We start from the raw sequence: 72,089 nt of genomic DNA, 5'->3' as shown, positions 1-72,089 counted from the left end.
CTTCAAGCGAAGCATCCATGAACCTGGATGCTGCCCTTGCTCTCTTTGAATCCATAGTTTTATTTCCTCCTTCCTCCTCCAAAATCCATTTTTGCATTGGCCCTTTAAATAGTGGACTTCAGATCGCGTCACAAAGGTGCGCAGTATGCCCTCTGCATAGCTTGGAGATGCGAAACCCGGAAGCAAAAATAATTGCCTTCAATTGAATTGCAGATCACAGATTCCGATGCCCTCACTTCACTTATGGGTTTCCCACATGAAAATCTAACCCACCCCCCCTCCCCCCAGGTCTCTTCCTGGCTCCAGGTAAAAATCATGCCCCTAGAATCTGTGCTGCAAATATGTCTTCCAAAAGACATTGTGCGTTGTCTGCAGCTGTGTAGTAGAATGCAATACTGGCATCTGTTCGCCCCATGCCTGTCTGCCATGCTAAGGCTCACTGAATAATTGTTCCTGGAGTGCACAAGATGGCAAGTTGATGCTCTGTTCACCTTGCAACAAATCTCAGATCTGCCTTAGATATTCTTTCAAAGCAAAAGTGTTCTTATACTGACCAGTGACAGTGGGACAAATCTAATACACTTCAGACAACCTCACTCAGCTCCCTCCTCATAAAGAAGAGAAATAAGAAACCACAAGGCCCTGTTCCAGTCAGCAGACTATATATGTGCTTTCTGCGGCCATCTGTGTGTTAGCATAAGCGCAGCATTAGCACCTCTGTTAGCATCGCACATGACACCCTGCAATAGTAACACTGTGCATTGTCCAAACTTTTGATGGTTGGTAGTGCTGTTCGTTGTCTGAACTGTGGGGAATGTTAGCACTGTGCGATGTCTGAACTCTAGGGAATGTTAGCGCTTGAGCTGTCTGATCTTTGAGGAGTATTAGCATTGCGTGTTAAGAACATAAGAACGTAGGAAATAGGAGCAGAAGTAGGCCAAACAGCCTCTCAAGCCTGCTCCGCCATTCAATATCATGGCTGATCTTCAACCTCAACTCCACTTTCCCGCCCTATCCCCATATCCTTTGATTCCCGTAGTATCCAAGTATCTATCGATCTCAGTCTTGAATATACTCGACGACTGAGCATCCACAGCCCTCTGGGGTAGAAAATTCCAAAGATTCACAACCCTCTGAGTGAAGAAATTTTTCCTTACCTCGGTCCTAAATGCCCATCCCTTTATCTTGAGACTATGACCCCTAGTTCTAGACTCTCCAGCCAGGGGAAATATCTTCTCAGCATCTACCCTGTCAAGCCCTCTAAGAATTTTATATGTTTCAATGAGATCACCTCTCATTCTTCTAAACTCCAGAGAATATAGGCCCATTCTACTCAATCTCTCCTCATAGGATAACTGTCTCGTCTCAGGAATCAATCTAGTGAACCTTCGTTGCACCCCCCCACTTAAGGCAAGTATATCCTTCCTTAGGTAAGGAGACCAAAACTGCACACAGTACTCCAGGTATGGTCTCACCAGATCCCTATATAATTGCAGCAAGACCTCCTTACTCTTATACTCCAACCCCCTGGCAATAAAAGCTAACATACCATTTGCCTTCCTAATTGCTTGCTGTACCTGCATGTTAACTTTCTGTGATTCGTGTACAAGGACACCCAAATCCCTCTGGCTACCAACATTTCTTAGTCTCTCACCTTTTAAAAAAAAAATTCTGCTTTTCTATTTTTCCTACCAAAGTGGATAATTTCACATTTCCCCACATTATCCTCCATCTGCCACCTTCTCACCCACTCACTTAACCTATCTATATCCCTTTGCAGTCTCTTTGTGTCCTGCTCAGAGCTTACTTTCCCACCTAGCTTTGTATCGTCAGCAAACTTGGATACATTACATTCAGTCCCCTCATCTAAGTCATTGATATATATTGTAAACAGCTGAGGCCCGAGCACTGATCCTTGCATCACCCCACTAATTACAACCTGCCAACCCAAAAATGACCCATTTATTCCTGAGTGTTCCTGCGCTGTGCGTTGTCTGAACTGTAAGGCATTAGCGCTGTGTTCTGTCTAAACTGGGGGTGTTAGCGCTCTGTGTTGTCTGAACTTAGGGGATTGTGCGCACTGTGCGTTGTCTGAACTGTGGAGCATTAGTGTTGTGCATTTTCTGAACTTTTGGGGAATGTTGGCACTGTGCGTTGTCTGAACTCTAGGGAGTGTTAGCATTGTGAGCCGCCTGATCTTTTGGAATGTTAGCATCGTGTGTTGTCTGAACTGGGGCATGTTAGCGCTGTGCATTGTCTGAACTGTGGGGCATTAGCACTGTGTGTTGTCTGAACTTAGGGGAATGTTAGTGCTGTGCATTGTCTGAATTGTGGGGCATGTTAGCGCAGTGTTGTCTGAACTTTGGGAAGTGTTACCACTGTGTGTTGTCTGAACTGGGGCGTGTTAGCGCTGTGCATTGTCTGAACTGTGGGGAGTGTTAGGGTTGGGTGTTGTCTGAACTTAGAGGAATGATAGCACTGTGTGGTCTGAACTGTGGAGCATTAGCACTGTGTGTTGTCTGAATTGTGGGGAAGTTGGTGTTGCACGTTGTTTGAACTCGAGAGTGTTAGCACTGTGCATTGCCTGAACTCTGAAGGCACCTGCAGTGCCACTATACATTGGCAACTATCTCTGTGTTGTCAAGCAGGGCTTGAATGCAGCACTGCCTACCTTGAGCCTGACTGCCACTGACTGAATCAAATGACATATTCCAGGCAGAATGCTGGGTGAGTGCAGTCCAATTACTCCTCCTACTTCCCTATGTTGTCTCTATACCTGTAAACTACAGGACACAACCTTATCCAGAAATGCATCCTTTGTTATATAGGGGTATCAGTGACAATTTCCCCCTCCTTTCCTGAAGTTGATAAATGGGAATACACAGCATTTTTAAAGAGTAAAAAAAAAGTCCAGTTTTTATATGAAGGTACATAATGTATTTATCGTGGAATTGTAATTTTTTTTCTTTTTCACAAACTATTAAGTTTAGTTTAATCTTAGTTTACTAGATATTTTTGAAGAATTGAGCCTTCGAGTGCGAATTCAACTATACTCACACTTTAATCAGTACTAATATGTTTGTGGTGCAAATATATGATTGTGTGTATTTTTGTTTTTCACAAACTGCAATAAATTTAGTTAACTTTCATTTCTGGATATTTTCGAACATTTGAGCCTTTGAATAGCCTCATCTTTGAGTGCAGTTTTAGCTATGTTTACATCTTAATTAGTACTAATTCGAGGGAATTTTGGTTTAGATGCTGAACAGGTGTGATATTGGTGATGCACCTGCAATGCCTGCCCAACGTTGAACCACTGAAACAAATGGCACCATTAGGAACTGCCAGTAAGGCCACTCAACGCCTGGTGTAATGGGATGTGCATGCTCTACCTATTTCTCTTTGAAAGCTGCAATCAGGGACCTCCAACAGATGTAGAACACCGATTTGCATACTTATAACGGCCCTCTGCCTGGCTTGGGCGGAAGTTCTGAGCCCCTATTTAAAGGTTTGCCTGAAAATTGATTCAGGTGGGCAAATGGATACAGAAGTTCCCAGACTTTTGATTACCGGTCAATCTGTTTTTCAGGCGAGAAGCTGGCAGCCAGTAGTTGAAAGTCTGCAGCGATATGGTTGTTTCTGGTGCAAATACAATATTCTTTGTGATCTGAAAATCACATTCTGAACAGAATATCACTCTCCTAAAACAAAAACAGAAAATTATCATCAGAACTGGAGGATATTACAGATGAACAGCATTTAAAAAGGGACAGAATATAGGGAAGGGGGAGAGAATACAGACACGTGCATTAATGAGAGAGAAAAAATAGAATGAATTGTAAACTGCTTGAGTGGTGAACAGGAGATGGTTAAATGGCAGAAGTGATATTAGCACAAGACAATGGGTGGCATAATGGGAGAGAGCAAAGAAATTGAAAACATTTGTGAGACACAAAGAATGTGTGGATAGCATAGGAGGTGAGTGTAAGGCATGTAGAAAAGGAAGCACGAGAACCAGGTAAAGTGGAACAGGCCCTAGCAGCCCAGGAGCATGGGAGGATTAAATAGCAGGTCGACATCAAGGCTGCTGACTGCCCTGCCAGCACAATGTTCCGATGAAAGGTTTTCACCTCAAGCACCAACCAGGCCCACCCACCCCCCTCATAAATGCTGGCACACCCATCCCACATTGCCAGCACTTCCTGCTAAAGAGAAAGTGGGAGCTACAGATAAGGTCTGAAGTTTTTAAAGTCAATATTGAGGCCAGAGGGTTGCAAAATGCCTAATAGATAGGAAACTGATCCTCAAGCTTGCATTGAGCTTCGTGGAACAATGTAGGAGGCCAGAGACAGAGTGGAAGTGGTACAGGGAATTGAAGTGGCAAGTGACAGGGAGCTCGGCATTCCACTTGTGAATAGAATGAAGGTGTTCTTGTGGTGCTGCTCAAGCCAAATTTTTTTAGAGAACTGATAGCTGTGCAATCAGAAATGGGGGGAACTCTGTCTGAAATTTGGCACCTCATCAATTGGAATATATTCTGCCCAGGGGTAATAAATGGGGTTTCCTTTCAGCCTTTAACTGGACAGCAAACTAACCGGGTGAAACCATTAGGAACTGCAAAGGGAAGAGCAGCACAACCTAGCCAGTCTGATTTTTGCTTCCTTCCCAGTGCTGTAGTAACATTTGAAATTTCCAATCAGGAGACTTGCATTTCTTTATGGACATCATTAATGCTATTCTATGATTCATTGAAAAGGTTTCCCATAACCTAATATACTTTTCAAAGAACATACAAATATGAAGGACAGGAAAAGACCAGCTAGTCCATCGAGCCTGTCCTATATTGTGATGGTGTAACTTCTGCCCATCTGACCCCCATCCACCAGCCAGGCAATCTCCTGGGAGAGGCAAAGAAACAGAGAAAAAAGCCTTAGGCCAATATGGGGAAAAAACTTCGGGAAATTCTTCTCCGATTCCTGAAAGTGATCAAAGAAAGAACTTGCATTTATCTAGTGTCTTTCACAACCTCAGGATGTCCCAAAACTCTTTACAGCCAATGAAGTACTTTTTTTTCTTTAAGTGTAGTCACTGTTGTAATGTAGAAACAACAACTTGCATTTATAGATTCCAGAAATTCCAAACAAGTTCCAGACCACGGTGGCTGGGAGAGTCATCGTCCATTATCCATCTACCTTCTATGTGTAATTATGTTAGCCACATTCAGGAACTTGTCCAACTTCCTTTTTAACACTTGCAGCGAATCCACACACTACATGTGCTGGCAACTTGTTTCAGAGTTTAAAGACTCTCTGTGGGAAATACTTCCTGACATCTAACCTAGTTCTATGCTTACATAAGATATACTCATGTCCCCTGGTCCTCCCTAACCTATCAAGTTTGAATAGCCTATTCACATGACAAATCTAATACTTTCATTATTTTAAAGACCTCAATCAAATCTCCTTGAAGTCTATGCTTTTCTAGAATAAAAAGCCCCATCTCCCTAAGCCTATCATGGTAAATGAGGGCTGTTAAACCAGGTATCAATCAAGTGGCCCTCCTCTGAACCTTTGCCAGTGGCTCTGTATCATCCATTCTGTGAGAGGACCAAAACTGACACAGTATTCTAGATGAGGCCTTGTACAGAGGACAGTATAGTGTTTCTTGTTTGATATTTAATTGTCCTGGAAATTCATCCCAACACCATATTTCCTTTAAAATAGTCTTGTGACACTGGACATGAATCTTCAAAGATTCATATACAAAAACACTCAGGTCCTCCTCCCGCTCAGCAGCCTTGAGCATGCAATCCTGCATGGTATACACATCCTTGACATTGCCTCTACCCATGTTCATAACACTATAGTTATCTATTTATAATACCTTCTACCAGATGTTAAGTTCCTTAATATTGCTTCCCCCTGTCTTTCTCCAAACTCTGCAACATTCTTAGGTGTAGAAGTATCTCAGTTCTAACACTATTGGTGGTTGGATGCCAATTGTTCTTCTGATCTTATTATCCAGTCATTAGTAATACCATATGCGTGATTCTTGTAATGTTACATGGTAGAGTTTTCTGGAGTACAGAGGAAAACAATACCAAAGGATTTGTCAACAGTTGTCAGTAATTAATCAGAAGATAGTGTAAGTTAATTCATGGTACTTACACAGCGGTCTTGATAGCTTAGGGATTTTGATCCCCAATTACAAAGCACTTCCCTTATTATATGCTCTTGTGAGTTGTGTGGCAGTTATGCGCAATGATGAGAACGGACCTGCCTCTCACAATGAGCCTTTAATTAATGTAATTCTGACATTACTTTTAATTTATATTGTTTTATTTTACTGAGACCAAAATGTATATTATTAAAAAAGGCAAAGAATGAATAAAAGGTCTCAAACATCAACAGAATCTCAAACCAGCTTCACAAATACTGCTATGTTTGCAGGTTTGTCCAGCTATTTGTTTCTGATTGAAAAGGTCTAATTTCCCACAACTTGTCAAACAGCTTCAGGCAAACTCCAGGGCTATCTGTAACTTTCTCCAAAGCTAGTGCTCAAAAGAGCCCTAAACCGCTGTTCAATGGAGAGCTTTTGTATAGACCCAGTGGAGGGTGTTGTATTTTCTGGCCACATTCTATATAAAGATCCAATGGCTGACCTTTTATTCACTTAACTAATGATATCCTCATTTGAGAAGACTCATAAGCAGAATACTAGCTCAGTTAGCATTTGATCGTTCAAAATTCAGCATTCCTCTTTACAGCAGCTGGATCACTGTGCAATCCAGAAATATGTATGTGTACATCCTGCTCCCCACAACTCCTCCAAAATATAGGGTGCAAGTATGCTTTTTAATTAAAGATGCTGTTTAACAACCAGGGTTAGAAGGTGTTACTAAACAACAAAGAAAGCAGCATAATTTGTTTAACTTAAAAACCAGGGACTTCATTATTAAACAACTGCAGTGGTGCAAAAACAGTTGGTGATAGAAATCTCTAAGCAAGATTTAATTATTGTATTTCCTATGCAATTATTTTATAATCCTTAAAGATGAGTTTCAGCATCTGTACTTCTTATAAAATAAATTATAGAGCAATATGATTAACTTCAAAATGTTATTGTATATTTCTGTCTATGGTGACTTTGTTTTTAGATTGTTATAAAACAGGATCTTTGTGATTTTATGGGAAGAACCTAGGAGAAGTTTTGTGTCAGTTTGGCTATTTTGATCCCCAATCCCCAACAGGTTGTAGGTTTAAGCTCCATATCAAGAGTTTGGGGGGGATATTAACCCCCAAGAACAGGCGAGTTGGGGGTGAGTGGGTAGTTAAAATAAGTGATTTTTAGAGCTCGTCTGCAACCCGGCTCCAGCACGTCCATTTCTGGGTTTAACCGAGGCGCATTTGGATGTGTGCGAGTATCCTACTCACCACAGATGGGACCGTAATTAGTTCAGGTGGGCAGGTAGTTATAGCATCAATTAATGTCCTTATGAGACGTTAAGTAGGTGTTTCTCAATAGAATTTTATTTGCCTTTAACTTTAACATCTCCAGCATGGGTTTCCTGGGGCTTGTGAATCTTGCCAGTGAAACGGAGGCGAGATTGAGCTGCAGTTTATGTGGGTATTTAAAGTTGTGATTGCCCCATCTGAATAAAAGCTCAGTTATTACAGCTGGTGTCTCAGTTCCATCTGGCAAACGTTTGGCAGAGAGTTCTTGGGTTGATACAGCTTTTTCAAACTGACAAGATCTGGATTGGGTGGGGGGGGGATGCAATGGATGTATTCGAGAGGACATCAGAGGAGGAAGACAATGACTAGCCACAGCAGCGATATCGTGCTGTGTTGGGATCTGCAGGTGCACAAGAAAGATCGGGAGAACAGCAGAGAGAAGAGCTGTGGAGAACAGCAGAGAGAAGAGCTGAGTGGACAACAGCAGAGAGGAGCAACAGAGGGGCCGAGGTCGCAGCAGGCACTACCCACGTGAGAGGGTCTACAGGCAGAGGCTGGGCTTCCTGGAACTAGCTGAAGAGCAGTGTCTATGCAGGCTCAGATTGAGCTGGTAGGTGGTCGCAGACATCTGTAGCCTTCTTGAAGAAGAGCTGCTCCCTGCTGGAACTGGTGGCCATGCATTGCCCATAGCTGTAAAAGTCATTACTGCCCTCAATTCCTTTGCCTCTTGCTCCTTCCAGTGTGCCATCTGAGACAACTCCAAGGTGTCTGTCGTCTGCACATTAATGTATACGGCAGGTAATGGATGGGTTGTTTGCCAGGGTGTTCGCTTATGTGAACTTCCCCCGCAACGACAATAGCCAGAATGAGCAGGCAGTCGGTTTCACCTCTTTGGCTGGCTTGCCACAGGTGCAGGGTGCAATCGAATGCACATACGTGGCAATCCGAGGACCACCACATGAACCAGGGGTTTTCATCAACCGCAAGAAGTTTCACTCCATCAATGCGCAGCTGCTGCGCAACCACAAGAAGCGATTTATGCAGGTGTGCGCCAGATTCCACGGAAGCTATCATGATGCCTTTATATTGTGGCAGTCCAACATTCCAGATCTCTTCTAACCAGGATACAGGCTGAAGGGCTGGTTCATTGGAGATAAGGAATACCTCTTTCAAACTTGGCTAATGACACCTGTGAGGAATCCCACCAATAAGGCACAAGAGCATATACAACCAGAGCCACATGACTACCAGGTGTGTCATTGAGCAAGCCAGCGGCATGTTGAAGATGCACTTCAGGTGCCTGGATATGTCTGGAGGCGCCCTTCAGTACTCACCAGCAAGGGTGTCGAGAATTATAGTGGTGTGCTGCGTCCTACACAACATAGCGCAGCAGAGAGCATTAGAGGTGGAGGATGACGAAGGCGCTCATCAAACATCATCTAATGGCGACAACGTTGAAGAACAGGAGGAGGAGGACGATGAGCAATATGAAGATGGGGCACTCATTGCCAGACCAGCGTGTACATTGCTGCCAGGGATGCCCTCATATCTCACAGGTTCTCTCAGTCAGAGAAGGAAAAAAAACATTAAAATATACCAGCTACCTCCCACCACCACCAACCCCACCTTCCTCCCGCCATTTGCACAAAACAGATCTTCAATCACGCATACATCCATTGCACATCCGCCTAATGGGTACCGTCATGTATTGGCATTCAACATGAAGGAAATTAAAGGGTGAGTTGGCACTCGGGACGCAATAATTTTTTTTATTTGTTCATGGGATGTGGGTGTCGCTGACAAGGCCAGCATTTATTGCCCATCCTTAACTGCCCTTGAGAAGGTGGTGGTGAGTCACCTTCTTGAATCGCTGCAGTCCGTGTGGTGAAGGTTCTCCCACAGTGCTACTAGGTAGGGAGTTCCAGGATTTTGACCCAGCGACGATGAAGGAACGGCGATATATTTCCAAGTCAGGATGGTGTGTAACTTGGAGGGGAACGTGCAGATGGTGTTGTTCCCATGTGTCTGCTGCTCTTGTCCTTCTAGGTGGTAGAGGTTACGGGTTTGGGAGGTGCTGTCAAAGAAGCCTTGGCGAGTTGCTGCAGTGCATCCTGTAGATGGTACACACTGCAGCCACAGTGCACTAGTGGTGAAGGGACTGAATGTTTAGGGTGGTGGATGGGGTGCCAATCAAGCAGGCCGCTTTGTCCTGGACAGTATTGAGCTTCTTGAGTGTTGTTGGAGTTGCATTCATCCAGGCAAGTGGAGAGTATTTCATCACACTCTTGACTTGTGCTTTGTAGGCAGTGGAAAGGCTTTGGGGAGTCAGGAGGTGAGTCACTCGCTGCAGAATATCCAGTCTCTGACCTGCGCTTGTAGCCATAGTATTTATGTGGCTGGTCCAGTTAAGTTTCTGGTCAATGGTCACCCCCAGGATGTTGATGGTGGGGGATTCGGTGATGGTAATGCCGTTGAATGTCATGGGGAGGTGGTTAGACACTCTCTTGTTGGAGATGGTCATTGCCTGACACTTGTCTGGCGCGAATGTTACTTGCCACTTATCAGCCCAACCCTGGATGTTGTCCAGGTCTTGCTGCATGCGGGCACAAACTGCTTCATTATCTGAGGGGTTGTGACTGGAACTGAACACTGTGCAATTATCAGCGAACATCCCCATTTCTGACCTTATGTTGGAGGAAAGGTCACTGATGAAGCAGCTGAAGACGGTTGGGCCTAGGACATTTCCCTGACGAACTCCTGCAGCAATGTCCTGGGGTTGAGATAATTGGCCTCCAACAACCACTACTATCTTCCTTTGTACTAGGTATGACTCCAGCCACTGGAGAGTTTTCCCCCTGATTCCCATTGACTTCAATTTTACTAGGGCTCCTTGGTGCCCCACTCAGTCAAATGCTGCCTTGACGTCAAGGGCAGTCACTCTCACTTCATGTCTGGAATTCAGCTCTTTTGTCCATGTTTGGACCAAGGCTGTAATGAGGTCTGGAGCCGAGTGGTCCTGGCGGAACCCAAACTGAGCATCGGTGAGCAGGTTATTGGTGAGCTTGATAGCACTGTCAATGACACCTTCCATCACTTTGCTGATGATTGAGAGTAGACTGATGGGGGCGGTAATTGGCTGGATTGGATTTGTCCTGCTTTTGTGGACAGGACATACCTGGGCAATTTTCCACATTGTCGGGTAGATGCCAGTTCTGGAGCACAAGTCTTCAGCACTACAGCCAGGATGTTGTTGGGGCCCATAGCCTTTGTAGTATCCAGTGCACTCAGCCGTTTCTTGATATCGCGTGGAGTGAATCGAATTGTCTGAAAACTGGCTGCTGTGATGGTGGGGATATTGAGAGGAGGCAGAGATGGATCATCCACTCGGCACTTCTGGCTGAAGATGGTTGCAAATGCTTCAGCCTTGCCTTTTGCACTCACGTGCTGGGCTCTGCCATCATTGAGGATGGGGATGTTCACAGAGCCTCATCCTCCCGTTAGTTGTTTAATTGTCCACCACCATTCACGACTGGATGTGGCAGGACTGCAGAGCTTTGATCTGATCCGTTGGTTGTAGAATCACTTAGCTCTGTCTATTGCATGTTGCTTCCGCTGTTTAGCATGCATGAGCAAGACGTGGAAGTGGAAATGATGCTAATCAATAAATTTAATGTGTCAATATAAAAAAGGAACCTTCACAACATAACATTTCTTGAAACACCCTTGTGCATTCCTTTGGTGAATTACAATTGCTTGAACTTACGCTTCCTACCGCTTCTATTTGGTGCATCGCCTGTGGCTTCAGCAGAGGTAGAGGCAGGCTGCTTAGATCTCTGCCCTGGCTGCTGAGTTGCGTTTGGCCTGCAACCTCTGGGTTTTGGAGCCAAAGACTGCTCCACCTGCACCTGTGCAGGGGCAGTCTTGTCCATTGGGACATTAGGCAGCATTTCAGGTACTGATTGAGGGTAGGGCAACAGGTGAGGGGGGGGGGGGAACACTTTCAGTGGAGTTCCCACTTCCAATGTCCCCTTTCGCCATCATCCCTTCCCTGGACCAGTGCCATATCACTCCCATCACTCTGTTGGAGAGCAGAGTTAGGATTCTTACCGTAACAATTCTGGTGAGGTCATTAAATTTTCTTTGGCATTGCAGCCAAGTCCTGAAAGCTAAGCTCCTGACATTGACCTCCTGAGCCACCTCTTCCCACTGTCGACATGTGTTGCTTGGAGGGCTTTCTGCCCCCAAGGGGGAACAGGTTCTCCCTCCTTCTGTTGACTGCGTACACAAGGGACTCTAATGCTGTATCTGAGAATCAGGGGGACCAATCTGCAGGTCTTCCAGCCATTTCAACCAGTTTCAAGCCTTTTCTGCTAACTGCAACCACAGTGCACCTTCCCGTAATAGGGGCAAGCTGCCTTTAAGTAGCGTCAGTGACGCTGAATTTGCTGCCTTTAAGTGGCGTCAGTGACACCCAATTTCCTACACCCCGAAGAGGCCTGCAGCCCATAAATAGTGCAGGTAGCATTTGCTTCACACCTGTCTCATGATAATAAACTGTCAGCACAAATTTCCCATGATCCCGATGACTACGTGGCTGGACGCGTGCAGCGGAAGCCCCACACCCTGTGCATGTCCTGCCCCGGGTGAAATCGAATTTCTAGGCTCATCTCTCCAGGCTTCAGAAAGTTCTGTTGCCCTAAAGGCCTCATTTTGTCATGGTTATATTAATTTTTGCTCATCCAAAATTTCAGGACATGGCATAAAACTACAGCCCTCTGGGAAAAATATGTAAACATATTGATTTCTTATGCCAGAAGGACACACATTTGCAGAAACCTAGCTAGAGCAATAGCAAATGGTCATTTCAGATCATATTCAAGCATCAATCTCCAGCTTCAGAAGAGGGGAGGAAGTTTAAAAAAAAGCACCATTTTAAGATGTTAGAGAAATCAAACCCTAATATTCATTTATACATACGGAAATCTCTTCATTTTTAGAGATGGTTCACTAGAATGAAGGAAAATATAGGACACCCATCATATATCATTACCAGAGTGAGAACTGGCTACTTTTTGATGGATCACCTTGTACTTAGCATGACAAAGTAACATCTGTTGATGTAATAGAGACATGATTATTTCACCTGAGCAAAACTTTCCCCTTATATAGGGTTAATGCTAACCTCGGTGGAATCATAATGCAAATTAGATTTTTGCCTCTTAACATTGTCAAATTGGAAGCATGAGCATTTTTATTTTAAAATGCAATAAAACATCAACTCCTCTGATACTCTTCCAGAAAAATGTAATTCCTGTCTACTATCCAGACTTGACCATTCCAATGCTCCCCTGGCCAGACTCCCATCCTCCACCCTCTGTAAACTTCACCTCATCCAAAACTCTTCTGCCCATATTCTATCCGCACCAAGTCCCACCCACCCATCACCCTGTTCTTGCTGACCTACCTTGGCTCGAGCTTCCCCCACACCTCCATTATAAAATACTCTGTGTTTAAATCCCTTCACGGCCTCGCCTCTTCATATCTCTGTTCACCCCCCCCCCCCCCTCCAGCCCTAAATCCCCCAGAATTTTCCATTCCTCTGACTCTCTGTGCATCCTCCCTTCCCTTCGCCCCTCCATTAGCAGCTGTGCCTTCAGCCATCTAGGGCCCATGCTCTGGAATTCCCTCCTAAACCTCTAACTCCCTCACCTTTAAGATCATCCTTAAACCCCACCTCTTTGACCAATTTTTGGTCACCCCTCCTGATATCTCCTCCTTGGACTTGGCATCCATGTTTGTCTGATGCACCTCTGTGAAGTGCCTTGGGAAGTTTTTCTACGTTAAAGTACTACTCTTTTAAAAAGTTCCTGGACCTGCACTTGAAGTGCTGTAAGCTGCAGGGCTATGGACCGGGTGCTGGAAGGTGGGATCAGAATGAGCACCTGCTTGTTCTTCGGGCCGGCGCGGACACGATGGGCCGAATGGCCCCCTTCTGTGCTGTATCTTTTCTATGGTTCTATGCTATTTATCATTTAAATATTTGTTTAAATTACAGACTAATAAAAATTTGTACATACACAATACAAATAAAAGCATTTTGTATAATTGATATATGCACATTATATCACATTACACTTTATGTAATGTGTAGACACCACTTACTTCCACCTCTGTAACATCGTCCTTCTCCGTCCTTACGTCAGATCATCTGCTGTTGAAACTCTCATCCACGTCTTTGTTACCTCTAGACTTGATTATTCCAATGCTCTCCTGGTCGGCTTCCCACCTTGTAACCTCTGTAAACTTGAACTCATCCAAAACTCTGCTGCCCATATCCTATCTCGCACCAAGTCTTGTTCACCCATCACCCCTGTGCTCACTGACCTACGCTGACTACCGGTCCGGCAATGCCTCGATTTTAAAATTCTTATCCTTGTTTTCAAATCCCTCATGGCCTCACTCCTCCCTATCTCTGTAACCTCCTCCAGCCCTACAACCCTCCAAGATCTCTGCATTCCTCCAATTCTGGCCTCTTGCATATCCCCAATTTCCATCGCCTCACCATTGGCGACCGTGCCTTCAACTGCCTAGGCCCTAAGCTCTGGAATTCCCTCTTTAAACCTGTCCGCCTCTCTCCCCTCCTTTACTATGCTCCTTAAAACCTACCTCTTGGACCAAGCCTTTGGTCACCTGTCCTAATATCTCCTTATGTGGCTCAGTGTCAAATTTTGTTTGATAACGCTACCGTGTAGCGCCTTGGGAGGTTTTACTACGTTAACGGCGCTATATAAATGCAAGTTGTTGTTGTAATTCAAATAATAACAATTACCTGTATTTGACAGGATACATTAGAATGCAGAGATGACTGTGGTAACTCTTGAGAAACTTGGCAAATTTGTAAGATCTGAAAATGTACAGTGGATTAATTTATAGCCTTTAGAATGAGAATAACTATTAGTTGAACGATTTAGTTCGTCTATTTTAATTGTCTCTTTCTTGATATGGGGACCCAGAAATAATTCCAAATGGTGCGAATTTTTGTTAGAGATCCTGGTTACAGTGCAGGCAATATATGATCTGTAAAACTGCAAACTAGAAACAAATGGTGTCACTGTCTTAATCCTCCAGTGAGTACTTCATTAATTTATTCTCAAACGACAAGATGATTATTTATTGTGGAAATTATCAGACATTTATAGATTTACCACAGTGTAGGCAATTATTTGACACAAAATTTCCAAGACATGAGCCTGCACTATGTATAGTATACACAGCCACATCAATACCATGGCTACTAGAGCAGAGGCTGGGTACTCTGCGACAAGTGGCTTACCTCCTGACTCCTCAAAGCTTCTCCATCATTTACAAGGCTCAAGTCAGTATGATGGAATACTCACCACTGCCCTGGATGGGTGCAGCTGCAACAACACTCAAGTAGCTTAACACCATCCAGGACAGAGCAGTCCACTTGATCGGTGCCCTTGCCACTGAACTCAACATACACCTCCATCACCACCAGCACACTGTAGCTGCAGTATTTATGATCCACATGTTGCACCGCAGCAACTCCCTTCCCTGCCACATATCATTGATAAGGAAAGCAGCAATATCGCAGGAACACCATCACCTGCAAGTTTTCCTCCAAGTCACACACCATTGTGACTTGGACATATATTGGCATTCCTTCATCATCGCTGGGTCAATATCCTGGAATTCCTTATGTAACGCCATTGTGGGAGCACCATAAGAACTGCAGCGATTCAAGGAGAAGGGCAACCACCATCTTCTCAGGGCCACTAGGGATGGGCAATAAATACTGACTTGCCAGCATTGCTCACATCCCAAGAACAACTTTTTTAAATTAATGGTCATAAAGTCAATTAACCATATTCAAATGGCAAATTTTACAATTTTGGGATACTACCCAAATATTTCCCCATGTGTTTTCACATAATGAATGTTTCTCACAAAATATATGACAGGAGAGTGCACTTTCCTTCAATTGGTCCCCTCTTCATTTTCCCCCCACTTTTTGGTTTTCATGCTACACGTGCACAATTTTCAATCCAAGACGGCAGTGGTTGGTGATGTGTTCTGAATCCTCTGATGATGTTGCTTTAGGGATGCATGAGAATGTCATGTGACAAGTACATAATACAATAGACTTTGGAGCTGCAGAAGCACAAGCTTTTGCATCTTTATTGAACTTCAAATTTATATTATATATATATTTGTATTTGTTATGTCAGACACAACCTCTAATACCATGGTGTCCAGATCCACCTAGGTATGGTAAAGGTGTTTTGCAAGGTATCTTTTCAAGATGACACACCTTCTCCAAAAGAAATCTAGAAAATCCTGGGAACACTTAGCAGGTCAGTCAATGTCTGTGGAGGGAAGACAAGTTAACTTTTCAGGCGTAATGCTTCATCAGAACTGGAAAAAAATGACATATGAACATCATTTGAAGAGAAAGAACAAAGAGAAGGGGAGGAAAAAAACAACATACAAGGAGGTGAGGCAGTCTGTACCCTTGATGTGGGTGTGCTTTTCCCTTCTCAGGCTTCTGGATTCCCTTCCACTTTGCTAGCTTTTCCTGTTTCCATTTCAACTTGACTTATTCTCCACCCCACCACTTCAGCATTTCACATGTTCTCTGTAATAAAAACAGAAAATGCTGGAAAACACTCAGCAGATCAGGCAGCATCTGTGGAGAGAGAAACAATTAACGTGTCAGGTCGACAACCTTTCATCAGAACTGTATTCCTTAAATGCCTTTGGTGATTTATTTTATTATGCTTCTTCATGTTACTATCACTTCACCAATTTAACCATCTTCCGTTTTACTTTTAAGTAGATCAATCTACTTCCTCTCTCCGATGTGTGTAGATTTTTTCCTCCCCTTCCCTTTCTTCTATTCATCTGTAATTTTATCTTCACAGATACTGACTGACTTGATGAGTGTTTCCAGCATTTTCTGTTTTTGATTCAGTCCAATACCTTTGGATGCCTGCTCAGTGGAGAGAAAAAAAACATGCCATGTGTCGGTACAATTTTAAAATCATGCAGCTTTGGTCGGTCAGCTGATCCATTTTTTTTTGGAACAACCCTAATTGACATCTTCCAGCAATTTATAGTATCATAGCAGATCCAACACAGGAGGAGGCCATTCGGGCCATTGTGCCGATGCCGGCTCTTTGAAAGAGCTATCCAATTAGTCCCATTCCCCAGCTCTTTCCCCATAGCCCTGTAAATCTTTTCCCTTCAAGTATTTATCCAATTCCTTTTCGAAAGTTATTATTGAACCTGCTTCCACTACCCTTTCAGGCAGTGCATTTCAGATCGTTATAACTCGCTGCATAAAAAAATGTTTCCTCAGGTCGCCTCTTGCTCTTTTGCCGATCACCTTAAATCTGTGTGCTCTGGTTACCAACCCTTCTGCCATTGGAAACAGTTTCTGCTTATTTACTCTGTCAAAACCGTTCATGATTTTGTACATCCCTATCAAATCTTCCCTTAACCTTCTCTGTTCTAAGTAGAACAACCCCAGCTTCTCCAGTCTCTCCACATAACTGAAGTCCCTCATGTCTGGTAACATTCTAGTAAATCTCTTCTGGACCTTTCTATGGCCTTGACATCTTTCCTAAAGTGTGGTGCCCAGAATTCAATACAATACAATACTCCAGCTGTGGCTTAACCAGTGTTTTATAAAGGTTTAGCATAACTTTCTTGTTTTTGTATTCTATGCCTCTATTAATAAAGCCCAGGATCCCATATGCTTTTCTTAAACAGCCTTTTTAACTTGTCCTGCCTCTTTCAAAGATTTGTGTACATACACCCCCAGGTCTCTCTGTTCCTGCACCCTCTTTAAAATTGAACCATTTAGTTTACATTGCCTCTCCTCATTCTTCCTACCAAAATGCATCATCTCACACTTCTCTGCTTAAAATTTCATCTGCCATGTGTCTGCCCATTTCACTAGTCTGACTATGTCCTCCTGAAGTCTGTAACTATCCTCCTCATTGCTTACTACATTTCTGAGTTTTGTGTCATCTGCAAACTTTGAAATTATACCCTCTATACCCAAGTCCAGGTCCTAATACTGACCCCTGGAGAACAGCACTGTATATTTCCTCCAGTCTGAAAAACAACCATTCACCACTATGCTCTGCTTTCTGTCCCTTAGCCAATTTTGCATCCAAGATGACACTGTCCCTTTAATCTCATGGGCTTTAATTTTGCCAACAAGTCTATTATGTGGTACTTTATCAAATGCCTTTTGAAAGTCCATATACACAACATCAACCGCCCTACCCTCATCAAACCTCTCCGTTACTTCATCAAAGAACTCAATCAAGTTAGTCAAGCACGATTTTTTTTTATTCGTTCATGGGATGTGGGCGTCGCTGGCAAGGCCAGCATTTATTGCCCATTCCTAATTGCCCTTGAGAAGGTGGTGATGAGCCGCCTTCTTGAACCACTGCAGTCCGTGAGGTGAAGGTTCTCCCACAGTGCTGTTCCGAAGGGAGTTCCAGGATTTTGACCCAGCGACGATGAAGGTACGGCGATATATTTCCAAGTCAGGATGGTGTGTGATTTGGAGGGGAACGTGCAGGTGGTGTTGTTCCCATGTGCCTGATGCCCTTGTCCTTCTAGGTGGTAGAGGTCGCGGGTTTGGGAGGTGCTGTCGAAGAAGCCTTGGCGAGTTGCTGCAGTGCATCCTGTGGATGGTACACACTGCAGCCACAGTGCGCTGGTGGTGAAGGGAGTGAATGTTTAAAGTGGTGGATGGGGTGTCAAACAAGTGGGCTGCTTTGTCCTGTATGGTGTCGAGCTCCTTGAGTGTTGTTGGAGCTGCACTCATCCAGGCAAGTGGAGAGTATTCCATCACACTCCTGACTTGTGCCTTGTAGATGGTGGAAAGGCTTTGGGGAGTCAGGAGGTGAGTCACTTGCCGCATAATACCCAGCCTCTTGAATTGCTCTTGTAGCCACAGTATTTATGTGGCTGGTCCAGTTAAGTTTCTGGTCAATGGTGACCCCCAGGATGTTGATGGTGGGAGATTTGGCAGTGGTAATGCCGTTGAATGTCAAGGGGAGGTGGTTAGACTCTCTCTTGTTGGAAATGGTCATTGCCTGGCGCGAATGTTACTTGCCACTTATCAGCCCAAGCCTGGATGTTATCCAGGTCTTGCTGCATGCGGGCACGGACTGCTTTATTATCTGAGGGGTTGTGAATGCAACTGAACACTGTGCAATCATCAGCGAACATCCCCATTTCTGACCTTATGATGGAGGGAAGGTCACTGATGAAGCAGCTGAAGATGGTTGGGCGTAGGAGACTGCCCTGAGGAACTCCTGCAGCAATGTCCTGGGGCTGAGACGATTGGCCTCCAACAACCACTACCATCTTCCTTTGTGCTAGGAATGACTCGAGTATTCCCCCTGATTCCCATTGACTTCAATTTTACTAGGGCTCCATGGTGCCACACTCGGTCAAATGCTGCCTTGATGTCAAGGGCAGTCACTCTCACCTCACCTCTGGAATTCAGCTCTTTTGTCCATGTTTGGACCAAGGCTGTAATGAGGTCTGGAGCCGAGTGGTCCTGCGGAACCCAAACTGAGCATTGGTGAGCAGGTTATTGGTGAATAAGTGCCGCCTTCCATCACTTTGCTGATGATTGAGAGTAGGCTGATGGGGCGGTAATTGGCCGGGTTGGATTTGTCCTGCTTTTTGTGGACAGGACATACCTGGGCAATATTCCACATTGTCAGGTAGATGCCAGTGTTGTAGCTGTACTGGAACAGTTTGGCTAGAGGCGCGGCTGGTTCTGGAGCACAAGTCTTCAGCACTACAGCCGGGATGCTGTCGGGGGCCCATAGCCTTTGCTGTATCCAGTGCACTCAGCTGTTTCTTGATATCACGTGGAGTGAATCGAATTGGCTGAAGACTGGCTTCAGTGATGGTGGGGATATCGGAAGGAGGCCGAGATGGATCATCCACTCGGCACTTCAGCCTGAAGATGGTTGCAAACACTTCAGCCTTGTCTTTTGCACTCACTTGCTGGATTCTGCCATCATTGAGGATGGGGATGTTTACAGAGCCTCCTCCTCCAGTTAGTTGTTTAATGGGATTTTCCTTTAACAAACCCGTGCTGACTTTCATTTATTAGCTCATACTTTTCCAAGTGCCAATTAATTTTGTCCCAGATTATTGTCTCAAAGTTTTCCCGCCACCGACGTTAGGCTCACTGGCCTGTAATTGCCAAGTTTATCCCTCTCCCCTTTTTAAACAAGGATGTAACATTTACAATCCTCTGGCACCATCCCCATATCTAAGGAGGATTGTAAGATTGTGGTCAGATCCTCCGCGGTTTCCACCCTTATTTCCCTCAGTAACCTAGGATGCATCCCATCTGGACCAGGTGACTTTTCTACTTTGAGTACTGACAATCTTTTAAGTACCTCCTCTTTATCTATTTTTAACTTCTCCAATGTACCTCCTCCTTTACTGCTACAATGGCAGTATCTTCTTCTCTAGTGAAGACAGATGCGAAGTATTCATTTAGTACCTCAGCTATGCCCTCTGCCTCCACAAGATCATCTCCTTTTTTGTCTCTAATTGGTCGCACCCTTCTTTTGACTGCCTTTGTATTATTTATGTTTATAAAAGACTTTTGGGTTCCCTTTTATGTTAGCCGCTAATCTATTCTCATACTCTCTCTTTGCCCCTCTGATTCCATTTTTTAGATCTCCTCTGTACTTTCTGTATTTTTTTTATTTGTTCATGGGATGTGGGCGTCGCTGGCGAGGCCAGCATTTATTGCCTATGCCTAATTGCCCTTGAGAAGGTGGTGGTGAGCCGCCTTCTTGAACCGCTGCAGTCCGTGTGGTGAAGGTTCTTCCACAGTGCTGTTAGGGAGTTCCAGGATTTTGACCCAGCGACAATGAAGGGGAACATGCAGGTGGTGGTGGTGTTCCCATGTACCTGCTGCTCTTGTCCTTCTAGGTGGTAGAGGTCGCGGGTTTGGGAGGTGCTGTCGAAGAAGCCATAGTGAGTTGCTGCAGTGCATCCTGTGGATGGTACACACTGCAGCCACTGTCCGCCGGTGGTGAAGGGAGTGAATGTTTAGGGTGGTGGATGGGGTGCCAATCAAGCGGGCTGCTTTGTCCTGGATAGTGTTGAGCTTCTTGAGTGTTGTTGGAGCTGCACTCATCCAGGCAAGTGGAGAATATTCCATCACACTCCTGACTTGTGCCTTGTAGATGGTGGAAAGGCTTTGGGGAGTCAGGAGGTGAGTCACTCGCTGCAGAATACCCAGCCTCTGACCTGCTCTTGTAGCCACAGTATTTATATGGCTGGTCCAGTTAAGTTTCTGGTCAATGGTGACCCCCAGGATGTTGATGGTGGGGGATTCGGCGATGGTAATGCCGTTGAATGTCAAGGGGAGGTGGTTAGACTGTCTCTTGTTGGAGATGGTCATTGCCTGGCACGAATGTTACTTGCCACTTATGAGCCCAAGCCTGGATGTTGTCCAGGTCTTGCTGCATGCGGGCTCGGACTGCTTCATTATCTGAGGGGTTGCGTTTCTCTACTGTATTATGAACCTTACATTCGTCATAAGCCTCCTTTTTCTGTTTCATTTTAATCTCTCTATCTTTTGTCATCCAGGGAGCTCTAGCTTCGGATGCTCTTCCTTTCCCCCTCGTACCGATGTGTCTGTTCTGTACCCGAACCAACTCCTCCTTGAAGGCCTCCCATTGTTCAATTACTGTTTTGCCTACCAATTATTGATTTCAATCCACCCGAGCAAGATCCCTTTGTAACTCACTGAAATTTGCCCTCCTCCAGTTAAGCATTTTCACATTTGATTGTTCCTTGTCCTTTTCCATAATTATTCTAAACCTAATGATATTATGATCACTGTTCCCCAAATGCTCCCCCACTGAAACATGCTCCAACTGCCCCACTTCATTCCCCAGAACGAGATCCAACACTGTTACCTTCCTGGTTGGAGTGAAAACACACTGTTCCAGAAAGTTCTCGAACATATTTCAGGAATTCCTCCCCCTCTCTGCCCTTTACACTGTTACTGTTCCAGTCTATATTGGGATAATTGAAGTCCCCCATTATCACTATTTTATAGTTCTTGCATCTTTCTGTAATTTGCCTGCAATTTTTCTGCTCCATCTCCTTCCCACCATTTGGTGGCCTATAATACACACCCAAATAGATTCTGCCTTTGATCCCTCAACTACATCATCCCTTTCCAGTGCTAAATTAGTTTATTTAATCAATACCGCCACCCTCCTTCCTTTCTTTCCTTCCCTATATTTCCTGAATATCTTGTAGCCAGGAATATTAAGTACCCAATCCTCCCCATCTTTGAGCCACATCTCTGTTATTACCACTATATCATAGTCCCATGTGGCGACTTGAGCCTGCAGCTTACCAACCCTACCACGCTACGTGCGTTTATGCACATGCACTCTAAACTCATCTTAAATTGCCTTGCATTTGCCCCCTGTCTGATCCCTCCCATTTCTGAACTATTCTTTACTCTAGTGCTACTTGTCCCTCCAAGTCCTGTGCACCTTGTTTCTCCTCTCTAATGTTTTATCCAGGTGCCCATCCCCTGCCAAATTAGTTTAAACCCTCCCTCACAACACTAGTTAACCTCCTCGCGAGAATATTGGTCCCAGCTCTGTTGAGGTGCAATCCGTCCATCTAGAACAGATTCCTCCTGCCCCAGAACTGGTCCCAAGCCCCAAGAATCTGAAGCCCTCCCTCCTGCACCCATTGCTCCAGCCACACATTAACCTGTCTTATCCTACTATTCCTATACTCACTAGCACGTAGCACTGGGAATAATCCAGAGATTACTACCTTTGAGGTCCTGCTTTTTAACTTCTTCCCTAACTCCTGAAACTTTGACTGCAGGACCTCGACCCTTTTCCTTCCTATGTCATTGGTTCCCACATGGACCATAACTTCTGGCTGTTCCCCTTCCCTCCTCAAAATGTTCTGCACCCTCTCAGTGATGTCCTTTACCCTGGCACCAAGGAGGCAATACGCTATGCGGGACTCATGTCAGCGGTTGCAGAAACACCTGTCTATCCCCCTGACTATCGAATCTCCTATTACAACTGCATTTCTTTTGCCCCCCTGGGCAGCTAAATCTCCCACGGTGCTGTGGATTTACTCCTGACTGCACTCAACCGAGATGTCAACACCCTCACTGGTGTTCAACACTGAATACCGGCTTGTGAGTGCCCCACTCCCAGAAGACTCCTGCACTGGCTGCCTGTTCTTTGTAGCCTGTCCGGTGGTCACCCACTCCCTCTCCACCTGAACTCTTTGTAGCTGTGGGGTGACCATCTCCTGAAGCATGCTATCCACAAAACTCTCAGCTTCCCGTATGCACTGTAGTGATGCCAGCCACCCCATAAGCTCAGAAATGCTGAGCTTGAGCTCGAACAGTTGGCAGCACTTCCTGCACATGTGGTTTTCCAGGATACACAAAGTGTTCTGGAGTTCCCACATGGCATAGGATGTGCATGTGACAGGCCCCAGCTATCTTGTCATGTTAGCTACAGTTATTTAAACTGTTTGTTTAGTTTTAAGGCAATTTACTGTTTATCTAACACTAAAACACTAACCAATGAACTAAATACTTACTGACCCTCCGCACTCCTTGTCTTGTGATGTCACTTTTTGACTTTTTCTTGATTTTTGATTCCTCACACCACTCCCTTTAGGCTCCCCTTAGCCTTTAAAAATTTATGTATCTTTTTATTTAAGTTTTAAAAGTTGACAGTTTATAGTTCCTTGCTCTAAATCACTTAGCACCTAATTCCTACACTCACCGAATTCCCAGTTGAAAGTCTGTTAGCACTTCACTCCCTTAGAAGTTCATCTCTGAATTTGCCAACCTCTGTGCTCAAGCTGTAATTGTAGTTTCGAAACAAACGGGTTAATATGAGCGGGATGGGTTAGGTGATGCAGCAGACTGAAGGTGAAGTTGCTCTGAAGACGTTGTCCGTGTGGACGGTTTCGTTGCGAGGATTGACCCGGTACATACCTCCCAGATTTAAACCTTGCAGCAACATTCGCGTCTCGCGGCAGTGGCCGTGGCCTCAGGATCCTCAGCGCGCAGCACCCTGGGATACTGGCAGTCTTGTGGCTCCGAGTGCAGGAGGAGCGGCGGCGGCGGTGGTGTCGTCGGCAGTGGCAGTGGCAGTATCATCATCATCATCGCTGTGTGTGAACCGAGAAAGCGCGCTCCAGTTGCGAAGCTTTGGCACGGCCCTGCGAGTCCCGGTCCCTCCTGTGAATCCTAATCCCGATTCCGAGGGACCGGAACAGAGATCGATATCCCGAATCCAGGTGAGTTTTTTTTTAACGGCAGAAACCGAGCGCCACGTCCCGGGTGTGAGCAGCCCGGGGGCGGGGTGCGGCGGGCCTGTGATTTTGCGGCTGTGACGGGTTTAATTGGTGTATTTTTAAAAATCGGATGTCTTTAAGCGCTGCGCCTATGAATGTAGGAAGTACAGAAACACAGAGAGATAGGCCGCAGCCTCGGGCTCTGCTGACAGCAATATCCCGCATGCCGGGACTTGTACTGTACGCGGCGATGTGCTGGGTTTGGGCAGCAGGAGCCCCCCCCTCCCCTGGCTTGTTGGGTCCTTGAGACGCGGGTCGGGAACAGTGGTATTGGCTGAGGTACTGCGGGTAAAGCTGAACCCGGAATATTGATCCAAACACGGTGAGATCAATAACAGAAAATCTTGTGGCGAATTCGGGGCAAACGCTGTTTCTGAGGTGAGTTAGTCTTAACCGACCCTCTCCTCCCTCTCTTTTGTACGTTTTATTTTTTTTAATGTAGTTTGCTTCTTTTTTATTCCATTTTGTATTCTTTTCTTCGACCTATGTTTACTTACCAATTTAAGTACCGTTCAAGATCCAATTGTACAATGAAAAATATTTGAATTACTGCTAGTGCTGATGTAGGCTTTATTGATGTAGGCTTTATTGTTGTTGCTATTTTGATGTTCATACCGCACTCCATTTTTGTTGAACTGAATGTTCTCAACTTGAGTTTTGGTGAAGGAAACTGTAAGATTCTTGGTTATCAACCTTTATTTGATAACATGTCTACTTTATCCCATTTGTTGAGAAGTCAGTTGTTCATGTGTTACCGGAACTAAACGTGTCATGATGTGGTGTTGAAAATTGCAAAAATGCATACAAACATTACCATGCAATTTTTGTTTTCTCCCCTCCTTTCCTGATGGTAGTGTCTTAGGCTATGTGTTCTCTGATATCTTGCCCATGTAGCCACTTCTTTTGTGTGTTTGCACTCTTGCCTCTGGGTTAGAAGGTTGAGAGTTCAAGTCTCACACCAGGGCATGAACATGTAATATAGGCTGACATTTCAAGTGTCGAACTGAGGCAGAGCTGTATAGTTGGGAGGGGGGGATCCTTCAGATGAGATGTTTAACAAATGATGTTAAATCCCATGGCACCATTCAAAAAACAAAGTTTGCCCAGTGTCCTGGCAGCTGCATTTGCCTACATAACAGTTGCTGTACTCCAAAAGTAATTGTGAAGGTCTTTGAAATATATCATGATAAAGTGCCACATGTGCAAATATTTCTTTGTGAGTCTAGACAGTGAGTGTTGATTAAGTTATTCTATCATGGAGGGACATCACAGCCAAGTCCAATTCCATCCACACGTGATGCCCAAACACACATTTTCTAGCTGGGGCCCTTTGATAGTGGTGAGGATTAGGAACTCTTCTTGACCGTTCCCCTTTCGAGCTCATGGACATAGAGGCTAATATCGTGTCCAAATGTTGCCTTTGTGAGATCACAATTTTGGCGTTAAGCTATAGTTTCATTCAGGACCTAAGATGTCTGATGTAGAGAATGAAAACATTCACACTGGTGCAGTTGAGGTGCTGTTCTGATGTTGGGTTTAATACTGCACAACAACAACAACAACAACTTCAATGGTGAGGTACTAATCCCTTAAGTGGCACTGAGATCCACCTCAAAAGGTAATTTGTCACCATTTCATGAAGGCACAATGCCATTGACAGCAAATATCAAGCAGTGTTGGATAGCACAAATTGCTATTCTGTTGTGGCAGCAGTTTTTGCATTGCTGGTCTGTACATTTTATTCAAGCGTCAGAGAAGGCAAGGAAGCAGAAACTTAACCGTGAAAATGACTTTTGAACATCTGCAAGCTCATTCTTTTGCAGATGTTTGTGTTACTGCCAGTGATCCCATGATATAAGCAATCTAAGGCACTGAGTAGAAGGAGCTTCACACTACCTTAGGCCATGACTCTTAGAATAGACTAAATATTTCTATTGACATCAGTACACTAGAGGAAAATTACACTTTACTCAATGTGGTTCAGTGTTATGGTTGAAAAACATTACTATGACAATTCATCACTTCAGATTGCTTTCATTGCTACCACCACAAGTGACAGACCTGTAAACATCAATACTTTATCCGAGTGCAGAGGTGTCCAACCTGCGATATCTGAATCCTTGCTTTTGGCAGCTCTTTTAAGCTCTGGCAACTTCATCTTATTTGTCCTTGTATCTCTGCTAGCTTGTTCTATTTGAATTTTGTGGCTGGAGTGTTTGGAAAGGACTACTTTAATGGTGTTGCCTCATTGGCAAAATCAGAATACCAAGATCTGTTAGTATTGACAATTTGAGATGTATATGAATTAATGGGAACCTGGATTTAAATGTTGTACGTGACATCTGGTGCAGAATGGTACACACCTATGCAACCCATGAAATCAAAAGCTTGGTTAAACCTGTCCTAATGTTATGTGGCTCAAAATGCTTTCTCCATTCACAGCCTAAGTGTGGAAGGACAGAATCTATGATTGTACTATTGGGTGTTTTTCACAGTTCAAATGGCTGAAGTATGCAAATTTCACATTAGCCACTACAATTTACTGATATTCTAGTGACATCATTGCATGAGTACACAGATTTGTTTTTTTTTAAAAATGTTGATTCCAATCATAATGGCATGTATTTTTTTTAAATTGATGTCACATGCCCTGCTTTCCATTCTTCTGGTTCCTCAGATGAAGCAAACATTTTTAAAGCTTGAAATTATGAACAAGTGTGAAATGGAATGCATTGTGGAGTTGTGTGCGCAGTATAGAATATCTTTTGGAAGTGAATTTAAAAACTATTTCCGTTCAGGGGTTTATGTGATCATAATAGGCTCAAGCTTTGTTAAAGTGATTGACAACTTTTGGATCACTTGATGGAATTACTGTATTGTTACAGTTCACTTATGTATTCTACATGTTATTTTAATGAGTTTATTTTCTGAGCTTAGGTGCAGGGTTGCTGCTAATATTTCTTTTTGCAGGAGTTGGTATGTAGTCAAAAGTGTGTTGTGCCAGGTTTAAAATTGGAGATCAAGATTTTTCAGTTAATACTTTAGAAACCTTTTGAATAACTTGAACAAGTTTGTACTTCCAATAACATTTATGGAAAAAAAACATCTATTTCAATCTTTTTATAATTTCCTTTGTGGTTCCTTTGACAATATTGGGAAAAGAGCACTCGGTAGACATGTGTGTTTAAGGGTAACAATGATCAGAAAATGAATGGCTTTTTATAACAGGAGAAAAACTCTCCCGTGGCTGGAGTCATATCTAGCACAAAGGAAGATGGTAGTGGTTGTTGGAGGCCAATCATCTCAGCCCCAGGACAACGCTGCAGGAGTTCCACAGTGTCCTAGGCCCAACCATCTTCAGCTGCTTCATCAATGACCTTCCCTCCATCATAAGGTCAGAAGTGGGGATGTTTGCTGATGATTGTACAGTGTTCAGCTCTATTCACAATTCCTCAGATAATGAAGCAGTCCGTGCGCGCATGCAGCAAGACCTGGACAACATCCAGGCTTGGACTGGTAAGTGGCAGTAACATTTGTGCCAGACAAATGCCAGGCAATGACCATCTCCAACAAGAGAGAGTCTAACCACCTCCCCTTGACATTCAATGGCATTACCATCGCCGAATCCCCCACCATCAACATCCTAGGGATCACCATTGACTACAACTTAACTAGACCAGCCACATAAATACTGTGGCTACAAGAGCAGGTCAGAGGCTGGGTATTCTGCGGCGAGTGACTCACCTCCTGACTCCCCAGAGCCTTTCCACCATCTACAAGGCACAAGTCAGGAGTGTGATGGAATACTCTCCACTTGCTTGGATGAGTGCAGCTCCAACAACACTGAAGAAGCTCGACACCATCCAGGACAAAGCAGCTCTCTTGATTGGCACCCCATCCACCACCTTAAACATTCACACTCTCCACCACCGGTGCACCATGGCTGCAGTGTGTACCACCTACACGATGCACTGCAGCAACTCACCCAGGCTTCTTCGACAGCACCTCCCAAACCCACGACCTCTACCACCTAGAAGGACAAGGGCAGCAGGCACATTGGAACACCACCACCTGCACATTCTCTTCCAAGTCACTCACCATCCTGAATTGGAAATATATCGTTGTTCCTTCATCGTCGCTGGGTCAAAATCCTGGAACTCACTACCTAACAGCACTGTGGGAGAACCTTCACTACATGGACTGCAGCGGTTCAAGGAGACGGCTCATCACACCTTCTCAAGGGCAATTGGAGATGGGCATTAAATGCTGGCCTTGCCAGCGATGCCCACATCTCATGAATGAATTAAAAAAAACTGGTACCATTCAATTTTACAATGGATTATTGGGAAACAAAGTTTAGAGTATGTTTGATAATCTTCAAGCACCACAGCCAGATTCATTACAGATTCATGGAATTACTTGCTTCAATGTACCCAGCCTATACAAAGTCCTCCATGTGTATTTATGCGATCTCATCAAATGGAATTCTGTTAACTTGGCAGTACAGTAATTATACATGTAAAATGTCAGCAAATAGATAAATGCACAATTTCCAAGCTGATGAATCAGAAGTTTTACATAACTACATTTACAGGTTTAATAAAAATGAATTAACAAATTCCTTTTATATTAATATAGCACCATTGCATTTGAGTTTATGTCTGTCATTGAATGGAACTGCCTGGAAAAGGGGGTCAGGCTGGATGTGGGAGGGAATGTGCAAAAGCATTTATCTGCATTTTGTTTTTTCCCTCTCCTCTTGTATCTTGGAACATATGCATTTACTCACTGCTCCGTCGGGAGAGCCTGCATTTAATTTTTTGCATAATTCTTTCTGGGAAGTTGTTAGCAGTAAAACCACAAAGCTAGTGATTATATTCTCAATTTTGGCAGAATAAAGTGCATTCTTTAAAAATGTCTTGGTTATGATAGGACAGTGCATATTTGCAAAAAAATGTACTTGCACTCCTAAAATTTTACTTACAATATTTTACCCACACTCCATCTCTGCTGGAGCTGATGACTCACCCTTAGACACTAGACAATCCTTTGGCACCTCACCCAATTGGCCATTCTTCATCCATGAGTCTTGACAGTAATTGGCATTCGGCTGTTTGATTTTGGGGGTTATAGCTGAACCTTACTGCATGGTGGCCACATGTGCATAGTTATCAGGAACAGAAGCCTTGACCGATGTCTTCATTTTTTTTCCACACCTCTGCTTAGCAGGTGACAATGAGGTCATTGTTGTGTCCTCAGTGCTGCCCTCGCTGATATCAGATAACTCTGCGAAGATCAGGGAATAAACTTGAAACATTCCTGTTCTGTAGAGTTCAGTATCAACATCATGCGTTATATTTATCTGTTGATCCATTGGGGCAATAGATAGTAATTGGAACACTGAAGTTAGTCACATAATTTATTGCATTTTTAAAACATGTTATTGAGATGTGGACGATGCTGGCAAGGTCACGTTTTATTGCCCTGAAAATGTGGTGGTGGGTTGCTGACTTTGTGAACTGATGCAGCCCCTGTGGCACTGGTGTTAGGTAAGGAATTCCAAGATTTTTACCCAGTGACAATGAAGGTCTGGATTATTGCTGATAGGCCAATCCAATATTTTTCTTATTGCTTTTACAACTGAGTGATTTGCTAGGACACTTCAGGAGGCATTTATTGTCAACCACCTAGTATAGTGTCTGGAGTCGTGTGTAGGTCAGAGTATGAAGGGGTGGTGGGATCCCTTCCCTGAAGGATATCAGTGACCAGATGGATTTTTATGTCAATCTGACAGCTTTCATAATTACTTGTTTTTCTGGCCCAGCCCTCTAATTACCAGATACTTTAAAATCAGTTTCACAATTTGCCATGGTGGGATTTCAACTCACAACCTCTGGGTTTCTAGTCCAGTACCATAACCATTACACAATTTGCTTAATAAGAACATAACAAATAGGAGCAGGGGTAGGCCATATGGCCCCTCGAGCCTGCTCCGCCATTCAGTAAGATCATGGCTGATCTTCAACCGCAACTCCACATTTCCACCTTATCTCCATGTCCATTGATTCCCTTAGTGTCCAAAAATCTATCGCTCTCAGCCTCGAATGTACTCGACAACTGAGCATCCGCAGCCCTCTGAGGTAGAGAATGCCAAAGATTCACAACCCGCTGAGTGAAGAAATTCCTCCTCATCTCAGTCCTAAATGGCAGACCCCTTATCCTGAGACTATGCCCCCCAGTTCTAGACTCTCCAGCGAGGGGAAACAGCCTCTCAGCATCTACCCTGTCAAGCCCTCTAAGAATTTTATACGTTTCAATGAGATCACCTCTCATTTTTCTAAACGTCAGAGAATATAGGTCCATTCTACCCAATCTCTCCTCAAAGGACAACCCTCTCATCCTAGGAATCAATCTAGTGAACCTTCGTTGCACCCCCTCTAAGGCAAGTATATGTTTAGGTAAGGAGACCAAAACTGTACACAGTACTCCAGGCGTGGGCTCACCAGAGCCTTATATAATTGCAGCAAGATCTCCTTACTCTTATACTCCAACCCCCTTGCAATAAAGGCTAACATACCATTTGCCTTCCTAGCTGCATGTTAACTTTCTGTGATTCGTGTACAAGGACACCCAAATCCCTCTGAATAACAACATTTCTTAGTCTCTCACCTTTTAAAAAAAAATTCTGCTTTTCTATTTTTCTACTAAAATGGGTAATTTCACATTTCCCCATATTATCCTCCATCTGCCACCTTCTCACCCACTCACTTAACCTATCTATATACCTTTGCAGTCTCTTTGCATCCTGCTCAGAGCTTACTTTCCCACCTCGTTTTGTATCATCAGCAAACTTGGATACATTACATTCAGTCCCCTCATCTAAGTCATTGATATATATTGTAAACAGCTGAGGCCCGAGCACTGATCCTTACATCACCCCACTAATTACCCAAATCCCTCTGACTACCAACATTTCTTAGTGTCTCACTTTTAAAAAAAAAAATTCTGCTCTTCTATTTTTCCTACCAAAGTGGATAATTTTACATTTCCCCACATTATACTCCATCTGCCACCTTCTTGCCCACACACGTAACCTGTCTATATCCCTTTGCAGCCTCTTTGCGTCCTCCTGTTACTTTCCTACCTGGCTTTGTATCGTCAACAAACTTGGATACGTTACACTCAATCCCCTCATCTAAGTCATTGATATATATATTATAAATAGCTGAGGCCTAAGCAACGATTCTTGCAGCACTCCATTAGTTACAACCTGCCAACCTGAAAATGATCCATTTATTCCTATTCTCTGTTTTTTGTCCGTTAACCAATACTCAATCCGTGATAATATATTGCCTCCAATCCCATGAGCCCTAATCTTGTGTAACAACCTCTTGTGTGGCACCTTATCGAATGCCTTTTGAAACTCCAAATATATTACTTCCACTGGTTTCCCCCTTATCTACACTGCTAGTTACACCTTCAAAAAACTCTTAATAGATTTGTCAACTATGATTTCTCTTTCATAAAACCGTGTTGACTCTGCCTATATTATGATATTCTAAGTGCCCTGTTACTACATCCTTAATAATAGACTAGCATTTTCTCTGCTACCGATGTCAGGCTATCTGGCCTGTTCCCTGTTTTCTCTATCCCTTCTTTCTTGAATAGCAGGGTTACATTTGCTACCTTCCAATCCACGGGGATTCTAGAATTGGCTTGTGCCAATGACACTTGCAAATTTCTTGGTTTTACTTGTTTGCAGAATATATTAAGTTGCCTGTTGAATGGCTAACAACATCCTGTCAAAAATATTAGCGAAGAATCAATTTATGAAAATTTTTCACGGCAGCTGCACCCTATGTAACATTATTCTCTCTCACTAAACAGATTGTAACTTTTGTCTGCCCTCTGGGTCATAAGGGAAATACAGTAGTAATTTTCTCAAATCTAGTTCCTTGGACTTTATTTCTGCTGCTTTGTAGTTCTAGAATAGATCGTAACCACTGGATTATATTTAAGTTAAGGTATTGTTTTTCTGATTACTCCTGTGTGAAGCGCCTTGAGATGTTTTTCTATGTTAAAGGCGCTATATAAATGCAAATTGGTCTGCTTTTAAATTACCTTACAGAAGCTATTCATTTGTTGCTCAGTGTACTTGTATGCATTGAATTTGTACATAATTGTATTTTTGTCCTTTAATTTTGCATATTAAACTATTTTTAGTGCATTAAATAGCCCTGTAATTCATTGCCAAAATATCTCAGTATTCTTCTGTGTTTTGTATGATCTGCTAACAACTCTTAGCATAAATTTTAGATGGTTACCTGTCAGCTGAAGGGCTGTTTGTATTTCAAAAAATTGTTGCTGTAAATTTTATGCTGGAAGTGGGGGACATTAGTGCTAGCAGTGTCAGCTACAAGTATTCCCAAATCAGGTATAGCACAGTTAGATGCATAGTAAAGCTTCCTCTACACTGCCCCAAAAATATGGATAGGAAACTCAGAAGTGCTTTTCCATTATCCTAAATGCAGCAAGCACTATGTGCCTTCTCTGAGTGAGATTACCAGTTTAGTGCTGAGTTAAGGGCAGTTTTGTGCTGTGGGCCCATACACAATAGGAATTCCCTTGAGCCAGCTACACTCTTACTTCACTGAAGACCTTTGCAACCAGTGGAAAGTGCAGACATTTATCCCATCATATTGAGCTGGTGAAAGACTATAAAACCCAGTTTGGCTTGCTTTTAACAATGATTAAATTAAAATTGCACTAAAACCTCATTTTGTACTAAATAATATCCTGGAATGAGCTGCAAGATTCTAACCCAATCAAGGGGCTTAAATTTAGTAACTGTCCAAGCAGTATCACTAGGAAAAGTTGATGCAAAATGCTGTATAGAACTGTAGCAAAGGCTTTGTCCAAATGCTAGATGCAAGTGCACTTAAAATCTGTTTTTAGCAATGGTAGTTCTAAGTTGATATTTGAGAAGGGGGCTGTTATGGACGAGCTCTGTACAGTAGTAATCAGGATAATAGTACATTTAATACACAGAATATCAGTATAAGAGACTAGTTGATAAAATTAAGTACATGATCTTAAAGTGAGTGTGGTAGCATGGATAGATTTGGTTAAAGGACAGAAAACAGAGAGTAGTGGTTAATAGATGTTTTTTGGACTGCAGGAATGTAAATAATGGTGTCCCCCCAGAAGTCAGTGTTCAAACCATTGCTTTTCTTATCATCTATCAAGGATCTAGACATGGCTATAGAGACACAATATCAACAGTGGTGTTCCCCAGGGATCAGTATTAAGACCACTGCTCTTATATATTAATGACCTAGACTTGGGCATAATTTCAAAGTTTCCAAATTAGATGAAACTGGGAATTGTAGTAAATAATGTGGAGGATAGTAACAGACTTCAAGAGGACATTGACTAGTGAAATAGGCAGACACATGGCAGATGAAATTTAATGCAGAGAAGTGTGAAGTGATACATTTTGGTAAGAAGAATGAGGAGAGGCAATATAAACTAAATGGTATAATTTTAAAGGGGGTGCAGGAACAAAGAAACCTGTGGGTGCACATACACAAATCTTTGAAGGTGGCAGGACAAGTTGAGAAGGCTGTTTTTTAAAAAACAACATGGGATCCTGGGCTTTATTAAGAGAGGCATAGAGTATAAAAGCAAGGAAGTTATGCCAAACCTTTATAAAACAATGGGTTAGGCCGCAACTGGAATACTGTGTTGAATTCTGGGCACCACACTTTAGGAAGGATGTCAAGGCCTTATAGAGGGTGCAGAAGAGATTTACTAGAACAGTACCAGATATGAGGGACTTCAGTTATGTGGTGAGATTGGAGAAGCTGGGGTTGTTGTTTTTAGAAGGTTAAGGGAAGATTTGATAGAGGTGTTCAAAATCATGACCGGTTTTGATAGAGTAAATAAGGAGAAACTGTTTCCAGTGGCAGAAGGATCGGTAACCAGAGGACACAGATTTAAGGTGATCGGCAAAAGAACCAGAGGTGACATGAGGCAACATTTTTTTACGCAGCGAGTTATAACATTCTGGAATTCACTGCCTGAAAGAAAGCAGATTCAATAGTAACTTTCAAAAGGGAATTGGATAACTACTTGGAGGGGAAAAATTTACAGAGTTATGGAGAAAGTCCCATTCCCCCGCTCTTTCAAAGAGCCGGAACAGGCACGATGGGCTGAGTGGCCTCCACCTGCGCTGTACCTACTATTACACTATGATTTGAAGGCAATAAAAAATGGGGAGATGTCTAAAATGTTAACTCATCTATTCTCTCAAAAAGAGATGACGAACCTGCTGAATGTTTACAGCATTTTTTGATTTTTTTCAAATTTCCAGCATCTGCTGTTTTTTGTTCATTGATTACAAAAATGTGTAGTTTCAATAATTGTGAAAAACACTATAAACGAATCTGGGTGGACATAGACAGGTTAGTAGTAGATTGAGCTGATTGATAGCAGATGAAATTTAATTTAGAGAAATATGAGGTGTTACATATTGGGAGGAAGAATAGGAGAAGACATGCACTAAATTATAAAACTTTAACAGGCTAGAAGAGCAGAGATACGAATCTTGCAAAATGAGAGGACATGTTTTTTTAAAAAAACATATGGGAGCCTAAGTTTTATAAACAGGGGTATAGAGTACAAAAGCAAAGTAATGCTGAATCTATACACATCATCAATTAGGACACAGTTAGAATATTGTGTGCAGTTTTTCACACCCTGCTTCAGGAAGACAGTCCAGACCATGGAGTGGGTATGGAGATTTAATATGATGATACCAGGGCTGAGAGGCTTTAATTATGAGGCGAGAGTATAGAAATTGTGACCCTTTTCATTAGAACAGAGAAAGTTAAGAGGAGATCTGATAGAGATGTTCAAAATTATGAAAAGTTTTGATAAGGTGACTGGATAGCTAGAGGACACAAATTTAAGATCATCAAAAGAACAAAGGAGAAGTTAGATTTTTAAAAGAAATGCAAAGCCTTGTTTGGACATGGAATGCTCTACTAGAAAGAGTGGTGGAAGCAGAATACATAATAGCTTTTAAAAATGGATAAATATTTGAAAAAGGGGAAAAAAAGGTATGGGGGAAAAGTTCAGGGGTTTGGGACTAATTAGACAGATCTTTCAGAAAGTTGGCATAGGCTCAGTGGGCTGAATGGCTGCCTTCTGTGTTTTAAAATTCTATGATTTTAGTAGCTCAGTTGTAGTATGTTTTCAGTTATTCTATTAATATGGATTTGGCTGTTTTATTAAGCATTTTATTTAGCATCTTCCTGTGCAGTATCAATTAATTGTAGGATACAGGCCTGTCCTAAGGGTTTCTTGAACCAATTTGTATCTGTAAGAGTAATGTATCTTTTATAGAAGAAAATTTTGATAAGTTTTATAAACTGACCCCAGATTTGTTCTTTCAGTTCAAGGACTTGACTGCAAATACTAAATAACTTGGTGTTGCATGTTAATGATGTTTTAAATAATTTGACAGGCTCTTAAAACTTAAGATGCAATGAACTAAATATAGCAGGTAGAGGCACTGATGTGTAAGTTTTTTAAAAAAAGAAATGGAGAATCTAATCAGCATTACCATTGATGTTGATGTGATTTGAATCTTGACCAGAGAACTGCATAACTTTATTTCTTTCCATCATTTTCATCCAAATTAAGAACTTTATTTCAGTCAAGTGTTGTCTCTAGAGTCCTGACTGAACCACAAAGCTTGTCTAAATCTGGCATGAGTTTAACTCTGGAGTGAACTTTACATTGTACACTCCTCACATCCTTGGCATATCATTACAAAATACATCTCAAATGCTGGGTTTAATGCTTGTGTTGTACAACAAATGGTGGCATAGGTAAATGTAGCTTGGGGACCCACTTTTTTTTTACATAATGCAAGAAAAGTCAGGGAATACAGGATGCTTGTCATCTGGTAACCAGTATTTTTACTAATGTTGCTCAATTTGTAATTCTAGGTGCTTAGTAATATAAGTAGTCATTGATCTTGTTGTGATCCTTCTGTTGATTGCATTATGACTAATTTATGATTTCACTTTTGAAGGGAGGCAACGGAAAGCTGATAATCTGATATTATAAAGGTATAAAAATTAGTAAACGATATAGAAAAGGTGGGCAATGGGGAATAGTGCCAGGCTTTGGTTCATCAGCACTGTGACCTTTGTAAGGCTACTTTTGAGGAAGGGGGGGGTTCTCAATTTAAGGAGGAATGAGGAAGTGACTTCAAGGATCTGGAGCCACATGTCACATATGTTCCTACTGTAGATGCTGGTTTTGCTTACTTTCTGACAGATTTGAAATACAGTGTATCTATTGCATATAAAGGATGCACTCATTTCAATTTGGATTTGAAGTGAATTGCAGTTCTAATTTGGACCATAAAACCCCAGCCAGCAGATCTGCTGTGTTGAATCTATCAGTATTTTGCAAGTTGAGTGGTTCCTAATTAGCTTGGGCTTTGTAATTTAGTTTAAGGAGCACCATGTACACAAATAAAAGGTAGAAATTCTGAGTGGATAATGTATAAATGCACCAAAGCAATTAATCTGAAATTCAAATCCAAGTTAGAGTCAGTGCACTCCTTGTATGCAACAGAAAGATTTCAGATCTGCCCCAGAACAATGAAAATTGGAGGAAAATGTGACAATCATGGAATGTGTGACAAAGTTACCTCTTCAGCAACAGTGGATGTCATTGATTACCAAGAAAGAACTAATTTTCTGCAATGATTCTGTATTTGTTTTACATCTCGTGTCTGTGCACATTTTTCTTGTAAACAATTTTACAACACCAAGTTATAGTCCAGCAATTTTATTTTAAATTCACAAGCTGGACTATAACTTGGTGTTGTAAAATTGTTTACAATTGTCAACCCCAGTCCATCACCGGCATCTCCACATCATCACATTTTTCTTGCCCTTCCTTGATTATTTTAGCGGAGTTGTATGAAGTTAGTAAATGTGACTGTTCGACAGACGATAGTTATGCTTACATAGAGGAATTCTGAGTGCTACCACTTAAGTTACCTGGGGGGGAAGACAGATAACTGCACAAACAAATATATAACTTGGCTTTGTAGGACTGCAGTATGTTTTTAAAACTAGCATACAGGTAAACATTTTTTATATAGACACACAAGTAAAATGGTTGAATGGAACTTCAGTTAATAAGGACAACTCTTGAGCGTTCAGCTTTGTAACACTTCAGGCAAAGTGCAAATCTTAGCAGTGGAGGCCACAGAACTCTGAACAATATACTTGAAAAGAATTTCTACACCACCCCGTAGGAAACTTGGGGCCTTGGGCAGCCAGCCATGATTATTGTAGTAAAAGAAGCTGTCTATTTGACTGTTGCTTGCAATTGAATCTGATAAGAACCAAAAAAGTTCACTAGAATGTTAGAATTTTCATTTTTTTTTATTCGTTCATGGGATGTGGGCGTCGCTGGTGAGGCCGGCATTTATTGCCCATCCCTAATTGCCCTTGAGAAGGTGGTGGTGAGCCGCCTTCTTGAACCGCTGCAGTCCGTGTGGTGACAGTTCTCCCACAGTGCTGTTAGGAAGGGAGTTCCAGGATTTTGACCCAGCGACGATGAAGGAACGGCGATATATTTCCAAGTCGGGATGGTATGTGACTTGGAGGGGAACGTGCAGGTGGTGTCCCCATGTGCCTGCTGCTCTTGTCCTTCTAGGTGGTAGAGGTCGTGGGTTTGGGAGGTGCTGTTGAAGAAGCCTTTGCGAGTTGCTGCAGTGCATCCTGTGGATAGTACACAGTGCGCCGGTGGTGAAGGGAGTGAATGTATTTAAAATCCACAATTGTTTATCAGAATACTTATTATTGAGGGTTATAATTCCTCTCCATTGTGTCTCAGCACTTGACCAGGGCTCCACCATTATTGTACTATTCTGAAGCAAGATGCTTAAAATTGCGCAGTAGCAACCAGAATGACACTCTTCTTTCTCCTAATTGCAGGGTTGTAGGCTCATGTCCTCTGTTCTCTACATTACCGCAACAATACTGTTAAGATTTGAGACTTTTTAGGTTTGGTGAACCATTGTCATTCTATGCCACAAGGCGGTACACTGGTGGGGGGTGGGGAATGTTCGGCATGTGCTACCGCATGCTGGCTAGAATTTAATAATTATTCAGAATGGTGTTTCACGTTACTCTGGGTAGATTTTTAATTAATGGAATTGGAGTGTTGGGGGTGGGGGGGTGAGTTGGAAGCGATAGATGACAAAATCACAAACCCCTTCATTGTGGAAATCTGGAATTCTCTCTCCCAAAAAGCTGTGGATGCTAGGTCAATTGAAATTTTCAAGTCTGAGATCAATACATTTTTATTAGATAAAAGTATCAAAGGATATGTATCAAAGGCGGTGGGGGGGGGGGGAGGTGGTAAATAAAGTTGAGGTACAGATCAGCCATGATCTAATTAAATGGTGGAACAGGCTCGATAGCTGAATGACCTACTTGTGTTCCTAGGTGGACTGAAAAAACGTTATTAAATCTATAAAAGTCTGGAAGGTAGTGAGCGTTGCTTTATTTTGATGCTGTGATACAGGTTAGTATAGGTAGAATTATTCATTCTAGTTTTGCTGTCTGCCTAAGAGCAGAGCATAAGGCCACAACAGAGGACCCCAGGCCATGGTCATGCCTCTCCCAGCAACTAGTTCAGGAGTACCATTGGTGTAGCAGAATGGGATACATGCTTACCCTTTTACCTTCAGATCTGTCATTGGTGTAGACGTAAAAATTAAAAAGAAGCTATCTTGATGCCATTTCCAAAATTGGATGCAAGGACTGCAGTTGATAAAAGCCTTGGCGAAGGGAAAGAGGTTGGTGAGAAAAGCAGGGAGAAAAAATTCAATAGAAGTACTGCAATTTATCATATTCATGGAATTTAAATTTTGTTGCTATTAAGTTCTAACCTATTAAATCTTAATATGAAGGAATACATTTTAAAAAGTGCAAAATTCCACACCCTGCACCTTTTATCGTGCGTTATAAGCCTCTCTTACCCATCGCACCAGCAATCACCAACCTCACTGGCTCCCTATCCTCACTAGATCCCTTCATGGCCTTGTACATCCAACATCCCTTAACCTCTTTCTTTCCCCCACCTCCCCCACCCCACACCACCATGCCGAATCCCATGCCTTTTATTTGCTACCTTTCGATTCACTTGCTTTTCTTTCAACTCCCCCTCTTCCCAATATTGCCATTCCATCATCAATGACAGACCTTCCAGCTGCCTTGGGTCCTACTTTTTGGAGCTCTGTCCTTAAGCCCCCTGCCTCGCTTTCTCTTCTCTCTCCTCTCTCTATCTTTAAACACGTACTCAAAGCCTATCTATTTAACAATGCCTTTGGTTGCCTATGCTTTATCACACAACTACCAGGATGGTAGCTGGCAAACTAGATGGACTGCAGCCTTTTTTTGTCTACCAATTTCTATGTTCCTCTCCTAACTTGCCCACTTGTGCTTAGTGTCTGTTTTTCTGGTTTGTGAATTCCCTTGGAACTTTTTTCTACATTAAAGGCATTTTATGTGTAAGTTTGCTATTGATTATGGCTGAAATCTAAGTTTGTTCTTTGGAGCTGAAATTGACTTACAAACATATGTTTCAAAACTTATATTTTTATACCCCCCCTGCTGCTTTCCTGAAGTCAGTAATTTGTTTTGGCATATGATTTCACAGGTGTTGGCAGCCCTCCAGTACTTGGTCCTAATGGCCATTTTTCCTGTATGTTTGTATGTATATAGATGATAATTGTTGACTGGCTATAAGGATGCATTATAGCTAAGCTTGTTCCTGTCCCCTACCTGTTAACCTACTTTCCAGCAGGAGTTATTGAGGTATAATCAGGAATGGAAATCCTGCCTGATTTCTTTTTCACCCACCCTCTTAGCTTTTCTGAGGACACAAGCAGAGTGCAGTGCCCCAGCACCCTGGATGAGATCAATTAACCCAGCGCTAATCAAGAGCCTGTGTGGCTTGATACCACACCAGGTTAGTGCATTTATCCACCAAGCCACAGGGGAGAGCCAAAAGTTGTATTTTTTAATGTATAGATGCCAACATAAAATAATTCTTTTCTATTGTAGTGTAATGATGAAGTTAATATTTTTTTAGATTTGTAATAAAATGTGAACTTTTCTGACCAAATGATTTTGCTTAGGAATGCATTAATATATTGCAGGAGGCCAGTCATTGTGCTGTAGCATTTGAAATATTTTATGTTTTCAAAAAAGATGTAAAGACTGCGACAAAATACAGGAAGACATTAATAAACTTGCAAAATGGGCGTGTAATTGGCAAATGAGTTTCAATATAGATAAGTGTGAAGTGGTACATTTTGGTGGGAATAATGAGGCCACATGCTCCTTGGAAAATAAGAGTCTAAACAAGGTAGAGGAGCAGAGGGATTTATGGGTACAGATACACAAATCACTAATAATAGTGACACAGGTTAATAAGACCACAAATAGGCAAATCAAGCACTGAGGTTAATTTCTAGAGGGATAGCATTGAAAAGCAGAGAAATTATGCTAAATTTGTACAGAACCTTGGTTAGACCACACTTGGAGTTCTGCGAACAGTTTTGGTCTCCACACTATAAAAAGGATATAGAGGCACTGGAGCAGGTGCTAAAAAGATTTGCTAGGACGATACCAGAAATGAAAGGTTATACCTATCAGGAAATATTGAATAGGCAGGGGCTCTCTAGAAAAGAGAAGACTGAGGGATGACCTGATAGAGGTCTTTATAGTTATGAAAGGGTTTGATAGGGTAGACGTAGAGAAGATGTTTCCACTTTGTTGGGTGGGGGAGGAGGGAACCAGGAGCCATAAATATGAGATGGTCACTAACAAATCCAATAGGGAATTCAGGAGAAACTTCTTCACCCAGAGAGTGGTAAGAATGTGGAACTCTCTCCCACAAGGAGTAGTTGAGGTGACTAGCACAGATAGATGCATTTAAGGGAAAGCTAGATAAAGACATGAGTGAGAAGGGAATAGTACGATACAATAGGGTTAGATGAAGATGGGTGGGAGGAGGCTCACGTGGAGCATAAAGGCCTGTTGGGCCAAATGGCCTGTTTCTGTGCTTTGTAATTCTTTGTAATGTCTTGTTTTGCCAATGGACTGTAACCCACTCCATTTCCTAGTGTTTTTTGCACAAATTTTCTGTTTGGAATGCCTTATTATAGTCTGCATTTTTGTAATGTTTTTCTATGTAAATACATTCCTCTTCCGACATAAATGTTCAAGGAATTGAAGAATCAGCTCTTGGTGAAAGCTCAGATGAGACTGTCATTCCATCCATTTTCCATGAAAATACAAATATGCGGCCTTCAATTTATAATATAAATATGTTTGTAAATATTGCAGTTTAAAAAATGGAGCTTGCTGGCTGTAACAAATTCCAACAGGTCTTGCGTTTAGAACAGAAGGGTCCATACCTGAAATGTCTTCTGACCGGCTGAGTGTTTCTACCATTTTCTCTTGTTTCAGCTTTCCAGCATCTGCAGCATTTTGCATTTTGTTCATGAGGTTTATGTTTGGGTTATAGCTGGCTTTGTGAGACCTATGCATTGGGAACCAATGGTACTAGCCCTGGTTTTGCATACATTTTGGTATGTAAATAGATCTGATTTTATAAATTATATCAAATTATTAATAGAAATAGTCCAATAATAGGGTACTAAAAGGATTTATTTTGAAGGGCTGGCGAACCTTTCTCATCCCTGACTTATTTCCTTGTATTCAAATTAAAATCTAATTTTTCCATGTGTACTTGGCTGTATTTGACCTTCAGTGAACTTTATTGACTTGGTAGAAGGGAGCACAGGAAAATGCTGTCTCTTTGGTCATGAGTACTGTCAATTTGGTGTAAGCTTTAGTGATTTATATTTATCAGATTAGTTGTGGTAGTCATCAAGATGTGATAACCTACCTGAAACCTATTGTAGCATGATAAAGCTCTAGCATTGAATAGTGCTCTGCCCAGTTTTCATGTGGGAAGAAGATTTGAAAACTGGAGTGATTTTTACAATTTATGGAGGGTGTTTTATTACATTCTAAATTAACACTTAAATGTATAAATCATCTGAATATTTGCTGTATGGGTTTAAAATGTATTCGAGTGCTCCTGATTCCACAGCAAGTTTATCCATGGAATATCTGTGCCATGTGGACAAGGAACATCCCAGGTTCTTTGATAAATTAGCTAATATCGGCCAGGCCAACAAATAGGGGGTGCTACAGGTGCCCTTGGTGATCCTGAGTTAGGTAGGGGAAGATAGTTTATCCGGATTAAACTATGTTGGAAATCCACATGTAAGGTGAGGACAGCACCAAACATGGCTGTCTGCCTTCCTTCCTTTCCCCATCCCATTCCCCCTCCTCCTTCAACCCCCTATTTCCTTTTTCGCTCCCTCCTCTTTCCCATCTTACTGCCTGCCCTCCTTTCCTCTCAATTTCCCTTCTCCTTACTTCTTCACCCTACCCCTTCCCACTCTCCCCTCCCTCTCTTCCTCCCCATCCCTTCCCAATCTCTCCATCTCCTCCTCTTCTCCTTTCTCCATCCTTTAATGAAGGCATTAAAGAACAATTCATTAGGTAAATTTACATCAGGTTACTATGAAATATATATATATATATATTTAAAAATTGTTTAAACCCTTATTTTGGATATAAATTTCACTTTCTAAGCAATCATTATTGAACCATTTTCAAAGTAGTTACATGAATAAATATTTTGAAACAATTTTTACATATTAAACTTTTCTGATTAAATTCCATGCCTTTGTGATGACAAGAGACTGTTTCTAGTGTGGCATGTTTACTGACTTGGTGTAGAATATTTCCAGTTTTCAGGCGGTTATGTAAATGTACAGTGAAGGTTTTTCTCAGTCAGTATGGGGAGACTGGACTCTAATCCCATTTTTATTTTGCACACTCCATTAATCAAATAGATCAGTAATGTTGGCATGTCAATATGTCAAGAAATGTTGGCTGCATTATAGTTTCTATTGGAATTTTGAATGACGACCATCAGACGGCTTCTAAATTCTGGAAGACACCATTTGGCAGATGAAATGACACCTTTTGAGATAGAGCACATTTTGTTTTACAAGCATGCACTGATTGAACAGTTGTTGCATTTATATAGTGGCTTTAATATATGAAAGCCAGTACTTGCAGAGAATGATTGTTTGATCAATAGTATAGAGTATGGATTGTTACGTATATAACCTTTTTAAGCTTTTCCTTATATTAAGAAACTTGTGTGAAAGGCTAAGGTCTGTAGTTCAGGACATCACTAATGTTGAAAAGAATAGGAGAGATGATGAAGTAATGATGAGGTGACATCAAGCTTGAGTTTCAAAAGCATGTCGATTTCAGGAAGAAAGAAAGACTAAAGGAGGTAAGGAATTCTATTTTTGAGAAATTACTTGCGTAATTTTAAAAACTTTTTTTCTAATGAGCAACTGACTCCTCCTGAGTGAGGGTCAGGTGTTCCCCATAGCAGTGTCCCTGAGGTTGATAATCCAGTGGGGAGGAGAGTGGGAGGGGGGCAGGTCAAGTTCCATATTGTGCAGTTCGAGGTTTATATTGCTCCAATGCACCACTTCTGTCTTGACCACTGTTTGTAAGTATGATGTAACAATAATTGTTACATTATGTATGACATGTAGTGACATCAATAATGAATGACCCTTTTCTTAATTTTGACTGTGTCCTTTTTATAGTATGCACATATCTAAAAGAAAACTAGTGTTAATACAACATCTTGTGTCTCCCAAAGTGTGTCACGTAGAGTGAATTACATTGTGCAGTTATTTTTACCTATGCTTTTGAAGGCTCTTTGACGTCCCTGTGGTTGTCCATTGAACACTATCACATTACGCTGATAATGCAATTGTATCATAATCAAGCCCTGTGAAGAATTAAAAGCAAAATACTGCGGATGCTGAAAATCTGAAATAAAAACAGAAAATGCTGGAGAAGCTCAATAAGTCAGGCAGCATCTGTGGAGAAAGAAACAGAGTTAACGTTTGTTGTTCTCCCCTCCCCTCCCTCCTTTTCCCCTCCCTCCTTCCCCCCCCCTCCCTCCTTCCTTCCCCCCCCCCCTCCCTCCTTCCTTCCCCCCCCCTCCCTCCTTCCTTCCCCCCCCCTCCCTCCTTCCTTCCCCCCCCTCCCTCCTTCCTTCCCCCCCCCTCCCTCCTTCCTTCCCCCCCCCCCCTCCCTCCTTCCTTCCCCCCCCCTCCCTCCTTCCTTCCCCCCCCTCCCTCCTTCCTTCCCCCCCCTCCCTCCTTCCTTCCCCCCCCTCCCTCCTTCCTTCCCCCCCCTCCCTCCTTCCTTCCCCCCCCTCCCTCCTTCCTTCCCCCCCCTCCCTCCTTCCTTCCCCCCCCTCCCTCCTTCCTTCCCCTCCCTCCCTCCTTCCTTCCCCCCCCTCCCTCCCTCCTTCCTTACCCCCCCTCCCTCCCTCCTTCCTTCCCCCCCCTCCCTCCTTCCCCCCCCTCCCCCCCTCCCTCCTTCCCCCCCCTCCCTCCCTCCTTCCTTCCCCCCCTCCCTCCCTCCTTCCTTCCCCTCCTCCCTCCCTCCTCCCTCCCTCCCCCCCTCCCTCCCCCCCTCCCTCCCCCCCTCCCTCCCCCCTCCCTCCCCCCTCCCTCCCCCTCCCTCCCCCCCCTCCCTCCCTCCCTCCCTCCCCCCTCCCTCCCTCCCCCCTCCCTCCCTCCCCCCCTCCCTCCCTCCCCCCCTCCCCCCCTCCCTCCCTCCCCCCCTCCCCCCCTCCCCCCCTCCCTCCCTCCCTCCTTCCTTCCCTCCCTCCTTCCTTCCCTCTGTACTTGCTTTAAAAACTGTTAACTCTTTAACATCTTCCAGTTCTGACAAAAGGTCTTCGACCTGAAACGTTAACTCTGTTCCTTTCTCCACAGATGTTGCCCGACTTGCTGAGCTTTTCCAGCATTTTCTTTTTTTTATTACCTGTGAAGAATTAGCATGAAGTGAGATTTAAATGAGGCTTGCAGTAGTCAATTTGCATTTTCCATGAATCAAGAAGTTGAGTACAGATAGATTTTCATGTTGAAGAGGGACTCGATCATTGAGATGTACTTTCTTAAAAAAAAATTCCACTTATTCTTGTAGTTTTGGGAGGAAAAAAATCCTTAAAGGAAAAAATGCATAAGTTGGATATTTGGAATAAAAATAGAAAATACTGGAAATTTATACCTATAAAAGAGATAAGATTTTGGTTTCTGATGAAGGGTGCACTGCCAAAATGTTTTCCTGTCTTTCCCCTGCAGATGCTGAATGACCTGATGTGTATTTTCAGCAGTTTCTGCTTAATCCTCAGTCTGGGCCATAATAAATTCAGGAATTAATATCTCAATAAAGTTTTTTCTTGCATTCTGCCACAAATAGATTAAAATCTGGTTGAATCTGTTTAATTCACTGGTTGTGCACAAAGCTGACGTTTTGTAACGCTTCAGTGTCCTTCATATTACCACCAAGCGGCAGCATGTTTGTAAAGATTCAAGCACCTTATATGTATGTTGGCTAAGCTCCTTTATAGGTGAGCCTGCTTTTAGGAATTTAATGTATTTTAATGTAAAGCGACCAGATTCTCTCGTCATTTAGTAAATTGTGAATTAAGTAGTTTGCATTGTGACTGACTTGTGTGGAAGATCGGGGGAGAAAGCTGCTTTTATGGTGTTTTGGAGCCGATGTATTTACCGTTCACAGCTTCTGTGCCCTGCATGTCTTTCTGTGTGATGTATGTGGAGGGAGTGGGAAAGATTTTTGTCATATTTTCCTTGACTTGTGTAAAGTGTATGTATATTTATGTTTGAGGAGGAGGGGTTGCAAACCAATGCAACTGTATAGCATTTTTGTGTGATTGTCCTAATTTACTCTCTTCACCAATAGGATGTTTCACATATAGTTATTTTTTATTACTGAGACATAATTTTCAAAATGCACACTTGGAAATGAACACCTACAAAGCTTTAAAAAAATTATTCTGGCTGATTTTTCTCTGTATTCTTTCCCCCTTTACTCCTTCCTCTTTGACTGTTTGCCCTCTGGTACCTTGCCAAAGCGGCCATCGTTTGTATGCTTTGACAGTCAGTAACAGTTCTGTATGACCATGGCCATATCACAACAGAGCTTGATTTTGTCCTTAGCTGACCTCCACAAGTGCACACTTTCAGCAAGGAACAGGAACCTTATGTTGAATTTTCCCCCCCCCCCCCTCAACCCTCTGTTTCACCCATCAATGTTGAGGCCATTGGTAATGCCCCTACTACCACCCCAGCTGAGAACTCACCCCAAACTGGGAATCAAACCTGGGAACTTTCCAGCTGTATAGCCCAATTAGTCACAGTTGCTGAGGTTTTCTTAAACTAAAAGGTAAACCCTTTTTTCCACAATATCTGGTCTTACTGAGCTGTGTATCATTTGTGCTGGGGAGGCTTCATGATGCTTCAAACCAAGTGTAAAGGAACCAGGAAGTGGCATGTAAGAAATGAGTGCAGATAGTCAATGTGGTTGGAGCTCAAAGATAAGAAATGGCTAGTTACATTGGTAGGAGTATATTACTAACCTCCAAATTGTGGGAAAGAAATATGAGAAAATCTACAGTCAGATTAGAGAAATGAGAAGGAATAACAATTATTGTTCTGAGAGATTTTAATTATCCACTTATCATTTGGGACTGAGAGGGAGTAAATGGAGAAAAGGAATGGAATTCCTAAAATGTGTAATAGACTCCTTCCTCAAGCAGTAAGCCTACAAGAGCGGAGGTGCTGCTAGATCTGGTTATGAGTAATGAAATAGATCAGGTGGGTGAGCAATTTAGGAGTAATGACCACAACATGAAAAGATTTATGAGCCAACTAGAAAGGAAAGAAGTCAGTATAAAAACTGGAACACCAGATTGGATTAGGCCAGATTTTAGAAAGATGAGGAGCGAGCCAGCAGAGGAGAAATTAGCACACAGGATTGTAGAGCAACAGTGGGATGTTTTTGAAAAAGACGTTGCAAAGGTACAGAATAACGATTGCATTAAAAAATAAGGAAACTACTAATAGTTTTAATATGCCATGGATATATGAAGATGGTAGAACCCAATTAAAATTGAAAAGGGCCTATCAGGGCTATAAGAATATGAGAAAATAAGAAAAGAGGTTAAGAGCGGGATAAGAAAAGCAAAGAGGGAATATGAGAAACAAAATTCAAAAAACATCAACGGGAACAGTAAAGTTTTATATAAGTATAATCAGTAAAAAGAGAATTGTTAGAAGTGAAGTGAGACCCCCAAGAGGAAAGGATTGTCAGTTTGTAGATGATCATCAAGAAATGGCAGAGGTGTTTAATAAGTACTTCACATCAGTCTCTACTAATATTGGAAAGGAGGTGAATCCTGATGTGGTTCAGAGCAAGATGAGCAATATTATGGTGGATCAAAGGAAAATTTTAGATGTTCGTTAAATTGAAGGAAGACAAAGAATCAGGGCCTGATGGGATACATCCTAGGATCTTGAGGGAGATAAGGGAAGAAATTGCCACGGCCCGAGATATATTTCAGGGCTTTATTGATTGTGGATATATACTGGAGGACTGGAGAGTGGCCAATACAGTATCCGTCTTTTAAAAGGGGGATAGAGCTAATACGGGTAATTCAGGCCAGTTACCTTAACACCTCAACATCCAAAAGTCTTCTACAGGCATGTAAACAGTAAATGGGTAGTAAAAGGAGGCGTGGGGCTGATTAGATACCAAAAAGGAGATCTCATGAAGGCAGAGGGCATGGCCAAGCTACTAAATGAGTACTTTGCATCTGTCTTTACCAAAGAAAATGATGCTGCCAGAGTCTCAGTGAAGGAAGATGTAGTTGAGATACTGGATGGGCTAAAAATTGATAGAGGAGGTACTAGAAAGGCTAGCTGTATTAAAGTAGATTATGCACCCTAGGTTGCTGAGGGAAGTAAGGGAGGAAATTGCGGAGGTACTAGCCATAATCTTCCAAATATCCTTAGATACGGGGATGGTGCCAGAGGACTGGAGAATTGCAAATGTTACATCCTTGTTCAAAAGGGTGTAAGGATAAACCCAGCAACTAATAGGCCAGTCAGTTTAACCTCAGTGGTGGGAAAATTTTTAGAAACGGTAATCCAGAACAACATTAGCAGTAACTTGGACAAGCGTGGATTGATTAGGGAAAGCCAGCATGGATTTGCTAATGGCAAATTGTGTTTAACTAACTTGATAGAGTTTTTTGATGAGGTAACAGAGAGGGTAGATGAGGGCAATGCAGTTGATGTGTACATGGACTTTCAAAAAGCGTTTGATAAAGTGCCACTTAATAGGCTTGTCATCAAGATTGAAGCCCATGGAATAAAAGGGGCAGTAGCAGCATGGATATAGAGTTGACTAAGTAACAGGGAACAGAGAGTAGTGGTGAACGGTTGTTTTTTGGACTGCAGGGAGGTGTACAGTGGTGTTCCCCAGGGGTCGGTACTAGGACCACTGCTTTTCTTGATATGATAATGACTTGGACTTGGGTGTACTGGACACAATTTCTAAATTTTCAGATGAAACTTGGAAGCGTAGTGAACAGTGAGGAGGATAATGGTAGGCTTCAAGAGGATATAGACAGGCTGGTGGCATGGGTGGACACGTGGCAGATGAAATTTAATGCAGAAAAATGCGAGGTGATACATTTCGGTAGGAAGAATGAAGAGAGGCAATATAAACTAAAGGGCACAATTCTAAAAGGGGTATACGATCAGAGAGATCTGGGCGTATATGTACACAAATTATTGAATGTGACAGGGCAGGTTGAGAAAGCGATTTTAAAAAAAAAGTATACGGGATCCTGGGCTTTATAAATAGAGGCATAGAGTACAAAAGCAAGGAAGTCATGATGAACCTTTATGATACACTGATTTGGCCACAGCTGGAGTATTGTGTCCAGTTCTGGGCACCGCACTTTAGGAAAGATGTGAAGGCCTTAGAGAGGGTGCAGAAGAGATTTACTAGAATAATTCCAGGGATGAGGAACTTTAGTTACGGGGATAGACTGGAGAAGCTGGTGGTGTTCTCCTTGGAACAGAAAAGATTTGATAGAGGTATTCAAAATCATGAAGTGTCTAGACAGAGTAGATAGAGAGAAACTGTTCCAATTGACAGAAGGTTCAAGAACCAGAGGACATAGATTTAAGTTGATTGGCAAAAGAACCAAAGGTGATATGAGGAAAAACTTTTTTACACAGCAAGGCGGTGGTGGAGGCAGATTCAATCATGGCCTTCAAAAGGGAACTGGATAAATACTTTAAAGGAAAAAATTTGCAAGGCTACGGGGATAGGGTGTGGGAGTGGGACTAGCTGGATTGCTCCTGCATAGAGCCGGCACGGACTCAATGGGCCGAATGGCTGCCTTCCGTGCTGTAATCTTTCTATGATTCTATGCTAGGGACAATTTTAGAGTTTTTAATTAAGGATGAAATTACTACATATCTAGATGAAGAGAAAATAGTAGTGGTAGCCAGCACGGATTTCTAAAGGGACGATCGTGCTTTACAAACCTCATAGAATTCTTTGAATTGGTAACAGACATGGTAGATGGGGAAATGTAGTCGATGTGATGTACATGGGCTGGTTGGGCAGAATGACCTGTTTCTGTGTTGTAACTTCTATGTACAAGGGATGTTTTGCTTAAAATCTATTGGTTAATGTAAAGAGAGCTATTTCCTTGCTGTAAATGCATTTTCAGATAAATTCCAGTAGTACCATCATTCAACTCTTCTACAAAACTAAAGCAAGAAAAGCCTGTTTTACAGTACAGTAGCTGTTGCTGAATTTAGCAAGACATTTCATATTATCTGGAATCACAGAAATAAGTATTAATACAGCTTTTAGAATTTGAGTTTTGTTTAGAGGATTTTCAAAATTGAGGTCAGTTCTCTCAGAATTGGCAAATGTGATATAAGTGATGATGTGGAGATGCCGGTGATGGACTGGGGTTGACAATTGTAAACAATTTTACAACACCAAGTTATAGTCCAGCAATTTTATTTTAAATTCACTATATAAGTGGGCAGTGTTGAAATGCTTTTCCTGTAATCCCCATTTAAAATGGAGTAGTACCCTTCATTTCCCATGCAGCCAGGAAGGTCCTAGGTTCAATCTGTAGTCTGATGAGTTAGCTGGACAGACTTTGGGATGGTGTTATAGTTTGACCCTCAACATCTCCAGGCAAGAAATGAGAAAATTACTCTTTCTGAAAGTTATCTCTTGGAAGTGTACACGAATGTCTTATAATGACAGAATTGAGCTCAGCTGTGATGCCATTCTCCACCCCCCACCCCCCACCCCTCCCCCCCACCAACCACCACCCCCCCACCCACCCATGGTTAAAAACCCTGCAGGCACTTTCTTTTCAATATTCATAAGTGAATTGCTACAGTGGATGAGGTGTCAGAGGGTTCCTGGTGTGCATGGAATTGTACTGCATTATAAATTCTGCCTTCAGGAGAGGAGGGAGGTAGGAAATCAGACCAATAAACTAATTTAAATCAAAATTGTACTTGTGGTAATTTTTTAATGGGATATACTTGAAGCAACTATGAACACTGTCATTAGTTTTGTATTTGTTTCTTAATCTTTCATATAAGATCATCAGCAGGAAATGTTTGCTGGTTCTCTTTCTGCTTTAATAGTTCACAGCACTTGGTAAATTGGCTGGATGAGTAAGCAGTTAATGGTGCCCTGCTATGAGAGCTAGCTGTCAGTAGTTAATCTTTGTCTCCAACTCAGGGTTACGCCTAAAACTAAGCCATTAGCCAACATTTTGCAGGTTTGGGCCTTCATTTATCAGTTTGCTGCTGCTGAGAAATTCCAGGCCCAAGAAGGCTTGCCTATTTTTGTTGAGCTGTGGGTGGAGTAACAAGAATGTAATCAGCTTGCTGGGAGGCTGTTACTTTGTGCAGCAAATTAAGTACTGACCAGCTGAGCCGTATATAGACGTGTAGTGTTCTATTGGATACTTTTAGGCATGTGCCTGCCGATCTTGCCTGAGTTTGTCTGAAGATACTTTTTTTAAGGTGAACTCATAAGGTGAGTTGTGCAGTAAGTTTTTGCATTGCTGTAAACTGATTAGTACAGAAATGTGACTGTAGCTAGTAATGGAAACCAGTAGTTTCGTATTTCTTGGATAAACAGAGTTTGCACTAGACGTTAAATCAAGACTGGATGTCTTGAATAATATGGTGTGACATTCCTTTGCTCTAGTTGTAAAATGCTGTCTTGTTCCTCCAGGTCTCCAGAGAGTCCAACGTAAAGCAATCTGCTGGCAGCTTGTACTTCAGTAATCGAGCCCTTCTCACTGAGCTTGTGCTTTGCACTGTTGCCAGTGCTGCTTTCTTATTCTGCATATATATATTTATTTCATTAGCTGGGAGCAAATGGTTGTGAGGAGCGGGTGGTGAATGCTGGTCAGTTCTTCGAAGGTTGTCTTATTTTTGGTTAATTTTGAATTCTAGTTATTTTTTAATCATTAAACCATTGGGTAGTTTGGTATCCTGAGTAGTTGAATTTATATGTTGTAGCTGTGAACTAATTTCAAAATTACACTTGTAACTTTCCATGGGATTGAAAATGTAGCATCTGGTTTCCTTCTAGTATAAATAAATTAATAGTGGTAATAAAACTTTCATTCACGTATTGGCGATCTTTATTACCTGTCTGTAGATTTTATATATGTGGATAGACAGAGAAAGGTGTGAAAGAACTGACACCTTGGTGTGCAACAAAACTGAATTGGTTTTGGTATTTCTGTATGTGTGTTTTCCTCCTCCTCTTCTTTCCCCCACCCACTCTTTGGAAGGACTAATATAACACTGTTTACTGTTTTCTCTTTGTTTGTTCCTAAAGATGATGTGGTAAGACCTTGTGGTAAGAAGCCATGCCAGGTCTCAGGATGTAGGAAACAGTGAAGGAAGTGAAGGCGTGCCTTACTTTGGAATTGCCTCTGGTGAGGATATTAGTAAAAGCCAGCTTATACAAGAACAACAAAAAAAGTGCATGTTTCATTAAGCCAAACAGTAAGTAACTAAATTTTATGTTCATGTGACACCAACATTGGAAATCTAACAACTGCATAAATCAACAGCAATTGTAAAAGGCTTTTATAAGTGTTGGACCAGGGTGTAACATTAGTAGATTCCCACATATACTGGGCATTTGTGATTAAAGTGTTTACCTGATCAGGCATTTTCCCCTCTTCCTGTCCATTGTGCTTCTGTGTCTCCTTTTTAAAATATCCCTTCTTCTACTCTTGTTCTTATAGTAAGTGTGCCGGGAAATGAGAGAAGTAATGACTATCTCGGCTTATTCCAGCCCCACTTCGCTCACTTCCCAGCAGTAATGTTTAATACAAAGATGCATTGGTAGCAATACTTTAGAGGGAAGGAGCCGGTTCCATACCAGAGATATGAAGGACAGGTGCATAGAGAGGGGTCAGTAATGTCTTTTTTCCCCCCAATGAATTAAAACTAAAGAGTTCTACAAGTTTAATTAGGTATTTTTGACAGCACAGTTTGAAAGTCATATATTTAGTTGATCCAGTATTCTGCAAGGTTTGCAGGATTTTCAAATTGTTTAAAACCTTCCTGGATAAATAATGTAAGTAATTTCATTGCTTTGTGGAATTTTTTTTTAAAACCACGGTAATACTGACCTAATGAAAATGTAAATATTGAAGATTTGTTGGAAGGCCTTGGTTTATAATTCTGAGAGACAATCAACCTAGTTTCAACGGTTTGTTATAATTTACTGGAATATCAACCGGGGAGAATATGAAATACTCATTAATCTGTTTAAAAGGAAAATTAATTAGTGTAGCACCAATGAATTTGCTTTCTGTAATCTTTCTCATCTTCCTGTCCCCTGCCCCAGTGTATAACTATCCCTGTGTCTTAAGCCTGGGCTATCAGTTAGCCATATTGTAGTACTAGATTGATGGACAATGCCATACAGGTCAAGAAATAGCAACTATCCTTCAGGGTCTTCATCGCCTTCCGCCCTACCAACTCTTGCTGAAATGTCATTCCTGTTTTCTTCAGCTTCTGCACCTTAGTGATTTTTATCCTGTGTGACTTCAACCTGCGCCTAAATTCACCATTCTTCTCCTTCCATCTCCAACCCCCCCCCCCCCCCCCTCACTCTGCATTACAAGCTCTCCTACTCACACACCATCTCAATCTTATCATCCTGTCTTTTTCTATGGCCATGATCATGACCAAGCTATTTCCAACCACCACCTCAGCTCCTTTACCATCCACACCTCCTTGCCTGCCATCAGCCTTTCTACTTTCACCAGCACACTGTCTAACTGCCAACTCCTCCTTCTGTAATCTGCTATGACATAAGTACCTCCATTAGCCTACTCAGTAGCTGCTACACCTCTACCATTCCCTTCTGCCCACCAAGGCTGCTTACTTTGACCCCTGATGTATCACCCACCTATGTCTTTCCTTACTCCTGTCTTATTCCCATCACTGCTGAAATCACCATCCATACTTATGTCACTTCAAAATTTGATTACTCCATTTTTGGCCTCCCCAGCTCCACTCAATGCAAACTCCAACTCAAGTAGAACTCGACAGCCCCATTCCTATCCCATACAAAATCCCCTCCCACTTCACGTCTTCACTCCATTGGAGGCAGAGCCTTCAGCCATCCTGTTATTGCACTTGGGAGTTCTCTTCTTAAAGCTCTTTGCTTCATTACCTCTCTGCCCACTTTCTAAACTTCACTCTGTTTTTGGTTACCTCCCCACTTCCTGTTTGGTCTCTGCCTTTCCTCCTGTAAAAACACCTTAGGATGTTTGGTTATATGAAAGGCGTTATATATGTTTTTGTATGGTATCTGAACCAGAAGCTTCTAAAAAATCTTTTTTTTTTCTTTAACTTTTATTATTTTTTCTCTCCTTTCCATCTTTGTCATTTCAGGTAACTATTGTTCCCTAGAAACAGACACCATAGATCACTTTCCATTTACAAGGACATTAGAATTTCTTTTGGGTCGGGGGTGGGGGAGGTTGAAGGTATCGAATGTTCTGCCAAACTTAATAAAAGTTGAGCTGCAATTCCTTAAATCATTAGATTGACACTGAGAGTCCCTGGGGACTATTGGCATTTGTTTTGACACATTTCTTGTACAGACCCTATATTTTGGTAGTATAGTGTCATTCTAATGAAAACTAGTATTGGTGCATCTTCTAACTACACATTTAGGGGCCATAAATATAAGATAGTCACTAATAAATCCATTAGGGAATTCAGGAGAAACTTCTTTACCCAGAGAGTGGTGAGAATGTGGAACTCGCTCCCACAAGGAGTGGTTGAGGTAAATAGTACAGATGTATTTAAGGGGAAGCTGGAAAAGTACATGAGGGAGAAAGGAATAGAAGGAAACGCTGATAGGGTGAGATGAAGCAAGGTGGGAGGAGGCTCGTGTGGAGCATAAACACCAGCACAGACTAGTTGGGCCGAATGGCCTGTTTCTGTGCTGTAATATCTATGTCTATGTCTATGTCTATGTCATTTTACCCCTAAATCCTCTGTCTACCATTTTTATATTTTTAAAAATTATAATTTCTTGTAATTTCTCTCCAGGTAAACTCATGTTCCCTTGTGCAAGTTGGTTTTGATATATTTATGACTTCAAAAGAGAGATGAAGGTGTGATGTAAAAGACCAGATTTTACGGTATGTAGCAATAGCAAACAGAAATGTACTCTGCAAACTTGATTTAACTGGCTTTGTTTTTTGTTCAAAAATGGTAACTCCTTCATTTAATACTGTGAGCTCTGTTTTTGTATGTTTTTCTGTTTCTACTGCTCAAATCAGCAAAAAAACTCAGTTTAGCAATTACTAAAACAGGAAATAAGTATTTTGTGAAAGCTAAAAGTGCTTTAAAGGGTTACATCTAATCAAAACAGACTTGTAAACAAATTTTGTGCAGGTTTATTTGGGCCATGTGCTTATGGTTTTAATTGAGAAAGTAGAAAATGCTGTATGCATGAGAAAGGAAGTGTAGGTACTTTTGTTCCAAAATACTTTCATCCCCATGTTTGTTTTTAATTTTTGTTGATAAAATATGTACATATATGGAGCATTGTCCAGTTTGTCACATGGTACTTGGATGCGCGCATTGGTACGTTAGAGATGTCAGTATGCAGTGCACGTGATGGGCAAGTTGCTATTTGAGGGCCAGTATAAACCTGGGTTGGGGTATCAAGGGTCTTGCATATATGGTGGACCTTTTAGAGTTGGGGCATAGTGCCTTGTTGGAGCACTAGGAAGTGGTTAACTTGCAGCTCCACTCATTTCTTGAGGGATGGTCTGGGTCTGTTTGGGAGGTGCCTGGGTTCTGTGGGCTTTCAGACCACCTAGTATTTACTGATTTCCAAACGAAATCAATAAATTATCCATGTCACTGTACTTCATTGGCTATAAAGCGCTTTGCAACATTCTGATGTCATGAAAGACTCTATATCAATGCAAGTCTCTTTCTTTCATTATTGTGTGAGTTTGAATGGTAGATGAGTTTCCTTTTCTGTGGAATGCATGGCTCATAGGAACGTACAGGACTAGATTGTGGTCCACCTGGCCAGTATCATATTCCAAGATACCTCGTGTCCTTTATCACATTTTTCACTGGTACTTATCCATATCTCTCTGAAATTTGCTGATTCATTTAGCCCCCATTAGCTCCCTTGACAAACTCTTTCAACACATTCACCTTCCTCTCTGTAAAGTAAACTGTCTTTTTACCTTGCCTCTAAGTTTGAGGCTAGGTCCTCTTGTAGAATTTGACTGTGTTAAACATATTGATGTCGAATCTTTTTAGGATCTTGAATAGTTCAATAGGATCATTCTGAGCCTTTTCAAGTGTAAACATTCCCTGCTTCTGCAGCCTCTTTCATAATTCAGGTGCTTAATCCCAGCTATTAATTTAGGTGCCCATCATTGTTTTAGAATTCAGTGTTCATAATTGTACAATCAGACATTAGAGATGGTGCAGAGAACTCCAGGTGACGCCAGACCAGCACTCTATACAAACTCAGAATCGCTACCTGAGATTTGTGCTCTATTTATCTGGTTATACAGCCCAAGATCCTATTTGCTGTCTTTACTGCTGACATACAGTGGCAATAATCTGGGACAAAATAAATTGGCACTTGGCAAAGTATGGGCCAATAAATGAAAGTCAACACGGATTTGTTAAAGGAAAATTGTGTTTGACTAACTTGATTGAGTTCTTGATGAAGTGACTGAGAGGGTTGATGAGGGTAGTGCGGTTGATGTTGTGTATATTGACTTTCAAAAGGCATTTGATAAAGTACCACATAATAGACTTGTTGGCAAAATTAAAGCCCATGGGATTAAAGGGACAGTGGCAGCATGGATACAAAATTGGCTAAGGGACAGAAAGCAGAGAGTAGTGGTGAACAATTGTTTTTCAGACTGGAGGGAAGTATACAGTGGTGTTCCCCAGGGGTCAGTATTAGGACCACTGCTCTTTGATATATATCAATCACCTGGACTTGGGTATATAGGGTGTAATTTCAAAGTTTGCAGATGACACGAAACTCGGAAATGTAGTAAACAATGAGGAGGATAGTAACAGACTTCAGGAGGAAATGGGCAGCCACTTGGCAGATGAAATTTAACACAGAGAAGTGTGAAGTGCCTCATTAGTTACATCGTTCCATGCCAGTCCAACTCCACATACAACCACCTTTTGCTTCCTCTACTTCAGATACTTTTTAATCCATTTCAGAAGCACTCCACCTATGCCATGCCTTCTAACTTTGTGGACCAATATCCTATGTAGCACGATATCAAAAACTTCACTACAATCTAAATAAACAACATCCAGAAAGTTCTTCCTGTCCACAAGGTTTATCTACTGGACCCTGAGCCTTGGCTTCCTTCAATGTCTTCAGCCTGGTCATCACCTCTTTATCAGTTGCATCTATTTTTATTAGAATCTTAGCAACTTGCCCTAGAAATTCCACTTCAACAATAGGTTTCCTTCATTTAGGACACTTGCCACTCTTTGGTCTCTTGATATAACATCCTCTTTGGAATCCTACAGATTGTTTCCTTGATTGCCTGTTTGCTATGAATAAATTTTAAAAGCCATTTACATTATGTTTTATATTCCCAACAATCCTGTTCTCATCTACTTTGGCTCTCCTGATCAGTTTCTTAGCCCCCCAACCTTAATTCTTGTAATTCCTGTCTTCTGGTCTACCTTTCTTCTGGTTCAATTTTCCCCACATACTCCCCTTATTTGAGTATTCAGTTTCAGGGCTAATGTTTTTTCTTGATCTGGTGGCCTATAACATATTCCAATCATTAGTTTCTTCACCTTGATGTAATTTAACTTGATCCATGATCTTGCCATCTCATCTATATCCAATTCACATTAGTCTAACTGCTTAATCAATATGCCCTGCTTAACATAAAGAGCCACCCTTCCTAGTTTATTCTTTCTATCCTTGCAATGCCATCTATTTTTCTGTAGATTTATTCCCAACTCTATAATTATTTAGCTTTACCTCTGTGATGCCTTTAATGTCAGAACCTCTTTTGTCCGCACAGACTTTGATATCTCCCTGTGAGACGGATGGGATTTGCATATGTAATGTTGAGGGCTCCATTACCTCTAAACATGAGCTTGCTATGTCCTTTCATGCTATCATCCGTCTTTTACAGTCATAACCCTATACTGTACTCAGTTGTTCATTGACACTTTGCCTACACTTGTACTGTCTTTCACTATTCTTCAGTCGTTGCTTTGACTCCTGTACTCCCTATTCTTTCTAATTCCAATATCCCCTATTCTGTTCTCCCTTGTTCCAGTATCCACTATTCTATTCATGATGAAGCCTTTAATTTTCCTTCCCTTGCCATACTAATTTAAATCCTCCCAGACTGATCTATCTACCCCCTCGGCAAGAAGTTTGGTACCTTTGTGGTTGAGGTGAAGACTGTCCCTCTTGTATAGCTTCCTCGTTCCTCAGAAATAGGCCCACACTCCAAGTAATCTGAAACCTCCTCCTTATACAGCATTCCTCAAGCCATACTTTCACATGTCTTATCTGTCTCTCCTCTTCAATGCAGCGGATGGAACCGGAAGCAATCCTGAAATTACTGTCCATAGAACCATAGAAAAGATACAGCACAGAAAGGGGCCGTTCGGCCCATCGTATCCGTGCCAGCTCGAAGAACAACCAGGTGCCCATTCCAATCCCACCATCCAGCACCCGATCCGTAGCCCTGCAGCTCACAGCACTTTAGGTGCAGGTCCAGGTACTTTTAAAAGAGCTGAGGGTCCCTGCCTCTACCACCAATGCGGGCAGCGAATTCCATACACCCACCGCCCTCTGGGTAAAAAAGTTTTTTCTCATGTCCCCTCTAATCCTCCGCCAATCAGCTTAAATCTATGTCCTCTAGTTGTTGAACTCTCCGTTAGGGGAAACAGGTACTTCCTGTCTACTCTATCTGGGCCCCTCATAATTTTGTACACCTCAATCAAGTCACCCCTCAGCCTCCTCTGCTCCAAGGAAAACAACCCCAGCCTATCCAATCTCTCCTCGTAGCTGCAATTTTCAAGCCCTGGCAAGATTCTTGTAAATCTTCCATGCTCTCTCTCCAGAGCAATTACGTCCTTCCTATAATGTGGTGACCAGAACTGCGCACGATACTCCAGCTGTGGCTTTACCAGCGTTTTATACAGTTCCATCATTGCATCCCTGTTTTTGTATTCTATACCTCGGCTAATAACGGAGAGCATTCCATATGCCTTCTTCTCAACCTTATCTACTTGCACTGCCACCTTCAGGAACCTGTGCATATGCACTCCAAGGTCTCTTACTTCCTCTACCCCTCTCAATATATTCCTGTTTACTCCATATTCCCTTTTACTGTTTGCCCTCCCTAAGTGCATTACCTCACGCTTCTCCGGGTTGAACTCCATTTGCCACTTTTCTGCCCACTCCACCAACCTGTTGATATCTTCTTGGAGTCTACAGCTATCCTCTTCACTATCAACTACACGGCCAACTTTTGTGTCATCTGCAAATTTGCCAAACATGCCCCCTACATTCAAGTCCAAATCATTAATATATACCACAAACAGCGAGGGACCCAACACTGTGTCCATTGGCACACCACTGGAAACGGATTTCCATTCGCAAAGATATTTATCGACTTTTACCCTTTGTTTCCTGTTACTGAGCCAATTTTGGATCCAATTCGCCACATTTCCCTGTATCCCATGGGCTTTTGCCTTTTTGATCAGTCTGTCATGTGGGACCTTGTCAAATGCCTTACTAAAATCCATGTAGACAACATTCACTGCACTACCCTCATCAATCCTCCTTGTCACTTCCTCACAGAATTTAGTCAGATTTGTAAGGCATGACCTTCCCTGAACAAATCCATGCTGACTATCCCTGATTAAACCATGCCTTTCCAAGTGACAGTTTATCCTATCTCTCAGTATTGATTCTAATAGTTTGCCCACCACCGAGGTAAGACTGACCTGCCTATAATTGTTTGGCCTTTCCCTTGTACCCTTTTTAAACAATGGTACTACGCTTGCAGTCTCCCAGTCCTCCGGTACCTCCCCTGTATCTAGTGAGGATTGGAAAATGATCCTCAGAACATCCGCTATTTCCTTCAATAGTCTAGGAAACAATCCATCCGGCCCTGGTGACATATCAACTTTCAAGGATTCCAGTCCCTCTAGTACTTCCTCTCTCGTAATGTTTACCTTATCCAATATTTCACACCTCTCCTCTTTAACTACTAAGTCCGGATCATCCCTTTCCTTTGTGAATACGGAGACAAAATATTCATTTAAAACCCTACCCACTTCCTCTGCTTCTATACACAAGTTACCCTTATCATCCCTGATAGGCCGCACTTTTTCCTTAGCTATCCTCTTGTTTTTAATGTACTGATAAAACATCTTTGGGTTTTCTTTAATCTTACTAGCTAATATTTTTACATGTCCTCTCTTTGCTTTCCTTATTTCCTTTTTTACGTCATTCCTGTACTTTCTATATTCCTCTAGGCCTTCTGCAGTATTTAGTTTTCTATGACAGTCATAAGCTTTCTTTTTCTGCTTTATCTTGCCCCGTATACTTCTAAACAACCAGGGGGCTCTAAATTTGGTAGTGCCACCCTTTTTCTTTGAGCTGACGTGCCTGCATTGTACCTGTAGAAATTCACTTCTTAGTGCCTCCCACTGGCTTACCACTGATTTCTCCTCAAGTAGTTGTGTCCAGTCCACTTCTGCCAAATCACCTCTTAGTTCTGTAAAATTTGCCTTTCCCCAATTTAAAACGTTTACTCCTGATTTAACGCTGTCCTTTTCCATAATAATGCTAAAACTAACTGAATTGTGGTCACTATCCCCAATATGGTCACCCACTGTCACTTCACCCACTTGCCCATCTTCATTTCCCTGGACGAAATCCAGAATTGCATCCCCTCTTGTTGGCCGTGTCACGTACTGGCTAAAAAAGTTCCCCTGGACACCGATCAAGAATTTTGTGCCCTCTGTGCCCCTCACACTGTTTGAATCCCAGTTGATGTTGGGCAAGTTGAAGTCCCCTACTATTATTGCCCTCTTATTTTTGCACTCAGAAATGTGCCTACATATTTGTTCTTCTATCTCCCTTTCGCTATTCGGGGGTCTATAGTACACTCTTAGTAGTGTGACTGCCCCTTTTTTATTTCTTAGCTCAACCCATATGGCCTCGATTGATGATCCATTTAGATATCATCCCTTCTCACAACTGTAATTGATTCTTTAACCAATAATGCTACCCCTCCTTTTTTATCACCCACTCTATCCTGCCTGAAAACTCTATATCCAGGGATATTGCGCTAGCAATTATCCCCCTCTTTAAGGCAGGTTTCCGATATAGCAATGATATCATACTGCCATGTGTCTATTTGTGCCCTTAGCTCATCTGCTTTGTTTGTAATACTCCTTGCAATGAAGTATATACCCTTTAACCCCATCAAATTCCTGTGCTGAACAGCATTTAACCTTTGCTTCTTTTGCCTTTCTGAGTCGCTAACTATGTCACTAACTGCTTTTCTGCTTCCCGTTTCCTGGTCTGAATTTGTCCTATCTGTACCTGCCTTTTGCTTCCCATCCCCCTGCCATACGACTTTAAACCCTCCCCAACAGAACTAGCAAATGCCCCCGCGAGGATATTGGTCCCGGTTCTGCTTGGGTGCAACCCGTCCAGCTTGTACAGGTCCTGCCTTTCCCAGAATCGGTCCCAATGCCTCCCTCCTACATTATTTCTCAAGCCATGCATTCATCTGGTCTTTTCTGCTCTCGCTAGCACGTGGCACTGGGAGTAATCCTGAGATTTATTTCCTAACTCCCTATATTCTGCTTACAGGACCCCATCCCTTTTTTTACCGATGTCGTTGGTACCGATATGGACCACGACCTCGGGCTGTTCACCCTCCCCCTTCAGAATGTCCTGCAGCCGCTCCATGACATCCTTGACCTTAGCACCAGGGAGGCAACATACCATCCTGGAGTCACGTTTGCGGCCACAGAAACGCCTATCTGTTCCCCTTACAATGGAATCCCCGATCACTATTGCTCTCCCATTCTTTTTCCTCCCCTCTTGTGCAGCTGAGTCACTCGTGGTGCCACGGTCTTGGCTCTTGCTGCATTCTCCTGATAAGCCATCTCCCCCAATAATATCCAAAGCGGAATATCTGTTTGAGAGGGAGATGGCCCCAGGGGACTCCTGCTCTGCCTGGCGGTCACCCATTTCCTTTCTGCCTGCGTAATCTTTAACTGCGGTGTGACCACCTCACTGAACGTGCTATCCATGATGATCTCAGCATCGCGGATGCTCCACAGTGAATCCACCCGCAGCTCCAGCTCCAAAATGCAGTTATCCAGTAGCTGCAGTTAGACACACTTCCTGCACACATTGTCGCCGGTAGTGTCCATGACTTCCCACATAGTGTAGGAGGAGCATATCACGGGTGCGAGCTCTGTTGCCATGACTTGCCTTAGATTAAGCTTGTTAGTTATTCCCTTTAAGGAGTTTACTCCTTTAAATTACTCTTAATTTAGAGAATGTTAACTACACTAGGGACCTTGATTCACTAAAAAACGCTACTTGCTATAAGACCTGCAGACCTTACCTTTCTTTTTACTTTAGTTACTGCACTGTAGAATAGTAGAAATACTCACCTGTCCTGGAGGTCTTGAACCTTAATCTGTTCCAGCTCTTGAAAATGACATTGCAAAATCTCGAACCTGCCCTTTCCAGAGCTGTTTCAGTTGTGAACCCTATGGCTCTTGAACTATACTTATGCGTTCTATGTCCCATACCCCTGCACCTGGGAGGCAACATACCATACGAGACTCCCAGTCATGACCAACAGAAAACACTATCATTCTCCTAATTATAGAGTGCCTTACTACCGCTGTCTTCCTGTTCAGTCATCCCCTCCTTCCTGCAGATAGCACTTTGCTCCATGCTGCCATACATCGCTTCTGGCTACCCCCTCCTCAGTCACCATCTTTGTCTGCTTTCAAGAGTTTCAAGAACCACAGTTCTAGAGGCTCTGTAATCTCCGCACTTTCAACTTCTGTCTCTTTTGTCCCCCCGGGGGCAGTCAGCCACTTCCTCATCTTGCTTCACTATCCGACTCTGTCTCTCAATTTGTGGAGTAACCACCATTTGGAGTATGTATTCCGGGATAAACACACTCATCCTGTATGTTATCAATTGTTCCTTGAGCTTAGCAATGTTCTGTTTGAGAGTCACAATCCATTGACACTTCATGTAAGTGTATTCCTTCTGCATACCTTGTGGATCTAGGGTGGTTCATATTATGCATGTTGCACACATGCTGACCATGTGACCCTACTGGCTTGCTGTGTTGGTACCATCTAAATGTGACTAAACTATTTCTTATCAGACCTGTCCAGACAGTGAGTCGGAACTTCCTTTCAGCACCAATCACCCATAATAACCAAGACTCCCTTAATTTCCCTTACAACCATCTGCACAGTTGTGCAATCACCAATTAGCATCTAGCTGCTTGTGTCTGAACTAACGTCTAGCAACCATTTACATAGTTACAGCTGTAGAAATGTTCTGAGTGCACTGGATACACCAAAGGCTTTGGGCCCCGACAACATCCCGGCTGTCGTGCTGAAGACTTGTGCTCCAGAACTAGCTGCACCTCCAGCCAAGCTGTTCCAGTACAGCTACAACACTGGCATCTCCCCGACAATGTGGAAAATTGCCCAGGTATGTCCTGTCCACAAAAAGCAGGACAAATCCAATCCGGCCAATTACCACCCCATCAGTCTACTCTCAATCATCAGCAAAGTGATGGAAGGTGTCGTCCACAGCGCTATCAAGCGGCACTTACTCACCAATAACCTGCTCACCGATGCTCAGTTTGGGTTCCGCCAGGACCACTCGGCTCCAGACCTCATTACAGCCTTGGTCCAAACATGGACAAAAGAGCTGAATTCCAGAGGTGAGGTGAGAGTGACTGCCCTTGACATCAATGCAGCATTTGACCGAGTGTGGCACCAAGGAGCCCTAGTAAAACTGAAATCAATGGGAATCAGGGGGAAAACTCTCCAGTGGCTGGAGTCATACCTGGCACAAAGGAAAATGGTAGTGGTTGTTGGAGGCCAATCATCTCAGCCCCAGGACATTGCTGCAGAAGTTCCTCAAGGCAGTGTCCCAGGCCCAACCATCTTCAGCTGCATCATCAATGACCTTCCCTCCATCATAAGGTCAGAAATGGGGATGTTTGCTGATGATTGCACAGTGTTCAATTCCATTCACAACCCCTCAGATAATTAAGCAGTCCGAGCCCGCATGCAGCAAGACCTGGACAACATCCAGGCTTGGGCTCATAAGTAGCAAGTAACATTCACGCCAGACAAGTGCCAGGCAATGACCATCTCCAACAAGAGAGTGTCTAACCACCTCCCCTTGACATTCAATGGCATTACCATCGCCGAATCCCCCACAATCAACATCCTGGGAGTCACCATTGACCAGAAACTTAACTGGACCAGCCATATAAATACTGTGGCTACAAGAGCAGGTCAGAGGCTGGGTATTCTGTGGCGAGTGACTCACCTCCTGACTCCCCAAAGCCTTTCCACCATCAGGAGTGTGATGGAATACTCTCCACTTGCCTGGATGAGTGCAGCTCCAACAACACTCAAGAAGCTCGACACCATCCAGGACAAAGCAGCCCGCTTGATTGGCACCCCATCCACCACCCTAAACATTCATTCCCTTCATCACCGACGCACAGTGGCTGCAGTGTGTACCATCCACAGGATGCACTGCAGCAACTCGCCAAGGCTTCTTCGACAGCACCTCCCAAACCCGCGACCTCTACCATCTAGAAGGACAAAAGCAGCAGGCACATGGGAACAACACAACCTGCACGTTCCCCTCCAAGTCACACACCATCCCGACTTGGAAATATATCGCCGTTCCTTCATCGTTGCTGGGTCAAAATCCTGGAACTCCTTTCCTAACAGCACTGTGGGAGAACCTTCACCACACGGACTGCAGCGGTTCAAGAAGGCGGCTCGCCACCACCTTCTCAAGGGCAATTAGGGATGGGCAATAAATGCCGGCCTCGCCAGCGACGCCCACATCCCATGAACGAATTTTAAAAAAATGTATAACTTAAGGCAATAAATCTTTAAGCAACATACTTAACCTTACACCCACCACTGAACTCTCTTAAGAACCAAAACTCATCTGTATCAAGTTTCCCGAGCTCACCATACAACTACTAAGGTGCTTTCTGTCTGGTGAGAGCCGGTCCACCTGGGAATTAAGAGTACTATTTCAGTCTCCTTCCAGGATCATTGTGCCCTCCACTTTGGGGGTGGGGGGGTGTCAGTTGAAACTAAGAGAGAGGCATGTTTAAGTGGGGAATGTGGGTGAGTCCACATTACAGATATTGTGATATACTCTCCTGCTATTTGACCCATTATCACGATAGAGTGGCTGCCCTCTCAGGGGATGGTAGTCTCCAGAGTTAAGGGTAGATGAATGTGTGGCTACTGTTTGCCCAACCAGACCAGGTTTAGCATGCTCTGAAGGGCTGAGGTGGGTCTGCTGCTGATATGCCACATCTGCTTTCTCCTTGAGGTAAGAAAGGATTTTCTTTCTGATGATGCAAACTGTTGACATTTGGGAGATAATTTTGATTTCAACCAATTTCAACCAGGGTTGGCCTGCTGTGTTATGTGCATAGGAGTGTAGTTTTGCTTAGTGCTGTGGCTTGCCAAGGATGCTGTCCACAGGTGAAGGGATGACTCTGTTTGTAGAGCTCCCAGGTATAGAATCATAGAAGCTTACAGCACAGAAGGAGGCTCCACGGGCTCTGGGCTCCCAAACTTTTACACAAATTAGTATTGTGTAGTAAGCTGATGTAATTGCTATGTCATCAAGACTAATTTAAATATTTTTTGGTAGGTACTGATCTTAAAAATTGTCATAGTAGGTAGAATATCGCACAGTATCTCTTAGTGTTTCTATAAATAAAAATCGGGAAATTTTCAGCTGTACTGTGACCATTTCCCTCTTTATTTGTAGGTTGTCCACTATGCACCTTAAGCCGTATCCAAAGCTTCAAAAGAAAGATGCGTCTCTTGAATCAAGCCAAGAGGCACTTGGTGGGCTTCGCTCAAGCCAGCATGCAACTGTAAGAGTTGAAAGATGCCAATCCACCTGCAACAAACAGTCATGCTGTAAATCCTTTACAGTTAGTACTGTGGCATCTCACATCAGCTTGTGGTGTCCAAGACCTTTTGGTTTCATTTCTCAAAATAAAATGTGCAATATGAGGAATCCAGCCGATAATGTTACCTTTAAGGGAAGAAAGAAACACATGTCTGAAAATATTCTGCCTCCATCGATTCATCAGGAAGAAGGGGAGGCACCACTGGATATCTGGGCAGTCATAAAACCTGGTAACACAAAGGAGAAAATCGCTTTCTTTGCAGCACATCAGTGTAATAACAGGACAGGTTCCATGAAAATAAAAAGCAGTTGGGACACTGAGGTCACAACTGCTAAACGCAGAAGGAAATCTGTTGATTTAGAGAAAATAAAAATTCCACCAATTAGAATAAAAGATAGTGGGAAGGATGTTGACAAAAGGTGTTTACATGCTGACCCCCCAACAACCAGGAGCAGTGAGGAGAATTCATCTATAAATAGTGATAAACAAAATGGTGATGGACTGTGTCATAGTAGCTCCCTTTCTGTAGCAGAAATGGTGGCTCTTCTAGAACAAAGGGCAAATTCCCTACTCCCAGACTGTAGCAAAACGTTTACAAATGCCAATGCAAACATGCCAGGCATTGCGCATTCAAAGGGAGGGTCCCCAGCACCAGAAGCCATTTCAGCCACAGGACCTGAGTTTGGTTTAAGCCACAAAAAGTCCACTGAAAATAATAAATTACAGGGTGAATATGTTCGAGTTATAGAAGTTATAGCTAAGCTTGAATCTGAGTGCTTGAAAAATCAGCACGACAGAAATGGGGAGAGTTTGTCCAGGAATAATAGCTTTCGGAGAGGGGTGGGGAGGGTTTTGCTGACCAGTCCGCACCAGTCAGAGCAAAGCACTAAGAGTACGGAGGTCATTAGAACATCCACTGGGGTACCCAAAACAGGTGATAATATTGGGGAAAGCGAAGAACAAAACCGTCACATAAGCACAAGCTGTACTAATCCATGCACTGAATCACAGGATGATGCTACACATGTTCCATCTCGAGCTATTAACATTTCAGGTGTTGTATTGGATCTCTCTAACAAAGAGACTTCATTAAACTGCAAAGAAACAACATCATTGCCAAAGAGTACCAGAGAAGTTTTCAGCAGTGATGTTGGGATGTCAGTGGAGTCTTGTAATACCCCATCCCTGTGTTGGGAAAAGGACAATAAGTTTGTATCAAACTTTACTTTACCAGGGAATGGTATGGGTGAGTATGCAAATGATTTTATTGTCGATGAGGAGCTGGTGTCTTGTGTGGTGGATGGGAATCTGGTTAGTCGGGTGAGTGGAGCAACAGAATGTACATCAGTAATTAGATCTAATCGGGAAGAGACTAATCCTTGTGAGGAACCACTTCCAGGAGAATTATTTTTCACACTTGAACAATCCCATATGGAAAACTTGGATTCAAATGAAAATACTACTGAGGAAATCCAGGATGTTGCACAATGCAGGGATGACTTTCTGACTGCTAAAAGCAGAACATTTGACAGAAATTGCTTAGAAGCAAATCAGGACAATTCTCTTCTATCTTTTGGAACCACATGCCCTTCATTAACTGAGCCCTTTCCTCTAAGAAGGCAAGTATCTCACGAGTTCCTAGAAACACGCTTCAAAATCCAACAGCTTCTTGAGCCTCGGCAGTACATGGCCTTTTTACCACACCACATCATGGTGAAGATTTTCATGTTCCTCCCTACCAAAACTCTGGCAGCTCTTAAATGCACGTGCCATTATTTCAAGTTCATTATAGAAAACTATGACATTAGGGCAACAGATTCACGCTGGGTCTCTGACCCACGATACAAAGATGATCCGTGCAAGCAGTGCAAAAAGCATTACTCCAAAGGGGATGTGTCACCATGTCGGTGGCATTCAAAACCCTATTACAAAGTTTTACCCTATGGGCGCTCATACTGGATGTGCTGTTGGCAGACGGAAAAAGATTCACCGGGCTGCAAAATTGGACTTCATGATAATAACTGGGTGCAGTCTTGTAATCACATCCAACAAATATGTGAAAAAGTAAAGAAGAAGAATGGAGAAGGAATATGATTTTTAAAAAAAAAATTGGTGGATTTGGTTTATCTTGACTGGGGTTTAAGAAAATTCCTGTTGGATCGTCTGTTTCCTGTAGAAATTGGAATATTTTGTCAGTCCTGCACTGTTTACATTGTACAGTATGATCATATTGGCTTATATGAATCTGCATGTACAGAACTGCAGCAGCCATTAGCTGTGAGAGAAGTGCAGTATTTGCTCTATCATGTGTTTGATCAATGATAGTATTGTACTGTTAATGTAGCTGGCACAGCAACAAACCACTACAATGCAGCTATGTCAGTGTTGCAGTTAGTCTGTTTTAAATATTGGTCTTTCTTTTGAATAGTTTGTATATTCTACCTAAAATTACATTTAAGTGAAAATGCAAAATATTGGCGTGGGAATGAACTCAAAATACATCTTAACAAAATTGGCCACATAGACAGTTTTAGAATTACGATAGTCAAGTGTTGCTATGCGATGTTAGGGCAAGTACATGAAAAAAATGTTATATTGGCATTGCAAAATTACAGGTTATGCAAAATGTAAAATGCTTGAAATTTTTTTCAGTAACATGGCTTGGATCTTCAGTTTTAATTTCTGCTATCAGTGTATAGTACCACTTGCTTTGGATTGATGAGTCGCACTGATTTTTGGGAGCCTTTTCTCTGGTCTTAAAAGGAAATTAAGTGGAAGCGTATTTTCTTCGCTCTGTGTTTTCATAAATCTCATTCAGGTAACAGTTATAAAATGTAAGGGTATTCACTAAGTGCTTTCAACAAGTAGAGAAAGACATTTTGCATAGTGCAAATTTGATTTTTATTCCTACTTGGTAAATGCATCTTTTGGTTTCTGAAAGCACTTCTGTATGTATTTTGCTATTTAATTAACAAATGAACACATCCCTTTGAAACTGTTAAGGTCAAAAGTTTTAGTGCTGTTAGTGGAGAGTTATATAAACCCCTTTTGTATAAAGCGGTCATTTTAATGAGATGGATGTTTTAATAAGATTAACCAGTTTTTGTGTTGAAATAGGATATAACTCAACTTTATATCAAAAATAAAATTCATTATGCCATGGCAAATGTAGTGTTTTGATCTAACTGATCTAAATTTATCATAATTGAAATCTTGTTTGTTGACGAGAAATAAAAATCTATTTTAAACAAAGCTTTTCACAAAAAAAAAGCCGTAACTCGCAAAATTGCGTCTTGGCATTATAAAGTAGTGTGGAAAAAATATCAGGCCTTAACCACCCCCCCACCCCCAACAAAAATATTAACAACAGGCCATGTTTAAATCCAAACAACATGTTAAATTGCCATGGTTTAATATAACTACTTCAGCTACAGCACTAGAGTAATATTCCAACAACTCTGTGGTTTTATGTTTTGAGTTCCAGTGGAAAGTTCCATTCCAGCTTGACTTTAAAAAGATTCATTTTTAATTTTCCTTCTCCTTCTTCTCTTCCCCATCTCAAAAAAAAATGAAAATAGCAAAAATAAGCATCTCTCATCTCCTTGACGGCATGGTCTGAATCAGGGGTGGACATTTTTTACACGTGTGTATATATATATATATTTTTTAAAATCTGACCCCTCTCTGGTTTCCCTTCAAAGGGAATAACTAATAAAATCCATCTCAATTCATGCCCCAGTACGAGTACCTGTTTATTTTCTCTATCCTGGGATAAATAGTATTTTATTTTAAAGAATATTGTGCTTTCCTCTTTAACTGCATTATTGAAAATGTCCAACATCATGAAACAGTTGGTGAACTGCAAGGCTAAGACAGGAAATGCTGGAAACATTCAGCAGGTCAGGCTGTGGAGAGAGGAAGGTAGGGTTCTGACGAAAGGTCATCGACCTGAAAAATTAACCCTACATTCCTGTCTCCAGAGATGCTGCCTGGCCTGCTGAGTGTTCCCAGCATTTTCTGTTTTTTTTTTCAGATTTCCAGCATCTGCAGTATTTTGCTTTTTGTTTAAAGCTGAGACATTGTGCCTAGTTACCCCATAACAATGATGCCTCTTTTTTAAAAGTCACTGTCTATAACACTCCCAAGACTAGATTGTAAGAGAACTGTTGATGTATTCATTTTGCTAAATAAACCTTTAAAATGCTTTTAAGACTGCCTTTGCAAGCTTGGGATACATGACTTGATTACATATGTATACATATGTTCCTGTTTGTAGTCAGAGCTAGGATTTTATTTTTGCATTGATATTGTCCTGTAAACTTGTGCATTACTTCGAATTTCGTAAAGTATCCCATCAGATGCAATAAATCTGACATAAGCATGTGTTTTTTTAAATTTTTGATCACCAATGCATATAACATTTTTCAGAAGGTGCCTAAAAATGTTCACCTGTTAGCTACTGACTCCTTGATTCTGCGTAACCTGTAACGCTGCGTTTGGCTTTGCTTCAGAATGTATTTTGCCCCCACCAAACTTTTTGCTGCTTGCTCCAAAACACTCACTTTTTGAGTGCTCGACAATGCAAGCATCTCTATTTACATTGCAGCAGATAGGATACACAATTGTATAGCTGCTGTTTCTGTGTGTCATGTACATTAACGTACAATTTTCTATAAGCTTAAAACAAATTGTAAAATGAATAAAATGGGACATTAATAAAAAAAATATTACTGGTTGTAAATGTTTGGTACCTAATATAGAAATTCATTCTATCCCCTTTTCTGGATTCGAACTTTTAAAGTAGCCTTTCTTTACAGTAAACGTTTATCAATATTATGTTGGAAGCTGTATCAGACTCCAAATATTCCATTTGTTAATAAAGCCAAATTTTGGGTTGATTACAACTTAATCAACTTTTCACCATAGAAGTGACATGATCTTGGTTTTTGGCTATAGTTTTTACAATTGCACCAGTACACAAGCTTCTATTCAGAATTTTGTTCCGAAACGAGCTCTAAGGGCATGATTTTGAGCCATCTGTCACATGTTTTATCGTGATTCTATCTGTTGTATGTGTGTAGCTGTTACATTAGTTAGGTTATTTATACCTTTCCTATGCCTACATTGTTGGCTTACTTTGTTTTTTTTTGTAATGTGCAAATATTCTTTGAATTGTATATGATGTACTTAATGATAAGTAGCTCTCCTGTTTGTGCGTAACTGCACCACTTGGTGTGGTACTAATCTATATGGACCAAGAAGATCCCATGTACTGACCCTGATCTGGACTGTTAATTTATCTTGGCTGTGGTGACAGTAGGGACACTACAGTTGGCTTTGAGCTCGTAAACTGGGGACAGGAGAGAGATCAACCAAGTGAACCCTGCTATAAGTAGAGGGGGTTGGTGGGGGGAGGGGGGTGGGGAACTGTTATAAAGTGCATGTATTTAGATGCTGAATAAGGATTGCCCTGTGGTAAAATAGTCAGTGTTAAATGGTAGAAAAGCTACTTGTGTGTGGTAGTGGAGGCCTGCGAACAGTACCGGTGGAGTTGGAGTTGAAGATCGCCATGCTCTGATTGAATGGCGGAGCAGGCTCGAGGGACTGAATGGCCTACTCCTGCTCCAATTTCTTATGTTCTTATGTTCTACCCCAGTATGATTCGGTACCTTTTTGGGGAAGGGGGCAGAACAAATAGATTATCCATTGTGCAACGAGTCTGTTTACTTGGCAGTTACTACTGCCAACTGGACACACCCAAACATCTTTTCCTGTTGCACTTATTCTTACAATACATACCCTTCACCGAGTAATCAGATTTGATATTCTTATCACTATTTGCATTATATTTTCTCAATTAAATGCTATTTGCCATTATCATTCCAGTCTGTTTAGTTGCAACTTCTATCCCCCGATATTTAAAACATATTTGTGGTCTTGTGGATTTAAAAGTCATTGTATTAAATCTGAGATTCTGGTGCATAATTATCCTTTTTGAACTGCATCATAATTCAAAGGATTGCCTAGAAAATTTTACTTTTGGAAAACTTAATACATTACTCAATCTCCCGTGATGTTGCACACAAGGAGTCACAACCAAGTGGAGTCCTAATGTCAAAGGGGTTTGCAGGGGGCTCGGGGGACAGGGGTAATTAAATCAGGGCAGGAAGAGGACTGCATCACTGGAAGTCAGAAGAAGGAGATGGGGGAGGGTAGAAGGAGGAGATAGAGAGAGCAGTGGGTGAGAATAGATGAAATGTG

At 42.2% G+C, this 72,089-nt stretch overlaps 1 protein-coding gene across 3 annotated transcripts; it reads left to right on the top strand.

Moving 5' to 3' along the window:
• Positions 1–23,621: 23,621 nt before the first annotated feature.
• Positions 23,622–71,206, top strand: fbxo34 (F-box protein 34). 3 transcript variants are annotated; one of them, XM_067991576.1, is made up of 4 exons: positions 23,622–23,840; positions 51,896–52,065; positions 54,640–54,731; positions 65,681–71,206. In XM_067991576.1, the coding sequence occupies exon 4, from the start codon at positions 65,691–65,693 to the stop codon at positions 67,920–67,922; it is 2,232 nt and encodes a 743-aa protein (XP_067847677.1). In that variant the 5' UTR covers positions 23,622–23,840; positions 51,896–52,065; positions 54,640–54,731; positions 65,681–65,690; the 3' UTR covers positions 67,923–71,206. The 3 variants fall into 3 exon arrangements, with proteins under 3 accessions (XP_067847677.1, XP_067847679.1, XP_067847678.1); XM_067991578.1 differs by lacking the exon at positions 23,622–23,840 and adding an exon at positions 24,220–24,275; XM_067991577.1 differs by lacking the exon at positions 23,622–23,840 and adding an exon at positions 50,942–51,079.
• The last annotated feature ends 883 nt before the right edge of the window (positions 71,207–72,089 follow it).

The sequence above is a fragment of the Heptranchias perlo genome, chromosome 10, assembly GCF_035084215.1.
Source record: "Heptranchias perlo isolate sHepPer1 chromosome 10, sHepPer1.hap1, whole genome shotgun sequence".
Taxonomy (NCBI): domain Eukaryota; kingdom Metazoa; phylum Chordata; class Chondrichthyes; order Hexanchiformes; family Hexanchidae; genus Heptranchias; species Heptranchias perlo.
The sequence above is the reverse complement of the archived record's forward strand: the minus strand, read 5'-3'. Positions and strand labels throughout refer to the sequence as shown.

Bases quoted from the DNA above. Each gene is read 5' to 3' on its own strand.
- fbxo34 (XM_067991576.1), top strand. From the start codon at position 65,691: ATGCACCTTAAGCCGTATCCAAAGCTTCAAAAGAAAGATGCGTCTCTT.